We start from the raw sequence: 60,948 nt of genomic DNA, 5'->3' as shown, positions 1-60,948 counted from the left end.
ACAAGTGTTTTTTAACAGTTCATATATAAATATTAGACAAGAACATCTGAGAGCTGGAACAATTAAAGTAAATATGTAAAATACATGTGAAAATAAAGAAACATCATATTGTGGGGTGAACAATATCTAATAGATTGGTCTTTCCTTTTGGAGTTGGAGTATTCAGATCTAGCCACCAACTTGTTTTCTTCATTCAAAAAAGTAGCTAGCCGATGACAAGCTTCAATAAATTTAAACCAGAAAATGAAAAATATTTGAGAAATAACAGAAGACAAATCAGCAAAGTAGAATGATAGGGGATTGTGGGAACGAGCAAATTCTTGGTTGTTATAAGGTTGTAACCATAATTATATTTCTTCTATGTGCAATTTACCATTGAAAAACAAATTGAGATCATATGCATTATGCATGGAAAAATGGTATTTTTCACAAAACAAAGGTTATTTTTACATCGGTTAAGTCGTCTACCAGATGGGTATAATTTTATATTAAGGATATAACTTTAATTTTAAAGAATATTTGTCAATTCATTCTGAACCATAGCATACAAAAAAATATATAAAAAAAGGTGGATGTTATGGAATTTGGACTAAGAGAATAGAAAAATATGTGACTATTTGTTGCACTAAGTTTATATATTACAAATACGAAAATAAATACCTCGTAAAGTCAACCCTAATTCTTCATCATACTCATCAAGATCTACAAATCTCGAGTGACCTCATGATGTGGCAGTCATTGGCAAAAATGGATGGAATGAAAAACCACTAACAGGATCTACATCAAATGCATATCATTAGCTTTGTCTGTATTAATTGTTGTCCGGATAAATAGTGTTTTCAAAAAAATATTTGAGAAAAGTAGTATTTGATGCCGATTGAAAGATGGATACCTATTCACCCGTTTGAAGATCATAGGACTGTTCATTATTTTGATAAAACCGAATTGTCCAATTGGACAAATTGAATTGGATTATTTGGTTCAGATATTCAGATTTTTGGATTGGTTTTCAACAAAACTGAATTACTATTTTGGATTTCGGATTGGTTTTGGTTTATAAAATATGAACCGAATAATCCAAAAAAAAAAAAACGAACAACAATTTATTATTTATTTATTTTTAATATAACTATAACTACTTATTAATTTTTTAATTTATTTTTTCAAATTAGCTCAAAAGTTTCATCTAATAAAAAACGTTAATATGTATTTTCTTTTAAAAGTTCTTTATCAATTAAATATTAAACTATAATATACATTCTTAGTAGTTTATAAATTTTAAATCACAATTAAATTTTTTTTTTTGCTTCTTCTATAAAAATTGGATAATATTATAATTATATGTTATTTTAAAATGTTTTACTTTTTGAAAACCGAATTATAAAAATCGATCCAACCGAATTATAATTGTATTGGATCAGATCGGATTGAATTTAGTTTCGATTATTTGGATCCATATTTTGGAAACGGAAATCAATTTGGATTTACTTAATTGGATCGGATCGAACCGATCCATCCAAACGAACACCCCTAGAAGATCATACATATGTATTACATTTTTTTTGCATAATAAAATTATATTATAAAAAATGATATAAAAATTATAAATAAATTTTATAATAAAAATAAATTTTTTTGAAATTACCTATCCACGAGTAGTCCGGTACCAAGAAATCGACTGAAAGTGTATCCGTTAATTAGTCATCTCTGATGATCATTCTACCCCTAGTCGTTTTTTGCTAGGTAAATTATGTTGGTGAAAACTCATTGACATGGGTGATATTTACTGACAAATAAAACAAAATTGGTTGGTATTTATGGTGATGTCCTTAGAGTACATTACTATTATTTAGGGTTAAAATTGGTACTTTGATGGAATCATGTACGTCCACTTTTTATTTCACTTTTTAATAATCCTATAATTTTATTCCATATATATATATATATATATATATATATATATATATATATATATATATATATATACACAAAAAAGATGAAAAAATTAAAATATAATACGAAAAGAAATATGAAAAAAAAAACTCTAATATACTCTATATATACACTATAAAATAGAAAACAAAAGGTAAAAAGGTAAATAAATCAAATTGATGAAAAATAAAGTTAAAAAATGAAAATAAATAAAGTATATACAAAAAAGAAAATAAAAAATATATATATTTATAAAAAAACCGAAAATAGATAAAGTATACAAAAAACAAAAAATAAAATTAACAAATCATGGTGTAATTTTTTCCAAACCTCAGGGACCAAATATGAACATTTTAAGACTGATTTTGCAAAAAAAATTATCCAAATTAACCATAAAACTCATTAAGTGGGCTAGAGTAATAATTCTGTGAAAAAGTTGTAACCATAGCAATAATAAAAATTAGAGACTAGACTAAACGTATAATTTTGTCCAAACATTTATTATGATTTTCATAATTTACTCATAATTATATTAAAATATTAAATATTATGATTTTTACTAATTACAAATGAATATATAAAACAATAACAAAGAAAATACTTTATACAGATAAAAATATTTGTCAAAACACTCGTCATGACATGAATATCAAATTCTAAACAATATAAAGGTCATTCCATATCTTGACAACATCCATAACTAACTAATATTATAAATTATCTAATATATCAAATCAATAAAAAAAATTATCGTTGAAAACTTCCCTTAGTATATAACATTTTTTATAGCTAACCATTTACCCCATTTATTTGAAAGATTCTCTTGACCATCCTCTTATGAGGGTGTTAGCAAAGTTTATGAAAAGTCGTTTAATATTTTTCAACTTATAAACTATAAGCTGAAAAATTAAAGATTTCTAAATTTATTGACTTTGACTTATTACATGTATGTATGACACCTGAATAAGCTATTCTCATCCAAACATTGTTTTTTACTTACACCGATTTGTAATCGATAATAAGCAAAAAAATTAGATTAACTAAGCTTAGCCAAACACCCCTTAGTCATGAGAATGCAATCCTAACTACTTATTTTAGAGATAAAAAAGAAAACATTTTTAAAATGCAAAATAAATAAAAATTTCAAATTTTTTTAAAAGACAAAACTACAAATTTGGTCATTGTAGTTTGTAAAAAACTTTGAATAGGGTCCAAAAAGGTTTCGACTTGCATGGAAGGTCCAAAATCAAAACTTTTCTGTGGTTTTGGTCCTTGGAACACATGAAATGACGGTTTTGCCATTTTAATTTCTTTTTTGTATTTTTTTGTATGTATTTTAATACTTTTTAATTTTAAAAAATAAAAAATAACATCCCATCTCCCCTCTCTCTCTCTCACACACATAAGACTTTTTCTCCCAACACAATACTCAGATCTTCTTCTCAATCTCATCTTCTTCACAACCACCGTCATCTGTAAATCATCATCATCAACCACCCAATCAACATTTTAGAATCACCCACAGATCAAGCTACATTCGATTGTATCCTTCCCAACGCCTAAGGCCATAAATAGAACCTAATCTCCATGATTTCTCTGTCAACAACCCCAACGAAACCATCATCGACCCTCTGTATGAGTTCCTACAGTGGTGGAATAAACCCAGATCCTGGAATGACTTATCACCTGCACATTCATGCTTCATTCATGAGTTCCTAATTCCACTAATTTACATATACCAGATTAAAAAGATCTGTTTTGAGTTTGAGTTTCAGATTCTTGTTCCTTGCCTCTACCGACGACATCCCCTTTGCTCAACCTCCTGATGATCGATCCAAACGAAGATCAATTTTAGGAAATCGATCAGGTTAGCAATTGAGGAGCAGTGATGCAGGAGTGGTGCTAGCCCTTTCTTAATCTCATCATTCTTATTTTTGTTATATTTATCACACACATAAATACAGACACATAATGTGTGTGAGTTCCCTCATGTTGTTCAATCACAGAGTAAACCCAAGATGGGTGCTTATGATTTTTTTTTTTATCATCTATTGCTCTTCCAGATGAAAATTTTGATCCTATTGGAAGAGAGATCGAAGAAACAGATGAAATTTGAGAGAATTGGAAAGGGTTCTTGATTTCTAGAGTGTATGTGTCTGTTCATGTTTTGAAGTCAAGAAATCAATTATTATCCCATGAATTCTGGAATTTGTGTATTAGTTATGAGATGAACATAAGATCTTCATCTTCATCATTCCCCTGATTTCTTCATCTTCATATGGTTTCCAGATCTTCATATTGTTCAGATGGTAATGGTGATATTCAATTTTTCTAAAAATAAGAATGATGAAGATGGGTTTTGTAGAGAGAGAGAGAGAGAGTGTGTGTGTGTGTGTATGTGAGTACTGGTAGGGGTGGAGTGGGTGTGTATCTTTTTTGTTTTTTTATTTTTATTTCATAAATTATTAAATTAAATAAGAAAAGAAAATACAAAACTGAAATTAAAAGGGTAAATCGGTAATTTCAAAATTTCTTTGACCAAAAGCTTAGAAAAACTTTGATTTTGGATCTTCTCTGCAGGCTGGAAACTTTTTGGACCTCATCCAAAGTTTTTTGCAAACCACAAAGACCAAATTTGCAATTTTGTCTTTTTAAAATATTATTTCCATCATTTATTTTACCCAAAAAAATAAAAATAAAATACCGTCGTTTTCATAATGTACGGAAAATTTCTAATAAAATATTATACTATAAATACTTAAATCAAAATTTTAGAATAATTGAATATAATACTGAAATATTAAACTATAAGTATTCAAAAAATTCTAACAAAATATTAGAATATTCTAACAAATCTAATAATTCAAGTAGAATATTAAAATATTTTAACATATCTACAAATTTTAGTAGAATATTTCTAAAAATTCGATTTGATTATTTACAATATAATATTCTATTAGAATATTTCAGTTATATTTCAAAAAATGGTGTTTTTTTAATTCTCTTGGATAAATAAAATAACTAAAATATTACTTTAAAAGAGAGTTTTTGGATTTTTTCCTTTTATTTTGTAATATATATATATATATATATATATATATATATATATATATATATATATATATATATATATATAATAGGTTCATGTTCATTTGAAACCATGTTAATTTTATGAGACCGTAAAACGCAATTTTAAAATTCAAAATAAAAGAAATTTCAAAAATTCTTTTTCTAATTATTATTTTCATCATTTTATTTACTAAAAAAAATAAAAAATTACCTTTTTTTTTAAAATACATGAAATATTCTACTAAAATGTTACACTGTAAATATTCTAATGTGATTTTTAAAATGTCAGAATATTCTAGTAATTTACTAGATTTATCAGATATGTAAAATATTCTAATATTCTACTAAAATATGTAAAAAATGGTAATTTTATTATTTTTTAAAAAAATTCAAACATTTTCTATTAGTTTGCATTTTAAAAATGTTTTTGTTTATTTACAAATTGAGTGGTTAGGATTGAATCTCACGGTCTCACAAAATTAGACCGTCTTACATGAACCTAACACACACACATATATATATATATATATATATATATATATATATATATATATATATATATATATATATATATATATATATATATATATATATATATATATATATATATATATAAAGGTTATTTGGAAAATAAATTAGTAGGGCATCAATTAGTTTATAGTAAATTACACAAATGGTCCACATGGTTTAGAATGTTTATCCCAATCTACCATTTGGTTTGATTAAAATCAAAAGTTTCAAATTTTCGATTAGTAACTTTATTTTGAAACAACGATAGATTATTAGCGGTGGTTACCGTATTTCATTTAGAAGTATTCATTGATTTCATTTACTTACTTTGCCGATATTATCTATAAGATTATTCTATGAGTTTAGTTTTATATTAAATCTCAATTTTTTACTTTGTGGATGAGAATTGATCGTAATAATATCTAACTTTTTAGTGTGAATTTATTATAAATAAGGAATTCTTTGATAATAGGAAAAGGTTCTTTTATTGTTCAGAAAATTCTTAAAAAAATGATGAAGGGCCGTATGTATAACAATGCGAGAAACGGTTTTTTAAACCTTGGCTGTTATTCTTAAAAGTTATGAGAAACCATCCGTATTCACAATAAAGGAAGATTAGTTATACTATTTAATAAATATAAATTATGATAAACAAATATTGAGTGTCGGAATTCTTTTATGCAAACACAAGATAATTAAACCATAAAATGTACAACTTTTAAATTTTGGATTGAATACTACATCCTTATCAAGTGGCAGTTGGGGTTTTCAAAAAGTATGCAAACTACACCAATCATTTTAATAATGTACTAAATAGGTAATTTTAATCAAACTAGGATAAATTTTGTAATTTAAATATCATATAGAATACAATCATACATTATGTATGAATTATGAAATGAACATGTATCAATAACTTGATGCGTTATTTATTTATTTTCCATTGAACCTTTATATATATATATATATATATATATATATATATATATATATATATATATATATATATATATATATATATATATATATATATATATAATTATTTATTTATTTATTTATTGGGGTCAAATTATATAGTTACACAAATAAAAAAAATACAATTATTATTATTTTAATTTACATATTAAATAAATTAAATTAAGAGTAAACTACAGTGGTTGGTTACAATAGATGCCGGCCGGTGGTTTATGGAGGTGATTTATGGTTTTTTTGAGTTTCTTCATTAGAGAAGAGAGAACACAAATAATGAAGAGGAATGCACGTAAAGACAACTAGAGAAGAGTTAGGTAATTGGATGGTTAAAGGGGTGTTTGGATTAACTTTTTAGCTTATTGCTTCTAGTTTATTTGTGGTGAGAATAAGCAATAAACAATAAGCATGAGGATGGATGCTTATTAAAATTAGCTTATTTAGCTTAATAAGCTAGATTTATCCAAACAGTCAAATTAGCTTATTGTGAGAATAAAAAATAAGCACTTTTTTTTTTCCTATCCAAACACTCCTTAAGTGAGTCGGGTTTTAAATATGGGCTAACTTAATAAAAACCCTTAAGTTTTCAGGGTTTCGTTGGTTTTGCACAAACTTTAATTTTATGTCCGTTTTTGCTCTAATATTTTCCAAAAAATGTTCGGTTTTACCCTTTTACGGGTGATAACAGGGTACCATTATATTAACTTCGCAAAAAAACCCCCTTAAATTTACAGTTTTTTTTTACGTTTTTATCCTTAAGTTTAAAATTTTTGTTAACACTTTTACCCTATGTATATATATATATATATATTTTTTCATATTATACATATTCAAGCAGAAAAATCATATTTATAAACAAAAAAAATTTAATTAAATATTGTATTTATATTTTTTAATGTTAATTCTTTATGTATATATATATATATATATATATATATATATATATGTGTGTGTGTGTGTGTATGGGTTTTTTTTTTGGATAAACCATTTAAGATGTAAAAAAATAGATTAATATGTTTTTAGAACTACAAATACGTATTTTTATGTATTTAAAAAATATTCATATCAATAAAAAAAACTTGTTCATTCATAAACATGTTTATATAAGTATATACATATATTTTTAGAAGTGTAATGTAACGCCCGTAGATCCGGGCTAGTCAATTTAGAGATAATAGGGGTCGAAAATGACTTTTTGACAAAATATTATTTAGAATAAATAATTTGAACCAAGTTGTAGTATATGTCACAAGATTTCCGTACATATAAAGAACGCCGAAATCCGAGTTATAACAAAGAAGTTATGACCCGTCGAAGTTTCGCGACGGAACCGGCACGACACCGGGAAGCGTAAAAAGTGAATTTACAACAGAGCGATATTTAGCCTTAGTGATCTAAACGAAAGTCATAGAATATGTTAAACCGAGAAAATCCATAAAAAGAACGCCCAAATCTGACTTCGTATAAAGAAGTTATGATTTTTCTAAGATTCGGCTTAGCAGTGTACAGCCCGAAACTTGAATTTTAGTTCGAGCGGTTTTTGGCTTATGCGACCTAAATGAGAGTTGAAGATCTCATTAATAGGAACTCAACGGTAAAAAGACAGACAAAAACAGAGTCCGTATGAAGGAGTTACAGATTCTTCGCGGTCATTTAACAATCTAAACGCCTCGTACTGTTAAATTTAAGATCGGTCAAGAATTAGCCGACGGAGTCAAAATGAAAGTTGTAGATATTATTTTTACCTACGCGTGGATATAAAGAATGTCAAAAACGGAGGTCGTATGTGAAAGTTACAAATTTTAGAAGTCGGAAGTGTGCTGTGCCAAAATGGTTGATGTGGCACAATCTTGGCCATTGCTTTCTCCCCAAGTCTTGCCACTAGATGGTGACATGTGGCACCAACTTCAGCCATTTTCACCCTATAAATACCACCTCTCCCCCCCTCATTTTCTTCACACCTTTCCCATTCTTTCTTCTCTTTACTCTCTCTCTAAAACCTCTCTCTAGCCCCGAAATCCCCCGAAAAGTCTAGGGAACCTCCCTAGCACGAGGCGGAAGCCCCGGAGTGCTCGACGGCTCCGAGAAGAAGAGATTTCCGGCTCGGAAACGCTGCTCCAAGCAAAGCCTGGTTTTCTATAAAACCCGCTGTAAGTGAGCTACGCCTACGCTATTTTTAATATAGTTTTTATTTAATTATATTAACGTTATTAAGAACATATAATAAATACTTGGGCTATTATTATGGGTTATATAATTTTTTTTAACGCTTATATAATAGTAATAATAGCTAGACTATTAATTAGTCTCGGCGAATAATAGACTAAAATCTATTGGTGATAATACTAGGTTTCGTCGAAGGAAATTATTTTAAAGTAAACGAAGCGCTGTCCGAGTACCGAGTCACCACCTTCTCAGGTGAGTGCATGGTCCCTTTCATCTTACACATAGATATGAAGTATTTATTATATAATTTACGTGTTGTGAGTGCATAGTCTCTTTCATCTTACACTTAGATATGAAGTATTTTAATATAAATTACGTGCTATGTGTACATATTGTCGGAATACTTGCTGTCTATGCTGAGTAAAAGATTTTTATACATGTTTTAAATGATTTAAACTGTATACGTATTTTATATCTACAAAACGTGTTGGGAAAAACATGGGTAGATGAAATAGTTGTTTTGTGATAACACGATGGGAGACATCAGTGTTGTCAGTGATCCAGTCATCTAGTGGAGTATAGATGACGACTATGGACGATACTAGACGGTCCAGTGGAACGATAGCAGTTTCGTAACATGTAGGTATTTTTGAACTAGGTGCTCATTAGGTATTTTTGAACTGAGTGTGTTCACTACGTATCTTTGAACTGAGTGTGTTCACTAGGTATTTTGAACTAAGTGTGTTCACTAGTTACTTTTGAACTAAGTGTTTACAAGATGTTTCGGACTACGTGTTCACCAGATATATTCTATAAGCCTTGGTAATGATGGACTTCGTGTCGATTCCTTAGGATGATCCTTAGGAATAAATAAACGAGGAATAGCGGGTTCTTAGGGTAGATCCTTCAGACTAAAGAAGATAATGGGGATGGGTAATTGGGTTGATTGTTTGATTGTTTAAACATAATAATTATATTATTGTGGGTTGAAAACCCTATGTACTCACCAGGTTTCCCAACCTGACCCACTCAGTTTATGTATATCACAGGTGATGAAATGAAGTGACATTACACTGAGAGATTTAAAGAGATGTAGATCACTAGTGTAAACAATTGTAAGTTCTGTTTATGCTTATGTTTCTGTATTAACGATGACATCCCAAACGTTTTAAGATGAATAAAAATACGTTTCTTCGAAAATGTTTTAATAACGTATTTATCGTGTTTTTCTGGGAACAAATTCCGCAACCTTTTTATAAAATGAAGTACTCTGATTTTCATAAAGCATAAACAAAATCGGTCTTTTCTGGCCGTGATTTTGGGGATGTCACATGTAAATATGTATTTTGATATATGTTTTTTTAAGTATAAATATATTTTTAAAAGTATAGATACATACTAATATATAAAAATGTAAAAATATGTATTTATACTTCTAAAAACTATATCTATAAAACACATATTCATAATTCTAAAAATATTAGTTATCTTTTTAAATGGTATAACCATGCAAAAACACAAATACACACAAACAAACAAACAAATATATATATATATATATATATATATATATATATATATATATATATATATATAACATTAAAAAATATAAATACCATATTTAATTAAATATTTTTTCGTATATAAATATGATTTTTCTGCATGAATATGTATATTATTAAAAAAAAATAAGCTTAGGATAAAAGTGTAAAAAAATTATAAACTTAAGGGTAAAAACGCAAATAAATGGTAAAAACTTAAGGGTTTTTTGCGAATTTAATATAATGGTAACCTGGAAAACCTGTTATCACCGGTAAAAGGGTAAAAACGAACATTTTTTCGAAAATGTTTAGGTAAAAGCAGATATAAATCTCAACTTTGGGCAAAACCGATAAAATCCTGAAAATTTGAGGGTTTTTTATGACATTAACCTTTTAAATAATCCCATTCTAATTTAAATAAGTATTAGATAATAAACGATAAATTAATTAATTAAAAAAACTTATTAAAGGTATAATAGCCTTCTAACTTTTAGAAGAACCAAACACATTACAAAATTAAAATGTAAAGACCGTCAGAGTTAAAAAAGAAAAAAAAATGTTAGATACTAAACGCGCAAATTACTTCAAACCACGTGGACCATTCGTGCAGTTCAATTTTAAATTAATTAGCAAAAACAATAATGTTATAAATATAGGATGTGGTTTAGATGATAAAATGGAAATGTTATTAAAATGAGGGTAAGTAATACTACAATAAAATAAATGTTCAAGTGATTGTAATATATTGTTAATAATGATGAATTATGCACTGTACAATATTGTTGAACATTTTAATTTTCTTATGTTTTGTTATTATGTAATATTTTCCTTTTTTTTTTTCCGGTGTTAGTATAAGCATAGGGCTACTATTGCTAATAGTGATGGGCTATGCATTGTACAAAATATTCAAGAAAACTAAAGCCAAGAGAAGGAAACAGAGGTTTTTTAAACGTAATGGTGGTATTCTTCTTAGACAACAACAAACAACCGATATTAGTTTAGTTGATAAAACCATTCTTTTCACCTCCGACAAATTAGATAAGGCCACTGACAATTTTAATGAGAATAGAATTCTTGGTCGAGGAGGTCAAGGTATAGTATATAAAGGCATGCTAGCTGATGGACGAATCGTTACAATCAAAAAATCAAAGGTGGTTGATGAAAGCCAACTAGAACAGTTCATCAATGAGGTGGTCATTCTTTCTCAAGTAAGTCATAGAAATGTCGTCAAACTACTGGGATGTTGCCTAGAGACCGAGGTGCCATTACTAGTCTCGGAGTTCATATCAAATGGTACATTATATGACCTTATTCATGATGAAACCGGTGAGTTTTTGTTCTCTTTGAACATGAGATTACAAATCGCTACAGAGGTTGCAGGGGCACTTTCGTACTTACATTCAGCAACCTCTATTCCAATATACCATAGGGACATCAAAACTACTAACATACTTTTGGATGAAAAGTATAGAGCCAAAGTTTCGGATTTTGGAACTTCGAGGTTAGTGTCAATAGATCAAACACACTTGACTACCTTAGTCAAAGGGACATTTGGTTACTTGGATCCAGAGTATTTCCAGTCGAGCCAGTTCACCGAAAAAAGTGATGTATATAGTTTTGGAGTTGTTTTGTTAGAACTTTTGACAAGGGAAAAACCAATTTCTTTAACTAGATTTGGTGAAAACAGAAGTTTAGCTTTACACTTCATGTTAGCCATGGAAGAAGGCGGGGCGATGTCTATTTTTGATGCAAGTGTTGTTAAAGAGGGTTCTAGGTCTGAGTTGTTGGCCGTAGCTAACTTGGCAATGCAATGCTTGAATTTTAATGGGAGAAATAGGCCAACAATGAAAGAAGTTGCTTCTGAGTTAGAAGGAATCAGATTATCACATGTTCCCTCTACAGATGAACCTAATTTTGGACATGTGAAGCATTATGAGGAAGTGACACTTGTATATGGTGAGTCAACATCAACATCAATAACATTTTATCACAATCCTAGTCAATGAATACTGGTAAATTTTAAGTTTTTTATAATCACGTCTTAGTTTATGCTTTTATAATTGTATGTTGATAATTAAGTTGTCTATGACAGTCAAGAGTATGGTACAGACTATGTCTCTTTTTTCTTCCTTACACCTATCTTAAAATTTAAATGTTATAAAGTCTACTTTGTATATGAAAGTTAATCTCTTGTACTGTTAATAAATATGTGTTTTGTATATATAGCATTTGAGTTTTATCATCAACATCTAGAATGATTATAATTAATATATTCATAGATTTATTTCAAAAAAAATTTACAATTTTTTAAAATTTCTTAAAATTCTCAAAACAATTGTTTTGATAAAATTATAACAAGTAGGGACTTGATATTTGTCAACTAAGTAAATGAAATACAACTGGAAGTGTACACGATTTCTTGGGTTGAAAATGAAGATCAAAATGCTGAAATACAAATGCACCAAAAAAATGTTGAATGTTATATTACAGATTCCATATATTGGTAACTTTCATCAACAAAAACTACCATCAACATTTCTATTCAGAAACTAGTCGTCAAGGTTAATATATTATATATGTTCATACGTATGAAAAATACAAAATCAAATGTATTCTTCGTATGATGGAAACCATTCTTTCCGATCCAACTTACCTTATACTAATAGTTTGGTGCAAAAGTATGATAACCAAGTAAAAAAGTTAGCATTAAGAATTCAGGCATCAATATACAGTTTTCTCGATTAAATCATGTAAAAATTACCAAGAAATGGAATGAGTATGTTAAACCGCCGTATATGGTTATAGTTCTTGTAGATATTACAAGGGCCTCTTGGTAGTATATTATTGTGTCATTATACAACCTATTGCAAAATCATATAAAATCCACATGATAATAACAATTATGAACCCTAAAGATTAGAAAAATAAATAAATAAATAAATAAATAAGCTAGCTTGCTTCAGTTTTCTTAAAGTATAAGTAAGATTAACCATGAGTAATTTTGAAACACCATTTGTATAAGTTAAAAGTCTTAAATTTATATTTCAAAACATTTGATCAATTTTAAGTGATGTTGCGAAATTTAGGTCCTAAAACATAGTTTGACTATCCATAATTATGGTTTTTAAAATACAAGGGTGTTCATTAATATGAGAAAATAATTTAACTACCTCATACACTTTTTTTGCCTCAAGGGCCCAGTCATAGGTGTTACCACATCTTACGGGATAACAACATATGTGGTACAGACTTTATTGTGTTTGTGCTTTGATTTCTCTTTGTAACACGCTTCCGAACATTGATCTTAGCCGTTTCACTAATAAGTACATCCCCCCCTTAAATCCAAGCATACACTAGCGAGTTCCAATTTTAGAAAATTCATCAAGACATGGAAGTGCATTTCGACATGATGGTTTGGCAGAAAGTAGTTATCAAGTGTTTAGAAGCACAACATGCTCAAGATTTTCTTCTAGATATCCCGGAGTTTGGCCATGATATGTCTCTTACGAACTATCGTGCTATCCGTAAACATCGGCCCTTAAGCTCAATATTCCGAGCTGACGAGATATGTTCGTTGTGTCAAAAGTCATGATAGGACTCTTTTGGAGAACATGTGGTTCATGGTAAAGAAATCCTAAGGTTTAAATACCAACACAATATGGTTAGGAATGTTTTGTTTGATATATTTAAGTGCGTTGGGGTTTCCAGAAAGAAAGAGGCGTCTGTGAATTTCGTGAATGACTCGACAGAAGGAAGGTCAACCCTTAGACTAACTTCTGGTTTTTAAATGGGTTTGAGGGAAGCATGCATGTGTGGACCTTACATGGGTATCTTTTACCATGGGCTTGAGAGTTGGGGGCTTTCAGTTGGGATAGGATGTAACGCCCGTAGATCCTGACTAATCAATTTAGAGATAATAGGGTCGAAAACGACATTTCAACAAAATATTATTTAGAATAAATAATCTTAACCAATATGTAGAATATTTCTCAAGGATTTCGTACATATAAAGAACGCCAAAATCCGAGTTATAACGAAGAAGTTATGGCTCGTCGAGGTTTTACGGCAAAATCAACACGGCACCGGGAGACATAAATAGTGAATTTATGATAGATGACTTTTTGGCCTTAGTAATCTAAACAAAATTCATAGAATATGTTAACCTGAGAGCGTCCATAAAAAAAAACGCCTAAATCTGACTTCGTATGAGGAAGTTATGAATTTTCTAAGATTTGGCTTAGCAGTGCACAACTCAAAACTCAAATTTTAGATCGAGCGGTTTTTGGTCTACGCAACCTAAGTAAGAATTGAAGATCTCATTAATAGGAACTCAACGGTAAAAAGATGGACAAAAACATAGTGCGTATGTAGAAGTTATGAATTTTACGCGGACATTTAACAGTATAATCTCCTCATACTATTAAATTTAAAACCGGTCGAGAATTAGCCGACGGAGTCAAAATGAAAGTTGTAGATATTATTTTTACCTAGGTGTGGATATAAAGAACGTCAAAAACGGAGGTCTTATGTGAAAGTTATGGATTTTAGAATTCAAAAGTGTGCAGTGCGAAAATGAGTGATGTGGCACAATCTTGGCCATTGCTTTCTCCCCAAGTCTTGCCACTAGATGGTGACATGTGGCACCAAGTTCAACCATTTTCACCCTATAAATAGAACCTATCATACCCTCATTTTCTTCACAGATTTCCAATTCATTCTTCTTTTTACTCTCTCTCTCTCTCTCTCTCTCTCTCTCTCTCTCTCTCTAGAACCTTTCTCTAGCCCCAAAACCCCCCCGAAAAGCCTAGGGAACCTCCATAGCACGAAGCGCAAGCCCCGGAGTGCTCAACGGCTAATACTGCTCCAAGCAAAGCCTAGTTTTCTATAAAACCCATTGTAAGTGAGCTACGCCTACGCTATTTTTAATATAGCTTTTATTTAATTATAGTAACGTTATTAAGAACATATAATAAGTAATCGAGCTATTATTATGGGTTATATAAGTTTTATTTAACGCTTATATAATAGTAATAATAGCTACACTATTAATTAGTCTCAGCGAATAATAGACTAAACTCTAGTGGTAATAATACTAGGTTTCGTCGAAGGAAATTATTTTTAAGAAGCGAAGAGCTGTCTGAGTTCGGATTCACCACCTTTTCACGTGAGTGCATAGTTACTTTCAGTTTACTCATAGATATGAAGTATTTTATATAAATTATGTGATGTGTGTGCATATTATCTGTATACTTGCTATTTATGCTGGATGAACGAATTTATACATTTTTTTTAAATGATATAAACTGTATATGTATTTTATATCTACAAAATGTGTAGGGTAAAACATGGGTAGATGTAATAGTTGTTGTGTGACAAAATAAAATAATGAGGACCACGGACTATAGATGTTATTGATGATCCAGTCATCTAGCGGAGTATAGATGACGACCACGGACTATTCTAGACAGTCCAGTGGAATGCTAGCAGGCTCGCAACCTGTAGGTGTTTATTTGAACTGTGTGCTCACCAGGTATACTCCATCCCCCACATGGTTGTCTTAAGGACATTTATTGTTGAGGAATCCCCTTAGCAGTAGTGTCCGTCCCGATGAAAGTCCTTAGACTAGATCCCTTGTGTTAGATGTTTTAGGGACGTAAAGTGAGGATAACGGGAATGGGTAATCGGGTTTGTTTGGTTTGATAAAGTTAATAAACTTATTTATTGTGGGTTGAAAACCCTATGTACTCACCAGGTTTCTCAACCTAACCCACTCAGTTTATTTATATCATAGGTGTTGATATGAAGTCACATTACACTGAGAGATTAAGGAGATATAAATCACTAGTGATAATGAATGTAAGTTCTGTTAATGTTTATGTTTCTCTATTGACGCTGACATCCCAAATGTTTTAAAATGAATAAAAATACTTTTCTTCGGATATGCTTTGAAAACGTATTTATCATGTTTTACCGGGAACAAATTCCGCAACATATTTATTAAAAGAGGTACTTTGATTTTTATAAAGCATAAACAAAACTGATCTTTTCTAGCCGTGAAAATGGGGATGTCACAGTTGGTATCAGAGCATTAATTTAAGCGAACTAGGAATTTATAGGAAATTTCTAGACTTAAACGTGATGATTGTGAGATGAGTGTCTACTATATTTTAGACACGAGCACTAGTTTATTTTAGGAAAGATGCCTAAAATGTTTTATGTGCAAAATGCTTTATGTTATAGCTATAAAAATACCTTATATGCTATTATTTGTTCGGATCTATGGTCTGTTGCCAACCGGATCTGGAAATTTTATGTGTTCAGATTTCTAAACGTTTGATTACGGTATTAGAACTGGCATATAACTTTTCGGTGTGACAAGGAGATCTATACATCTATCGTAAATAAATTCTTTCCTATCTTAAAATTCTTGCCTCAGTACACCGAACGTCTGCTTGGGAGTACAAATCGCCATGGTGAAGACAGAGTAGGAAATATCCGAGGAAGATGACAACCTGAGCCTATGAATGTGATGGGTCATGCATTGGTCGTTACGCCTGCACCCGAACCTTTCACAATGGCAGAAGTTTAGAAAGTGATGTGAACCATGATAGACTGAGAAAATAGAGGAAATGAGATGGCTTACGATAGTGAATGATACCCATCGGAAGATATCATAAGAGATGTATCTTGCCTTTAGAATACGTCTGATAAAACAGCAGTACGTCTAGAGAAGTACGGTACATCTGAATGTAAACATTTGATTCACGGGATGATAGAATGATTAGTGTAGTTCATAAAGTTTTCCTATCATCTAGAATTTCCATCACCAACCTAGTTGAAGCAGAACTGATGATTGAAGATACACATGGAAGAAGTCCTAGTAGAGTCTAGGGAAATTTTTATATTTATTTGGACACACTCGTATGTGTTAAATTGTTTTGTGATTTTAGGACTTGGGGACTGCGAGACAATACTTGGGATGTGTATGAGTAGGTGTGAAAGGTAGTAGATGCATATACTACCGGAAGCACATGACTCACACTTGGATCACGGAAAGTAACAAGGTTACCAAGAAGCCAATTATTGATTCCATTTTATTCAAGCATGTCGTTACCATCATTTTCAGTAATGACAAAAAAGATTGTTGCTATTCTGACCCTAGTGGTCATATGAAATTGAGTCCGACTACGATGAGTATGATATGTGGTTCAGGGAACTAAGTTCGATGTAGGATCTGACTTAAACCAGAAGATTGAAATGAAAGCTAACCAAGGCGATCAGTAGAAATATCGCGATGATCGTTAAAGAAATAGGTAGCTAGAAATGCTACATGTTGAAATGTGATTGTATCCCATTAGAACTTGAAGGAAGGTATAGTATGTTCTGGAATTTGACTCTAAGAGACTCGAGTCTGAGCGTTGCAACATACGATGAGAGGTCATTAGAACATGACACAATCGGCCTATTGTAGTAATCAAATATACTTATCTTAAGTTTGTTAAGAAGAAGAAGGAGTCTCCATTAAGGATCAAGACTGTGACTTTAAGGTCATAATCTAGAGTCTAACGTGAGATACGTAGCAAGTGCAAGATCAAGCACCACCTGTAGTCAAGGAGTCCAAGAGTTAGAAACTTTTTCGAACCAACATAGAAGTTACGATTATTACCTAGGATGAAAAGATAACGTATGGAGTCATTATACATCCCTGTTTTGTTGATGATTCCGGGACGTAATCATCCTAAGGGAGAGATAATTGTAACGCCCGTAGATCCGGGCTAATCAATTTAGAGATAATAGGGGTCGAAAACGACTTTTCGACAAAATATTATTTAGAATAAATAATCTTAACGAAGATGTAGAATATTTCTCAAGGATTCCGTACATATAAAGAACGCCAAAATCCGAGTTATAACAAAGAAGTTATGGCTCGTCGAAGTTTACGGCAAAACCGACACGACACCGGGAGACATAAATAGTGAATTTACGATACATGAATTTTTGGCCTTAGTGATCTAAACAAAAGTCGTAGAATATGTTAGCCTAAGAGCGTCCATAAAAAGAACGCCCAAATCTGACTTCGTATGATGGAGTAATGAATTTTCTAAGATTTGGCTTAGCAGTGCACAGCTCGAAACTCGAATTTTAGATCGAGCATTTTAGGCCTAGGCGACCTAAATGAGAATTTAAGATCTCATTAATAGGAAGTCAATGGTAAAAAGACAGACGAAAACAGAGTCCGTATGTAGAAGTTACGAATTTTACGCGGACATTTAACAATATAAACTCCTCGTACTGTTAAATTTAAGACCGGTCGAGAATTAGCCGACATAGTCAAAATGAAAGTTGTAGATATTATTTTTACCTACGTTAGGATATAAAGAATGTCAAAAACGGAGTTCGTATGTGAAAGTTACGGATTTTAGAAGTCGGAAATGTGCTGTGCGAAAATGGGTGATGTGGCACAATCTTGGCCATTGCTTTCTCCCCAAGTCTTGCCACTAGATGGTGACATGTGGCACCAATTTAAGCCATTTTCACCCTATAAATAGAACCTATCCTACCCTCATTTTCTTCACACCTTTCCCATTCTTTCTTATTTTTACTCTCTCTCTAGAACCTCTCTCTAGCCCCGAACCCCCCCGAAAATCCTAGGGAACCTCCCTAGCACGAAGCGGAAGCCCCGGAGTGCTCGACGGCTCCGCGAAGAAGAGCTTTTCCGCACGGGAATGCTGCTCCAAGCAAAGCCTAGTTTTCTATAAAACCCGCTGTAAGTGAGCTACGCCTACGCTATTTTTTATATAGCTTTTATTTAATTATAGTAACGTTATTAAGAACATATAATAAGTAATTGGGCTATTATTATGGGTTATATAAGTATTATTTAAAGCTTATATAATAGTAATAATAGCTAGACTATTAATTAGTCTCGACGAATAATAGACTAAACTCTAGTGGAAATAATACTAGGTTTCGTCGAAGGAAATTATTTTTAAGAAGCGAAGCGCTGTCCGAGTTCAGATTCACCACCTTTTCACGTGAGTGCATAGTTACTTTCAGTTTACTCATAGATATGAAGTATTTTATATAAATTATGTGATGTGTGTGCATATTATCTGTATACTTGCTATTTATGCTGGATGAACGAATTTATACATTTTTTTTAAATGATATAAACTGTATATGTATTTTATATCTACAAAATGTGTTGGGTAAAACATGGGTAGATGTAATAGTTGTTGTGTGACAAAATAAAATAATGAGGACCACGGACTATAGATGTTATTGATGATCCAGTCATCTAGCGGAGTATAGATGACGACCACGGACTATTCTAGACAGTCTAGTGGAATGCTAGCAGGCTCGCAACCTGTAGGTGTTTATTTGAACTGTGTGCTCACCAGGTATACTCCATCCCCCACATGGTTGTCTTAAGGACATTTATTGCTGAGGAATCCCCTTAGCAGTAGTGTTCGTCCCGATGAAAGTTGTTAGACTAGATCCCTTGTGTTAGATGTTTTAGGGACGTAAAGTGAGGATAACGAGAACGGGTAATCGGGTTTGTTTGGTTTGATAAAGTTAATAAACTTATTTATTGTGGGTTGAAAACCCTATGTACTCACCAGGTTTCCCAACCTGACCCACTTAGTTTATTTATATTGCAAGTGTTGATATGAAGTCACATTACAATGAGAGATTAAGGAGATATAAATCACTAGTGATAATGAATGTAAGTTCTGTGTATGCTTATGTTTCTCTATTGACGATGACATCCCAAACGTTTTAAAATGAATAAAATTACTTTTCTTTGGATATGCTTTGAAAACGTATTTATCATGTTTTACCGGGAACAAATTCCGCAACATATTTATTAAAAGAGGTACTTTGATTTTTATAAAGCATAAACAAAACCGGTCTTTTCTGGCCGTGAAAATGGGGATGTCACACAGGTTGCTTTAAAAGCTGCTACATGCAAAGTCACAAAACTCATGAAATCGAGCATGGAAAATTAACACGTGTTCACCCCATTCGTGCTTGATACATTTGGTTTTCTCATGTTGGATGTTTTACAAGTTCTTAATAGAGTACAATAGATCATACATAACAATTTTATTGTTAGGATCGCTACCAGCCCAACCATGCCGAACATTAAAGAACAACGAGGTTCAATTTTCTAAAACCTATTGATGATAGAAGGGATTACTCATTACCTTATATGATAGCATCTAGTTTCTTATTTTACCAATGTAGGATTGGCTTTGTGTTAGAAGTTGGTTAGGGTTTATAGTGGAGACCTAGATACCCCTTGGATCGTGTAAACACCGAACTAATTTTTCTACCCTATGCTTGGGTTACAAGAAAGTCAGCTTAGGATAATCCCAAGGGGAAACTTATGAATCTAGACAAAAAAAACATAAACCAAATTGCTAGAATATTCTGAGTTTGTAGGAAGAAAAACGACAGCTAAAAGGTGGTTTTTCTCCTCAAGAGGATAGTAATTTATATAGAAAACGAGATGTAGGGTTTCCTTCTTGGGTTGGTCGTCATAGATGCCTTTGGAAAGAAGTCAAGGGAATCTGGAATTAATGAGGAATTTAAGGGTTTCCAAAACTGGCGAAATTAGTCAATTTTACCATAATCCCCCTCAAGAATCTGATTTTTCCGTTATGTATCCACATGTAAAATTCGAAGAGCTTTTATGGCGCTGCCCAAAACCATGCGGGGGTGCGGCCCCTCAACCCCACCTGCTGACCTAGCAGTAGGACCCCATCTAAGGGCTCTGCCCCTTGGGCCGCGCTAGAGACGATGCCCCTAGACCCCAAACCCAGGGGCGCTACCCCCGGACCCCTGACTAGTCGTCAAACCGGCTTCTAATTCGATCTTATACATACATGCACTCCGCACTCCGCACAAACGCAAATATATTAGAGTAAAAATTACGAAGCCCCTTAGCTTACATGTAAGTTCCAATTACACAAAATGACTTGGTGACCCTAAAATCATCAACAATCCTCCCTCATTTTAGTGTAACCATTGAAAAAAATTAAATTTATCAACACAAAACCAAACTAGTACACAATGAAAATGTCGTAATGTTGAGTTTCCACTTAGTATCATACTCTTAAATATACTCGAGAATTAGAGTGTTTTAAGAATTCAACCTATCAACTAATTTGAATACCATAAAGTAAAATACATACTAGTTTATTGAAATTTCTAGCAAAATACAGCTTAACACTATTATTAAGCCATATGTCCTAGTCCTCTCATGATCGTATTAAGGCCAAGTCCACAACCTCTTGAAATACAACTACACTTCACAATCACGTAGGTAACTCCTTTCCATGTATCTGAACATACATTTAATCAAAGGAATTATTAAGAAGTTAAACTTCAACCTGGTCAACTGCAAAACCAAACACATTACCTGCGATATGTACTTCATGTGTTCCAATCTATAAGTTTCAGCTTTCCACATTCAATTCAGCTCCTAATGTCATATTAGGAGGGAATTGGGTGTCTCACCATTAAAAAAATTTAGATGCACTTTAATCTCATCCTAATCATAGACTTGTGCCCTAAGTCTCTTAACAAACCCTTAGTCAAATGATCTGCCAAATTATGTTGCGATTTCACAAACTCAATCGAAATTACACCATTCATGATTAGTTCTCTAACCATATTGTGTCGGACACCTAAGTGTTGATGCTTGTCATTTAATACTTGAGTGTAAACCTCGCCCAAAGTGGCAACGTTATCACAACTAATAGAAATAAGTGTTATCGGTTTAGACCACAAAGGAATCTCATATACTATGTTCCTTAACCATTCAGGTTCTTTACCAATATAATGTAACGCACCAAACTCAGATTCCATTGTTGAGTTTTTAATGCAAGTTTGCTCCTTGGAAGCTAAGGAAATGGCACCTTATCCAAGCAAGAATAGCCAACCAATCGTTGAGGAATGATCCTCCAGGTTGGTTATCTAACTTGCATCTGAATGTCCTTCCAAAACTGAAGGATACCCCAAGTAACTCAAGCCATAATCCACGGTTCCCTTAAGATACTTAAACACTCTACTCACTACTTGCCAATGTTGAGCATTAGGATTTTTAGTTTACCTGATCAAATTTCCTAGAACAAAATTAATATTAGGCCTGGTACTTGTCATTGCATACATTAAACTACCAATGGCCTTAGAGTATTCCAATTGTGAAATAGGAGTTCTTGTGGTGTCCCTTAATTTCATAATTAGATCTATAGGAGTGCTCACAGGAGAACAATCTGTAAAATTAAACCACTTGAGAATTTTCTCAATATAATGACTTTGAGTCATTACCAAGCCTGTTCATCCTTTTAATTCTTATTCCAAGAATTATATCAGCATCTCCTAAATCTTTCATTGAAAACTTTGATGATAACAATTTTTTGTTTCATCCACTTGATTTTGGTCGGTACCGAAAATCAACATGTCATCTACATATTAGCAAATGATTACTCATGCCCTAGTAGAATCATGAAATATACTATAAAAACATTTGTCAAATTGGTTAATATTGAAACTAGAGGACAAAATAATATCATCACACCTTTGATGCCATTGTTTAGGTGCTTGTTTATGACCATACAAAGATTTGACAAGTTTACAAACCATATGTTCTTTACCAGGCATAAGGAAACCTTCTTGTTGTTTCATGAAAACTTTCTCGTGAAGTTCACCATTCAAAAAGGATGTTTTCACATCTATTAATTTGATGAGTGACCATATTATGGATACTTGCTAATGCAAAAAACAATCTAATAGTAGAAATACATGCAACCGGAACATACATATCAAAATAGTCAACACCAGGTTTTTGTCCAAAACCTTGAATGACTAACCGGGCATTGAACTTTTCAATAGTCCCATTAACATTCATTTTCTTTTTGAAAATCCATTTGCAACCAAGTGGTTTAGAACCTTGAGGAAAATCAGTCAACACCGGATTATGTTCTTGATATTAACTACACACTCACTTTACAAAGTGTCTGGTGATTGGTAAATTAGGCAGAGCTTCGCCTTACACCTTTCTCGAAAGACCTAAATGTACTTAATGGTAAGTCTTAGTCTAGTTTCATACTACTTGGAACTATTATCTAAAGAGTTTAGATTCCTCAACAATTCCAAACTCTACTTCAAGATCAAACAAGTAAGGATCAGCCAGGCATGACAGTCGGGAGACAGGATCATATCAACATATAGTATTTCTGAAATCCAACAACCAAGCCGACGTAACCATTCTAGAAACCTCTCCCATAGTAGATCAATCAACATAACACATTGGAATCGTTGATAAATCTTAACTACAAGGTCCTAGTAAAGACTTATAACTGTAATTATAAATTACATAGGGGCAGAGTAAATGTAGCTCACTTACAATGTATAATAGACGAGAATCGAGATCTAAATGGGAAGAATAATGACTTATGTCCTTCTTACACAAAGATTATGGCACGCTGAGCACTCGAGGATATCACAAGGCATCGCCTCAGGCTAGAATAAAGAAAAATGGGCAAACTATCAAAAATTTCAGAAATATATCGACCTAAGGGTGTAAGGAGGGGTGAAAGAATGAGCTAATATTTACAGGTGAGTTTGGAGTCATGTACGATGTGTAATAGGAGGCGTGTTGCGCATAAGCATGACGTCGATCCACTGGTCTTCCGACACGTGGCAAGATTTGGGTGGCGTTACGTGGCTGACTTCGAGCGCAAGCTACGGGCGACGTGCGTGCGCCTCTGACATTTTCCAAATTTTCCAAATTGCATAAATCCTTCATATGAGATCTATTTTTTGACATTCTTTATATCCACATAAAGCTCTCAATGAGATCTACAATTTTCCTTTGAACTCTGTCAGGTAATTTTCATTTTATTTTATTTAGACAAGCTTAGCCTATTAAAGTGTGTATAGAATGCATATCTCTCACATTTGTCGTCCGTTTTCGATGGATTTTATATCGTTTGAATCCTAACAATAAGATCTTTAACTCTCGTTTTGATTGATTTGGGTATCTATCGATCAAAATTCGATGTTGGTTTGCACACTATTGCACCGAATTTTAAAAAAATCATAACTTCCTCTAGTGAGTTCAGATTTAGACGATACCTATATACACGAATTCGCTTTTATGACATTTATGAATTTCGTTTAGACTTCCTAAGCTAAAAAGAAATCTAACCCAAATTCACTTTTTACGCTATCTGTAACTGTGTCGATTTTATGGCGAAAATTTGCCGCTTCCTAACTTCTTCGTTGTAAGTCATATCGAGGTGTTCTAAATATGTATAGGATCGTAATTACGAATATTATAACTAGGTTGAGATTATTTTCCCTAAGTGATCTTGTATTTTTTACATGTATTTTAAATCTTATTTATTTTATTATATAGTATATGTTAATATCATAAAAAAAACATAAGCACATAATATATGAACTGTCTTATTCATTCACAAAATAACTACATGACTTGACCATAAAGGTTACATGTTTGATTACTAAGCGTAGCTGGAAACGCGGGTGTTACAATATATATATATATATATATATATATACACACACACACACACACATACACACATACTAGTAGTTAGCGGTGTTAATCGGGTAAAGTTTTCGGGTTTCGGGTAATTCATATTAAAAAAATTACTTGTTACCCTACCCAAACTAAATTCGGTTAATTCGGGTTTGGGTAATTCGGATAGTGGGTCGGGTAAGGGTAATTCGGGTATTACCTGATTTTTTTTAGTGGCACCTAAAAATAAATTTAATGAAATAAGTATGTCGTGCTCAAACTTTGAACATTGAGATTTTTTACTCAATAATATTTGAGATATCAAGTAGTCGTTTAACGATTTAATCAAATCTAATAAGATGTTAAAAAAAACAAATACTTAAAAGAAATAATAACAACCAAAGTTAATCATTTAAATGACTTGATATCAATGTATATGCATATATTTTGCATTTACCAAAAAAACTCACGTCTTAAATCTAGAAAATATAGAAATCCATTACATATTATGAATATAATAACATTCAAGTTCCTAAAGAGATTCATAAATATATCTGTCTTCTTGCACCTACTCGTTCTTCTTGCACATTCACTACTTCATCTTGCTCAATTATATATAAAAAAAGTCAAATAACATTAGTAATAATAGGAAAATATATTAAATTTACAATAATTAAAATAATGAACGATAAATAATTACCTTTGTCAATTTGTTGATTTTCTTCCCAATCTTTTTCATAACCAATTGTGTCACTTATGCTACCCCGAATCCAGTCTTGTGTACAAATTAAACTTTCAACAATCTTAGGAGTCAAAGAACTCCTAAACGGATCCAACACCCTCCCATGGTTGAGACAGGAATGGCAAACACATCTCTTGCCATCAATGATAGAACCGGGAATCTTGGACCATTCATTTTCCACCAATCTAGAATACTAAAGATTTCTGATTCGTCTTCAACACTTTCTTGTGAATACTTTTCGAACTACCCAATTGATTCAACTATGTTCGTCTTCATCCTTTCTATTAGTTTGTTTCTTAATGGGGATTAGGTGCCATAAAATCCGGGTTTTGGCGTTTCCCTAGTATTGATGATGAAGTGGTAGACTCAACAGTACTTGAAGTAGAACTTGGAGAATGAATTCTAATATAATCATTATACAATTCATACATATAATCCATGATATATTTCTTTTTGGCCTCCACCCCCTTTTCTCCATAACGATCCTCAAGTATTATAACCAAATACTTTACTTTGTTCCTCGGATCAAGAATCTAAGTAAAGTAGAACAATAAATTCATTTTTTCTATGTCGCCAAAATACTTATCGAACTTTATTTTCATGGCCAATGCAATATCACAAAGACTAGAATCGGAAATAGCATCATCCAAGAGCGTACAAATGGAATATATATCTTCAATGTATGTGTTTGATGTCACATAAAGTGTCCCGGAAATCCTCAAAGTAACATCATGAAAATGTTTTAAAAAATGACATACAATCCTAACCCTTTCCCAATCGCTTGATGAAGGTATCAACAAACCCGCATTTTCAATTTCGCACCGAAAATGAAATTCCTCAAGATCATATCTCTCAAAAGTTTTTTCGTAAGCTTGGGCAATTTGCAACATATGGTAAGTAGAGTTCCATCTTGTTGGCACATCTCTCTTCAAGTATTTTGTTATACCGGGATTAGCGACCTTAGTAAACTCGGTAAACTTATGAATTCTAGAAGGCGATTGCCTAATCCATTTAACCGCCCATGGAACTATCTCAACCACCTTATCAACTTTTTTTTATGCCATCTTGCACCACTAAATTTAAAATGTGGGCAATACATCGAATGTGCATCCATTTCCCATTTAGAAGACACTTGTTGGAGTTTTGAAAACTTTTTTTCAAGAAGTCAATTGCCACATCATTCGCACTTGCATTGTGAACAAAAATTGTGAAAACTGTTTCTATTTCCCACTCCGTTAAACATTTCTCAACCATTTTCCCAATATCAACCCCACAGTGACTCTCTTGAGAAGAAAAACACAACACTTTTTTTTTTAATTTCCATTCATTATCAATAAAGTGGGCGGTGAGACACATATAACATGATTGTTGTTTAGAAGTCCAAGTATCGGTGGTCAAACATATTCTACCAACATTTTTTTAATAAAGTCAAGAATTTTTTCTTTTTCGTCTACAAAAAATTGGTAGACATCTGTTGTGCTTGTACTTTTACATGGAACTTTAAACAATGGTTGAGTAACACTCTTGTAAAACCTAAAGCCCGCACCTTCTACAAAGCTAAAAGGAAGTTCATCAACTACCAACATGTGAGCTAGAGCTTTCTGACTCTCATTTTGATCAAATTTCCAAGCTAACAATTTGTTGTCATCACCATATTAGAAAACTAGTTGTGTTTGCCCACCACTAAGTTTATCCAAGTAAACTTTACATTAAGTTAAATGATAACCTAGATTTTTGGTCCTATAACCACCTGATTCGTACTTGTAATTCCCGCCACCACAATGCTTACATTTGCATCTTTGAACACCCTTTTCGTCCTTATACCTTTCAAATTCTTTCCAAACTTTCGATCGTGGGTTGAATTCTTTAGTTTTTTTCTCTTTTTCTTGTGGAACTTGATCATTAGTTGGGTTGTCAACTTCAATCGTCTCATCTTCCACTTCAATACAGTCATCCGTTTTTCACATCTAAAACAAGAAAAAAATTTAGAAAAACTGTTAAAAGACATAAAAATCAGGGAAAAACAGAAAAAAAATATAAACAGGAAAAAAAACAGATAAACTGCTGATGTAAAACATATTTCATCAATAATAGGCTAGCAAAATATTTCAATGAAAACGATGAATATCATATTTCTACGCGAAAAACAGAAAAAAAAAATTATGTCTTTTACACAGTTTTTCAATTAAGTCTATGTATTTAGGTAGTAAATTTCATGGCTTAGTTTTATTTGGAAGTTCCACTTTTACACACATTATCCTATTCCTTCTTTGCCCCTTCTTTTCGCATACTATATTTTTGGACGAGGCCTTATATGTCAATTAATGTTCCATTTTCATTACTTCATTTGTAGGGCCTAATCTATGTCTCTTGATTACTTTTGTTTCCAAATAAGATTTACAAAAATGAAGAACGGAAACCAAAACAAATGAAGAGTATGAATTTTTCTACAACTAAATAAAAGAAGAGATGAATCCCAACAAAGTTATAAATTTTCTTTTGGGTGAATCTTTTCTAGTTTATGATATATATTATACTAAACATTTGAACAAATTGTAAATTGTAAAATAAATTGTAAACCGTAAAATAAAAGCAAATTGTAAACATTTGTCCATTTATGTATTTGACCTCTTTTAACTGTTTTCCAATGCAACTCGAAATATTATTTCATTTGCTTATTCTTATATTATAAACATAATGTTTTATGAAGTACTTCTCATCACCCAACACAAAGTTCAAAAAAAATTAAGCAATAATTGTGGATCAAGCTCTCAATTCTATAGTAAAAGCCACAAATGTATCTACAGAAAAGTATCATTAGATTTGGAAAATAAATATAACGAAAGCCAAAACAAATAACACTATTAGTTTCCCAAACACACACAAACATAAGGCCCTGTCGCCATACCAATCATAATCAGGATGAATCCCTACAAACTGTAAACTGTAAAATAAAACCAATGCTTTAACTTTTTCTTTAAAGCCACAAGAGCCTCATTCAAAGTTGCACTAGTTTTCTAATTTTGTATGTCAAAAAGAGGATCAATTTGTTGTTATAACTTACGTTTGAGTTTGAAGTTCAAATCTGTGATTTTTTTCCTGGAGTGATGATGAGCTGAAGTGACGTTGCGATGAGCCGACAAACACCTGATGACCGGCGAGGAGGTGGCGATGACCGGCTGAAGTTGATCGACGGTGACAAACGAAGAGGCAAACAAGGGGTTTTTTTTTTACGTAGAGAAAATAGAACGGGGTAAATTGGGTTGTGATTTGGGAATTGAGACGAATAAAAGGGATATTGCCATATTGGGCCATTGTTTGTTGTATATATTTCGGGTAATTCGGGTATACCTGAAACCCAATACACTTACCCTTTACCCGACCTAAAAAAAATCGGGTTACCCAAATACCCGAAAAAAATTAACCCGATACCCGAAAAAATTGGGCGGGTAATTCGGGTAACGTGTATTTTCGACAGGGCTACTAGCAGTGTACCCACGCAAAGCGGCAAGGTGCGTAAATTCTTTCGGTGATATGTTTCCTTTACAAAAATGTTATGTTCCAAAAGAAAGTACTTATTGAAGACAATATAATCAAACTATGGTGTTATTTGTTACATGATACGTCAAATAACCGATAAAAAAAACTGGTCAAGGTGACACAAAATATGAGATGTTTAAGTGGTTCAAACAAAATAATAGAATAATATAAGAATACACAAACTATGAGAATTTGTAATAACACATGACTTGTTATGCATTATTAATCGTGCAAGACTTATTTATACACCACATTTGCTATATAAACTTCATCACCTTTTAAATTTTCCTTAGGCTTCACTAACACTTTTGTATTGGAACGTGAAACCCCTCCGGAAAATGCAACATAAAGTTGTCCATGCGAGAATACTGGGTTTGGAAGATAGATACCTACATTTGGAATTGTTTGTGCCTGAGCTTTATTGATTGTCATTGCAAAGCATAATAGAATATGAATTTGTTTCCTCTTCAGCTTGGATGGGAACATGTCATCATCAGATGGACATAAAGGAATCTTAGGAAAAAATATATTTTTTCCAGCATGTTGACCAATATCTGTTTCTACATCAATGACATTTTGCTGAAGGCTTTTGCATATCAATCGGGTGCCTATACAAAATCCATTTGTTGGGTCAATATTTCGTAACAGTATTATCAGGCATCCAACTTTTAATCGAAGGTAATGCGGAGGTAAACCACTAACACTCATCGAGTTCAAGAATTCCAACGGATAGAAGCCATTTTTATCATCTATGGCTTCATTGATACTATAGTAAATTCTCTCTTCTCCGTGAAATCGATCCATCATGTAATAGTTAATCGCATCGAAACTATCGTTTTTTGTGGATAATATTGTCATCTTTATGATATAATTTGATTCAGACCTATTGAATTCCAAGGAGGAAACACTACATCAGTCAAATAATCATTTTTCTTTATCAGTGTATCGAATAACCATATCATCAGGGATGCGAATAATTCTTCCGTCCATTGTTTCTCCAACTCCATCACTGAACCTTAATAAAAGTTTGAGAACCATAGACACCAACACTCAAGATACCCCATGTCAAAGTTCAAAGCTAAAACAGATGTTATAGGCTTCGTGATGAGGAAAATGATGAAATTCATGTTAATGTCGGGTAAGATCATTTGTCCTTTGTTTTACAAAGGAAGACCAAACATTGTTTTTTATTTCTTTTATCACTATATATGTAATTACTTAATTGTTTTTTTAAACTTATTAATGCCTTCAAATTTATTTTTTCAAGCATAATTTACATACTGGTGTAGCTGAAAACTAGCCATCTTAGGGTGATGACTATGCAGTTGTTAACACCTAAGTTTTTTAGTAGAAGTGCTTTATTAGGCTGGAATTTTTATGGTTTTGTCTTTCCTTGGATTTTTTAAAATAAGTTTGATGTTTTATGGTATTGATTTTATGGAAATTTAATATGCTTTATGATGATTTTGCAAAAGTGTTTGGAATGAAATGAGTTGGTCAATAAGCTCAGTTCGTAAATATTTTAAATAAAAAAAACGTAAAGTAGTGTTAATAAAGTATCTAAAAGAATGAAACATTAAGGTGTGATGCTGCTATATATTGAACTTCATTGACACAAGTAAGTCATTGTGAACTTTATTGACATGTAACTTTGTTGGTTTATTTAGCCACTCATATGCTTAAACTTATTTATTCAACACAATAAAAAGGGATGAATAATATATAAATAGATAAATGAACTTTCATATTTTATTATCTAATATCATAGCAAGATGTTATATTTGTTTACATTAAGCAAATTTACAATAATCAAAGTAAGATGCTATATTTGTTTATTAAGAAAATTTACAATAATCAAAGTAAGATGTTATATTTGTTTATTAGGAAAATTTACAATAATCAAAGTAAGATGGTATATTTAATCAAATTTACACAAAATTGTTCTGTTTTATCAGACAGCTAAAATAAAAGAACTAAACACTTTCTACAAGTTGCACTATCACAAATAAACCATAAGCACATTAAAAAGGAGGCCATTTCAGATCAGCAAAGCACATAGGAAAACAAGCAAGCTACTGCTTGATCTGTGAAATCTAAAATACAAGATGTTTCGTTATATTTTTGCAATGTAAATTACTTGGAAACACGTTGCATATAACTAATTCTTGAATTTGATTACAATCTAAATTTATAGTTCTTCACGTTTTTGGATTTTCGGATGATTTTATTTTATGAATCAAGGTTGGAATCGGAGTATGGATTGATTTATAATATAAAGTATGTTGAGGAGCATATTACCACGGGGATGTAGATTCATGTTGAAGGAGATGACATTTTTTATTAGTACAGGGAATTTAAGGTTACTTAAAACTTAATAACATTAATTATAAATATATACATATTATGTTAAATTTGTTTGGATTCTTTTTAATATTTAATTTTTTGGGAGAATTAATTGCTTTGTAAGGTTTATATTGGTTAATGAGCTCGAGAAACTAACTGCAACAAACCAATGTTTGAAAGATTAGTGCCATCTTCTTGGTTTCAACAAGTTAATCTTGTCTTTATTAGTCAACGAGATGTGATTAATAAACTAATACTATAATCAGTAGACTATTTCATCATATAATACTTGAATAAGAGAAAGTAAAGGAAAATACACATGCCTGTTTGATTTGGATGAAGCTAATATAGCAGATGGTTTTTATGAAGCCAATAAAACAAATGTCGTTCATGCATGAACAAAGTAAAACATAGTTATTGTAAATGGTGTATAATCGAGGAAGTAAAAAGTGTGGCGGTGGTTGCCTACTTCACAATCCATCTTTGAACCCTACAAACCTGCAAAGAAATTCCAAATAAGCATTAAATTTTTTAATAGAAGTGCAAAAATCAGACATCTTACCAGGTAAGAAGTTGGTAATTTTGGTGGGGTATTGGGTGTTCTTGAAGTAGATATAACATTGCTTTCTTCTCCACAACCTTTTTGCTTGCAACTCCAATTTTGAAATCTTGAGAATCAATAAATTATTTTGGCTGTAATTCTAATAAGTTTGGGCAGTAATAATGTAACATCCGAAAAATACAACCAATTTAAATTTTTCAAAACAACCCGATTTTCATTAAAATGTTTACAAAAAGGTTTTCAATACAAATCATTAGAGTATTCCCAGAATCACATTGCTACGAAATCATGAGGAGCGGTACGATCACGCCTTCGCCTTGCCACGGTCTCCAGAAGAACCTGAAAAATATTAAACCACAATTGTAAGCCCGAAAGCTTAGTGAGATACCCCCTAAATACCAACCACGTATACGCCCTTCCAGGCTGCGACCTTCCGGTCCAAAACATATAAGACATACATAACATAACAGAACATAGAACAGTCATGCATATCGGATCTACTGTGTGACTGGTCCGCCGTATCGGGCCTTCAGTCCACCGGATCCATCCTCCAGGTTTAGTCTTGTCCTTCGAGTCTACAGTGGGGTTGGTCCGCCCGCATCGGGCCTTCAACCCACCTGGTCCACTCTCTGAGTCTACAGTGTGACTGGTCCGCCCGCATCGGGCCTTCAGTCGGCCTGGTCCACTCTCCGAGCCTCGGCACGTCTGTTCCGCCCTCGTGGGGCCTACAGCCTATCCGGACCGCTCGCTGGGCCTTCGGAATAACCGGTCCGCCCTGGGTATCTTGGCCTACAGCACAAAGCAGGACCCGCCCCAACCCATCTCCAGTCCAAACAACCATGTGCACAAAACATACAATCATATAACAGTCATAGTCAACAAACCGAACAAACAGATCACATAGCATATCATTACCCTACCCAGGTTACCGACCTAACCGGTCACTAGCATATCATCACTTTATATATATCGGGAAACTGACCTTGACAAGGTCTCCTAGCATGTACCATCCTAGCTACCAGGATGCAGACACATCAAACAGTAACATAATAACCATATCCAAATCTCAATCCAATAAAGGGCCGGCCTTGGTGCCTTAGACCCTGTTGATATAGTGAGGATAACTCACCTCGAAACTGCCGGCTGAAAGGATAAGATCTTGTTGCTCCGAACTCTGACACGAACTCCTCCACTGAACATCAAAACGTACAACTCAATAAATACCCTTAATTACCAAAATACCCCTGGAAGACAACTGGTCAACCTTGGACAAGTCAAAGTCAACCCCTGACTGACCCTACTCGCCGAGTCAACCCGATGACTCGCCGAGTCCTTATGCTCAGAACTTTCCTCAATTAGCGACCCAACTCGCCGAGTCACCCCAAGACTCGTCGAGTCCAATAACTCTGAGTCCACTCACACCCAACTCACCGAGTCATCCCTTGACTCACCGATTCATCGACTCAACCAGAAATATTGGGACTTCCTCGACAAGACTCGCCGAGTCCAAATGGACTCGTCGAGTCCAAGACTATCTTCAACCTACTCGCCGAGTTGTTCTTCCAACTCGTCGAGTTCCAGACCATCTTCAAGCAACTCGTCGAGTCCACCCATGTGACTCGTCGAGTACCACCGGTCTGAATCCATACAGAAGCATCTCATGCCATGCAATTCATCCAAAACATAGATCCAACCTCCTACAATCCATCCATCACGTAAAGTGGCAATCTTTACGTGAATCTAAAGAGATCTAGGCGTTATTCACCTTAGAACCAAGGTTTGGGACATGATAGCTCCATTAATAACACAAGAACAGGGGCTTTAATGCTCTTAAGATCTTCTCCACTCCAGATCTGAGGTAGCAACCTCAGATCCATCCTCCAAACATCAAGATGCCACACAACTAAGCTCCCCACACAACCCCAAAATGAGAACCTAGGAAAACACAGCCCAAGAACGAAAGTATTACCTCCAAAAGATGCCTCAATAGCAATGAAACTCGAATCCAAGCAAAGCCCTTTGATCCAAGCCACTTCTCCTTTAAGATTTCTTCAACCAACACCTCTGCAAGCTCTAAATTGCTCAATAATGGGACTCTCAACGAAGGCTCAAGGGTTTCTGGGACTCAAGGGGGGAATAAGGGAGGTTGTGGAGGGGCATAATGCTCTTTATATAGGGCTCAACCCCGAAAATTAGGGTTTTCTCCATACAGCACCTACTCGCCGAGTCCATCTTTGGACTCGCCGAGTAGGCCACTTGATACGCGACCATAGTCGAGACCTGACTCGCCGAGTCTATCCATGGACTCGCCGAGTCACCCTCTGAAACTTACACTTTTAGCCCTTCAACTCTACTCTTGCGATTCCAAGATGTTATAATTCTCCCCCACTTAAATTAGGCTTCATCCTCGAAGCCTACGGCATCTCATCTTCAAATTTCTTCCCACGACGCGCCGCCTGACCTTGACCGAACCCAGTCCCTCAAGGCACAACCATAGAAACCAGAAGCTCACTTTCTCCTTCCATACGGTGCCCCAACCACCTACTCAACCCGGGCACCAGCTGTACCCTCCGATAACCACACTCAACAACCGAGAATTACCCATGATGCCTTACTGCTCCAATTCTCATCTTTCACTTGACTCATATGGCTATAAAGCCACGAACCATCGGATCCCCGATCTGAATTCCACTCTATCCATCCCATGACGACATAAAGACCCATTCTTCCATTCCGGAGCAACTCCCCCAAGTTCTCCTCTCGCAATCACACACACATGCTGATCTAGCTCTAGCACCCTCAGGTTTGGAAAACCTGATACACTGATGATAACCTCAAACATCCTTCCAGGATGAACCGCTAATACATACCCAAAACCCTGATCAGAATCTCACTGAGAGTCCAAGACTCTTTCTCTGTATCCCTTCCAAACCCCTCTCCCTGGCTCTACGTCGAGGTATTCCCTCCGCGCCCTGGGCAAACATATCCAGTCGAATGAGCTTTTATTCTACCGCCGCAACACGCTACTCAAAGACCATCGACGGACCACTCCAATCATAACTCTACACTGCCGCTTTCACTTCCGTGAATTCGCACTTCCTTCCGGAATTTCATTCCTCCCCCTTTCCTTACCAAAGAAACCACTCGTCCGCCCTGTCACCATGACAGGCACTATGGTGCTCATCCCACGCTACATTACCTCTTTAAAGCGTACTCGACATCCATGCATCACCACTACTCTGACTCTCATCGCAGGGACTCTCAAGCCCATGCACTACCTTCACTGCTCAAGATCGCTACCCGGGGCCAGACCTTCCAATGTAATCACACTGCAACATACGCAACCCATAACCTCGAACCGACCAACAGTACTCGCAGAGTCTTCAGCATGACTGGACCGCCTCCCCAGGCCTTCAGTCAATCTGGACCACTCTTAGAACCTTCAGCCAATCTGACTGGACCGTCCTCCAAGCCTTCGGCCTGACTGGTACGCCTACCGGCCTTCAGTCTATCTGGACCGCTCAACTAGCATTCATCATTCCGAACTATCCCTTCGGGAAATCCTCCCGTGCATACCGTTCTAGCCCTCTAGGGGTTCCGAACTCTGTCTCCATCATGCATACTCAAACCCGGCCTACTCCCATGCCTTCCACAATCAATTGCTCTAGGTCTGTATTCTGCCCCGCACGCCTGTTACTCACCCATACAAGCCTGCTCTCGACTGATAAAAATACCGCTGAATTCCCCAAGCAGCTAAACAACCACTCAGGCCCAACGATCATCCGAAGAATTTCCAATTCTCCCCCACTTAAGACACTGACAAATAATCACCGGTCGCCATCACCGATCTCCCCAAGCAACCTTGCAGAAAATCAACACTTACACGCAAAATGTTTCTCAGCAGCGCCAACAACTTTCATACAAATCATGTTTCCACGCTGCACAACCCGCTCGAAAGGAACCCAATCTTCAACTATCTATTCCTCAGACTGCAGAATCTACCCGGCCTTCAAACCAACGCCGCATCCGCCACCAATCCTCACAAAGATAATCAACGATAGCTCGACGTACTAATCCATAACCATATCGATCCTTCAGGGAACAAAGGATACCAAAACGAAATCTCGACCGCAACTCGCCAAACCCTCAGGGAACAACGGATACCACAAGAAAACCCGAAACACAATTCCATAACCAAGCAACGAAACCAACAGATAACAATACTCCACAACAATCATAAATAATCAAAAATAGCAGCAAGAACATACCCACAGCAGCAAACTGAAAAACACGACCCTAAGCCCTTGGGGGCTCCGCTCCACCCTGACCTCCACCTGTGATCCTCAACGTAGCCGGTGCTGGAGCCTGCACTGGTCCTGCAGCAAGCCGTGGACAGTTGACCTTCAAATGTCCAACCTGATGACAATGATAGCATATCCTCAAATCCTGAACCGGCACTGACTGCCGACAATCCCTCGCATAGTGTCCCTCCTTTCCGTACTTGCGGCATGCTCCACCGGACCGACAAACCCCGGCATGAACCCTTTCACACTTTCCACAGACGTGGCTACCCTGATCTCCCATCCTGGAATCAACGGTCTTAGACCGTTTCGTCGCCGGCTGTGACTGAACCGGAGCTTGCCTCAGCTCACGCATCTGCAACTCAATCTCTAACTCACACCGCCTGGCGGCCTCCTGCAACTCCAGCAACGTCTCGCACCTCTGCGCAGACACAAACTATCTGATGTCTCTCTTTAGCATACTCAGATATCGGGACATTTGAGCCTGCTCCGAAGTGAACTCAGGGCAAAACATCGCCCTCTCAGTAAACATCCTGGTGATTTCCGTCACCGACTCCGAATCCTGTTTCAGCTCCAAGAACTCCTGAGCCAACCTCTCCCTCTCGACCTGCGGAACATAACGAGTGCTGAACATCTCTCAGAACCGATCCCATGAAATCGCAGCCCTCTGCGCATCCGAGTACGACCCCGTGGTCAATCTCCACCAATCCCTTGCCCCGAGCCTTAACAGGTTCAAATCACACCTCACCCTCTGATCAGCAAGGCATGAACACGTGAAGAAACATCCCTCCACATCTGATAACCATCTCATAGCAACGATCGGGTCCTGAACTCCATCAAAAGTGGGAGGCTTCGTATTATCGAAGTCCCGATACTGAAAACCCCTACTAGCTCCTCCCCCTGCCGCTGCTACCGCTGCTGTAGCCGCCGCGGCAGCCGTCTCCGCGAGATCCACATAACGCTCATCAAAATACTCCACCATGGCGGTCTTGATCGACCCAAACAACTCCAGCAGCTCAGCCCGAAACAATGCAGCAACCTCATCATGTAGGATCTCACGAATCCTCGCATCCAACTCGTGCGTACTCATCTGACTGACAACCTCGGGTTGTACAGACCCACCCGGAACTCCCTCTCCTGCTCCTGATCCTGACCCGAATCCACTTCCAGCGTGCCCTGAAATCTCCATACTGAAAATGAAACACCAAAATCTCAGACAAATTCCACTATCCCGGGAACCAGCTCTCATCCCAACCCTAGAGGTCATGGTTTCTCTGATACGCGTATGAGTCCATGCTTTCAGTAGTATGGGCCCATACTACCTTCCACACCTACCCATATTTGTATGAAGTACTTCCACAACACTCTAGCGACATACATAACAACGCTCCATCCTCACAACTAGAGGAACACTAGAAATCTCTCACAAGGAACCCTAGGCTAGCAGGCATCATAAATCAGGCAACTCATCAAGAAATCCTGAAGATCCCTAGCCTAACTCTAGCATGTTGTTCTATCAAAGCTCAATAAGACAATTGTCATGTATGGTATTTTGGGGTTACTTACTGGCTCCGGCTGATCGTACCTCCGTGTCCTCCTTTACTTATTTTGAAAACCATTTTAAATTCTCTTTTGAAAACCCTCCTCGATTTGAGACCGGAGTCACATTGCTACGAAATCATGAGGAGCGGTACGATCACGCCTTCGCCTTGCCACGGTCTCCTGAAGAACCTGAAAAACATTAAACCACAACTGTAAGCCCGAAAGCTTAGTGAGATACCCCCTAAATACCAACCACGTATACGCCCTTCCAGGCTGCGACCTTCCGGTCCAAAACATATAAGACATACATAACATAACAGAACATAGAACAGTCATGCATATCGGATCTACTGTGTGACTGGTCCGCCGTATCGGGCCTTCAGTCCACCGGATCCATCCTCCAGGTTTAGTTTTGTCCTTCGAGTCTACAGTGGGGTTGGTCCGCCCGCATCGGGCCTTCAACCCACCTGGTCCACTCTCTGAGTCTACAGTGTGACTGGTCCGCCCGCATCGGGCCTTCAGTCGGCCTGGTCCACTCTCCGAGCCTCGGCACGTCTGTTCCGCCCTCGTGGGGCCTACAGCCTATCCGGACCGCTCGCTGGGCCTTCGGAATAACCGGTCCGCCCTGGGTATCTTGGCCTACAGCACAAAGCAGGACCCGCCTCAACCCATCTCCAGTCCAAACAACCATGTGCACAAAACATACAATCATATAACAGTCATAGTCAACAAACCGAACAAACAGATCACATAGCATATCATTACCCTACCCAGGTTACCGACCTAACCGGTCACTAGCATAGCATCACTTTATATATATCGGGAAACTGACCTTGACAAGGTCTCCTAGCATGTACCATCCTAGTTACCAGGATGCAGACACATCAAACAGTAACATAATAACCATATCCAAATCTCAATCCAATAAAGGGCCGGCCTAGGTGCCTTAGACCCTGTTGATATAGTGAGGATAACTCACCTCGAAACTGCCGGCTGAAAGGATAAGATCCTACTGCTCCGAACTTCTACACGAACTCCTCCATCAACATCAAAACGTACAACTCAATAAATACCCTTAATTACCAAAATACCCCTGGAAGACAACTGATCAACCTTGGACAAGTCAAAGTCAACCCCTGACTGACCCTACTCGCCGAGTCCTTATGCTCAGAACTTCCCTCAATTAGCGACCCAACTCGCCGAGTCACCCCAAGACTCGTCGAGTCCAACAACTCTGAGTCCACTCACACCCAACTCACTGAGTCATCCCTTGACTCACCGATTCATCGACTCAACCAGAAATATTGGGACTTCCTCGACAAGACTCGCCGAGTCCAAATGGACTCGTCGAGTCCAAGGCTATCTTCAACCTACTCGCCGAGTTGTTCTTCCAACTCGTCGAGTTCCAGACCATCTTCAAGCAACTCGTCGAGTCCACCATGTGACTCGTCGAGTACCACCGATCTGAATCCATACAGAAGCATCTCAGGCCATGCAATTGATCCAAAACATAGATCCAACCTCCTACAATCCATCCATCACATAAAGTGGCAAACTTTACGTGAATCTAAAGAGATATAGGCCTTATTCACCTTAGAACCAAGGTTTGGGACATGATAGCTCCATTAACAACACAAGAACAGGGGCTTTAATGCTCTTAAGATCTTCTCCATTCTAGATCTAAGGTAGCAACCTCAGATCCATCCTCCAAACATCAAGATGCCACACAACTAAGCTCCCCACACAACCCCAAAATGAGAACCTAGGAAAACACAGCCCAAGAACGAAAGTATTACCTCCAAAAGATGCCTCAATAGCAATGAAACTCTAATCCAAGCAAAGCCCTTTGATCCAAGCCACTTCTCCTTCAAGATTTCTTCAACCAACACCTCTCCAAGCTCTAATTTGCTCAATAATGGGACTCTCCACGAATTTAGGGTTTCTGGGACTCAAGGGGGGGATAAAGGAAGCTGTGGAGGGGCATAATGCTCTTTATATAGGGCTCAACCCCGAAAATTAGGGTTTTCTCCATACAACACCTACTCGCCGAGTCCATCTTTGGACTCGCCGAGTAGGCCACTTGATACGCGACCATAGTCGCGACCTGACTCGCCGAGTCTATCCATGGACTCGCCGAGTCACCCTCTGAAACTTACACTTTTAGCCCTTCAACTCTACTCTTGCGATTCCGGGATGTTACAAATAAGGATAATAAAGTACTAAAAATTAACATTAAATATGAAACAAAGAGAAATAAAAACTGCCAGAACTCGAAAAACCAAAGAAAAAATAGAAATGGTGGTCAAATCTAGGTTATTTATGAAAGAGATCCTAATTTCTATGTTTTGTTTACTTGGTAAGGTAAAAAACCAAGTTTCATATCTGCTAAAGGCTACCACATACTGAAGTGTTTTGAGATCAACGAAGGAATGATAGCCAAGATTCGATTCCTTTTTCCTAGATATAGATTGATACGAGGAGAAGGCTGAGACTCAGGCCCGTATACACAAAAAAACACACAATGGTTATTGTTGATCCATTAGTCATTTATTGCATGAAAAAGGAGGCGATAATAAACCTAGATTACATGTTCCTTGCCCAAAACAGATTAGAGAGGGAGATTGCGGTGAGATGGTGGTTCAATTCTTAGTTAGGCTAGGGTTTTAAGTTGTGCATTGATAGAGAGATTGTGGTGAGATGGTGGTCCGATGGAGTGGCGGTGGTGTGGGAGTAGTGACAGGGTGGAGATGTGAGTACCAATATATCCTTTGATTCAACATGTGTCACACCTGCCTCCTCAGAAGGCAGTGAAGGGAGGAGAGTGTAATCACGCACTACTACAAAAATACTCTTAAATAACACGCATTGCATGTCGTAAAAGCCACATATGACATGCATGTCAAGGAAGACCCTATCATAAACGAAGACGTCATGCTTTTGCGTGTCGTAAACTTACAACGCACATTTATGTCGCGCAATTACGACAATCATTGTGTGTCATTGAAGCCACTGTCATAAAGGAAGATGACACACATTTGCGTATCATAACCTTACGACGCACATTTATGACTTGCATTACCTATAATTAAAGCCCTATCATAAAGAAAGATGACTCACATTTTTGTATGTCATAATTTTAAATGTTTTAAGATTTATATATTTTGATAAATTTAGTAATTTTCAAATTAAATAACACATTCAAAGTCTGATAAAAAAAATAAAATACCATAAATAACAAAAATAATTCATTTCACTAATATATAAAATAAAAATAATTATTCTAATAGTAAGTAAATGTAATAAAAACATAAACTCAAAGAGAAGTAGAATTTATATACAGCTGTATTATCTAGTTTATTATGTGTCAACAACTCTTAGAAAATATCTTGCTCGTTATGGCTCTGAGAGAAGACTCTTTGACAAACTTGGAATGTTTCTTAGCATAAACCTTACCTTTCCCACTATTAAGCAAGCCAAATATATTTTATTACACCAAATGTTAAATATAATATATTACGGAAAATCCTTGTGTTTTATCATTATAAAAAAAATTAAAAACAAACAAACAAACAAACCTCAAAACCATGTCACCGCCTATTCTTCCTTTGACATTATCACGACTTTCACCATGCCTCGTAAGCGAAATCGGACGTGGTGTAAAATATATACGTATTCACCTGAAAATCATTTTAAAAGAATTTAGATAGAATTTACCTTGGTTAAAATTAGAAAAATAGGTAATTCAAGAATATCACTTAATATGATGCCATGTGCCCTTTGGTAGTAGCTGCTTGTGATTGTCCTAAAACGTTCTTAAAACTATGGTGTTAGAAAACTGCAGACAGATGACTAATGTTTTTTCTTTTTTAATTATTATACTACAAAAACTTTGTTCCTTATCATCTTTATATTAAATTTCTACGTAATCGAGAAACTTTACTAACAACCAAATTAACAAAGATAAGTAAGCAATAAGAAAGTCGAGCATCCGACTTACCTAATGGGGCAAAGTCAGGTGCAATCAGTGATGAAGTCCTAATAACATTGCAATCTGATATAGGGAAGGCAAGAAATATGCTAGTTGAATCATATTTTTGAAAGAAAAAAAAAACGATATTATACTATATAGATTATGTTTGCAAGATTGACTTACCAGAGTCAACTAAACTAGACATTGTGTGGAAATAATCTTTCAATGGAGGAAGATTAGGAGATATGCAAAATTATAAAAGCTACTGCAATAATATATTGTCCTGAATTTGTATAACAAACCAACATGTTTTAGAAAAAAAAAAAAAAAAGTAAGCATGCCATAAAAGTCCCTAAGAACTTGTAGTAAATTTACTCTGTGCTTTATCATTTTAGTCACATATGATGGGAGTAATGCACATATTACATGAGCTTTTAGGTGCTTAAATTCATGGTATATTTCTATAACATAATTTATAGAAATTAAAATGGGTTTTCCTTTCCACTATTAGAAGTCTGTTTAGTGTTTACCATGGTGCTTTTCGTCCCCTTAAGTGAGAAAGCTAGAAAACGAAAGATAAAAATACAATGAACAGAGAACCATTGTAAACAAATATTAAAAACCACAAAAAAAAATTGTAATCTTACTCGACATTTGATGGGCTGGCCTTACATGCAGGTGTGTCCATATTGTCCATTGGAGCTACTAAAAGCCATTGTAAGAAGTAAATATAACATCAAGTGATATAATTTTAGCTTGAAGAAGATTGATTTTATGCTAAATATTTAGGTGCATATTATTTGCTATGCTTACCAAAATTTGATAGCAAGATGTGAAACTCATGTACAAAAGTCCCTCAACCTGTGAATTAATTAAGGGAAAACTACAATAAAGTCCCTAAGTATTGCCCGTATAATCGATTTAGCCCTTATATTTTTTTTTTTTTGCAATTTAGTCCTAAATACCTGTAAACGTAATCAAAACGAGATATTTAATAGGTTAGCCGGTATCTAACTGATGTGGCAGCTTACGTGGAAGTCATCATGTGAAATAACATCCTACGTGCCATTTAAGAGGGCTAAATCATTGAATCGAGCTCGTCTTCTTCAATCTCCAGTCAAAGGAGCGAACGATTAGGGCAAATTGGCAACAGGAAATCGATGTCGAGTTCGTCAAGCACCAACATCAGAACGTGCTATTGTGGAGATACGGTTGGGATGTGGACATCATGGACTCGAAAGAATCCAGGTCGGAGGTTTTTTGGTTGCCCAAATTACATGGTATAGAATCTTCAAAACTCACTCAAATTCTTCTAATCCTCTAAATTTCCCATTTTTCTATGTTAAAAACATGCATCTTGCTATGTTATGTAGGATGAAGAGAAGGACTGTGGGTATTTTCGTTGGATTGACCCACCACTATTGAATAAGTGGTATAAAGAAAGAATGTATGAGTTAGGAGCTGTTGCTAATGGAGGTGTAGCTATTCCTTTTAATAACCCTGTTAATGAAGGTGAAATACCTGTTGATGTCCCTATTGCCCCTGTGAATGTTGATGTCCCTATTGCCCCTGCGAATGCTCTTGAACCTGATAATCAAATTGCAATGTGTGACAATACACATGTGCCTAGTAATGAATTTGGATTCTGCAAGTGGATGATGGTTTGTTTTGTTTGTTTCATTGTAGGGATGATGTATGGTTAGTTTAGTGTAAGTTGTAGGGTATTATGGTATGGTAGGGATGATGTAATCTTTTGGTTTGTTATCATCATGATGTAATAGATAAATTTTGATGTAATAGTTTAATGTTTCGGTTAATGAAATGGCAATATGTTATTATGGTTTGCATAAATGGTGTACACTAGACAAATATAACCATGATTTAACAATTGGTGTTGAATTTGGGACTAAAATGATCACCATTGACAACAAACCAATAAAGCTCCAAATCTGGGACACAGTTTGTCTCCTTCTTTTCTTCTATACCTTATTCTCTTGTTACATTTATTATAAAAAGAAATCTTAAAAAAATCTCTTCTTTTTTCTTTATATATTTGTTAGGATGGTCAAGAATCATTTAGATCAATAACAAGATCTTACTACAGAGGTGTTGCTGGTGCCCTTCTTGGTTTGCATAAATGGTGTACACTTGATAAATATAACCATATTAAGGGCATTCACAATGTTTCAATGTGGCTAAAATAATTAAACAACAAACTCCAATATGTCATTACCAACCATGTTAAGGGCATTCACAATGTTTCAATGTGTTTACAAAAGATGTACAAAATATGGTTATCAGTAATTTAAGGGCATTCACAAAAGATATACAAAAGTAGCATTCACAAAAGATGCACAAAAGTAGCATTCACAAAAGATGTACCAAAATACCCTTACTACCCTTAACACCCTAACACCCTAATCCAACTCCAATGGTGAATTCGAAGAAGTCCCAACACATCCCATCTTCTTCAGCTTGGTTTTTAACAATCCTCTCAGAGGGCCTTCTTTTTTTCACAATCCTAAGGTGTACTGGTAATTCATGGGTGTCATTAATGCCTTCTTCTTCTTCCTCACTTTCTGGTTGTGTCTCAGGGATATTTTCTTCATCCCCATCTTGTGTCTCTGTCTGAGGTGGATACTCCTCTTCCTATAAAACATCAAGCAATTAATAACATAAACGAATGTAAACATTAAGGTAATATAGAGGGTTTACCATAGACATAGGAAGAACTTGTTCAATAGTGTCATTGTAATCATTGAGTTGTTTCATATGTGAATCTGTCAGACTAAGTGACTTTTTAATTTCTTCAGTTGAATACCGTGATTGTTTCAAATCTTGCATTGCCTTCCATAAATGGACTAAATATTTTTCAGGAATAATGTCATCCTCAACTTCAGCCACTCCACCACCTTCAACTTCAGCCACTCCACCAACTTCAGCCACTCCACCACCTCTGTTAGCCACTACATCACCTGTGTTACCCACTGCACCACCTCTGTTACCCCCTCTACCACCTCTACTACCCCTTGCACCACCTCTACTACCTCTGACACCACCTCTTACACCACCTCTAGTCCAATGACTGATATCAGGATCCAATCTTGGTCTACCCATTTTTTTCTTGGGTTTGGGTTCTGGTGTGACCTTGGGATTCTTACAGGATGCCTTGTTATGACCCCTTTGAAGACAATTTTTGCATTGGACAGTCCTTCCTTTTCCTGTAACCTTCATCTTATTTTGGGAGTATTTGTCTTGAGATTCAGTGGCATGCCTCTTTCTTTTCAGAGTTGGTCTCCCTGGCATTCTTCTAGCTAAAGGGGGTAGAGGCTTTATGTATGATGTTCTAGGCCATAAATTTCTACCATTCACAGGTAGTATATTGTTTGCATATATGGCCTTGAACCTGTCCACATGAAACCACTCACTTATGAAATGAACAGGATCTTGTCCAGTGAATAATATTGCACACTGTGCATGTACACATGGAATTCCTGAGATATCCCAAAGCCTACAGCTGCACACTCTGCTTTGTAAGTTAACCACGTACCCTTCTAATCCATTCCTGGCTTCAAAAATAGATGGTCCACTTGGATTCACATTCCAATTCCTACAATGGCATTACTAAATGAAATCATAACAATGAAATTAGAATAATGATAACAAGGAACAATAAAAATGCTAAGACAAACCTCAAATCCTCTCCAAACTTGTTCATTTTTTTGATAGCAGCTGGACAAACCACTGATTCCCACTTTTCTGCCTTTTGTAACATATGGTAGAACCTATCCATCATGTACAACCTAATTTCTTCAAACATTGCTAGAAGGGGTTTCTTTCTAGCATCCAATATGATGGCGTTGAAGCACTCTGCAATGCCATTTTCAACTGCCTCACATGCTACATCAGTCCTAAAAAATGCCCTGCACCATGTGTGAGGATCTCTTGCGATCAAATGTTCATAAGCATTTGGATTAACCTCTTTTATATCATCCATTTTCCTGAGAAATTCACTCTCTACAGTTGATAAGGAAGCTGCCCAGAACATATTCTTGAACTCCACTCCAGAATAGGTCTTCCTAAAGTTAGCATATATGTGTCTTGCACACTGTCTATGCTCCACATTTGGTAGGACTTCTTTGGTTGCTTCAAGCAATCCCTACAATTTAATGAATACATAAACATATAAGATGATGTTAAGGAAAAATCATAAATATGCAAAGAAATTACAAACCTTATGTTGATCAGAAATTACAGTAAACCCTCCTCCATCTAGCAGATTAAGATCCTCTGTGAGCAGTTCCAAAAACCATTTCCAATTAGCTTTGTTTTCAATGTCAACAACTGCCCAAGCAATTGGATAAACTTGGTTGTTTGCATCCCTCCCTATTGCTGTGAGTAATTCTCCTTTATATGTCCCTTTCAAGAAAGATCCATCTAGACCAATTACCCTACGGCACCCTATTTTCCAACCTTCCTTGATTGCTTTAAAACACAAATACATCCTGTGAAAGTATGTTGTTTCATCTGGATTTACAGTGACACCAACTTGGACAGTGCTACCAGGATTTGACCTTAGTAACTCATGGCAATAGTCCCACACCCTAGCATAATGTTCTGTAAGTTTACCATCTATAATGGTCATTGCTCTACACCTTGTTCTGTAAGCCTTAGACCAAGATACACCACAATGAAATTTGGTCCTAATTATTGATTGCATCTCCTTACACTTCAAGTTAGGTTTCATTATCAACTCCTTCAAAAAGTGTCTTGCTAGCCTTCTGGGACTCAGTAAATTTGAAATATTGAAATTTCTAACACATTTGTGCTCATCGACTAAGGTTTTAATCTGAAAAGACCTTTCTTGAGTCATCCAGGAAGCATGAACTCTGAATGGGCAGGGTTGAGACTTCATCTTAGAACCACATTTGGCAGTTAATCTCACAGTGTCACACTTCGCAAATTTAATGTTATACCCTGACTTAATAGCATAATTAGTGAGACATTGTTGCAACTGATGTGGTGATTCATACCTTTCACCAAGAAGGGGCTTCATCTTATTCCACTTAACTGATGGGTCGTGAATGGGGAAGCCTGCACCAACCGTATCTCCCAAATCAAGATCATTAGCCCCTGCTGTGTCATCGATTTCCTCTTCTAAACCAAACCCTTCTTCATCTTCATCAACTAAGTCATTGTCTTCATCGGCTTCATTATCTTCATAATCAGAACTGAAGTTAAGGAAAGCATCCTTGCATCTCTCTTTACCCTGTGTCTTGAAATCATCTTCTTCCAGTTCCACATATATGTGCTCAGTATCGAGCACCTCGTCATCATCTTCGTATTCTTCAGAGTCGTATTCTTCAGATGACTCATGGCGAACTTCTTCTGATTCGACAACCATTGGGTTTTACCTTCGTTTTTCTCAGTAAAACCTTACTTATTTCGTGTATCACTCTGTAAAAACCCTATCTTTTTCTCTCAATCGATTTACCAGACGTCGAATGCAGTGGAAATGGAAGGGTAAAACTCACTTGTACACGTAAGGTGGGATACCGGCTAACCTATTAAATATCTCGTTTTGATTACGTTTACAGGTATTTAGGACTAAATTGCAAAAAAAAAAAAATATAAGGGCTAAATCGATTATACGGGCAATACTTAGGGACTTTATTGTAGTTTTCCCATTAATTAAACTTGAAATTGTAAAGGCATAATAAGAGACTATAGAGGATCTTAATCTAAAAACGGATAGCTGGATAGATTATATATTTACCTTGAAATGAAATAAAGTATGTTATTGTTGGATAGAATCTGGATGTGGAAGTTCAGACACAAAATAGTTATCGAATTAAACTGCAGATGTAGTATTTTTAGTTAGATTTGATGAGCCATAGTACCTCTGCATTAAAATGTAGTGTTTCTTGTGAAGTGCACACTAGCTTACAGCTGCCTTTACATTACAGCCATAATAACTAAAACAACTTTTGGAACTGTTCAGGAGTTTCCAAGGACCAGTACATGTCATTAATGGGAGTTCCTGCTACCTGATGGTACTTGTTTTGATGCACCATTAGTCCATCTCTTGCCTACATATGAGTATGGAATAACGATTTTATAACCCTAATAACCACATTACAACAACACAATCCTGAATTAAGATACTTCAATTTCATCTTTTCAATGCATACTTCAATTAATTTCCAGTTTACTTGTTTCACAAAGATTCTTCTATCTTGATATATATATATATATATATATATATATATCTATCTTTAGAAACATTTCATCATTTTGGGAAAGAGAGGAGAATTAAATACAGATTACCCTCTTTGAAAGCAGACTCCATGAAGCTGATGTAAGAGCTTCTACAATGATGCTTGAACGATTAAGTTGTCAATATATCAAGTGATTAGAACTAATATATATATATATATATATATATATATATATATATATATATATATATATATATATATATATATATATATATATATATATATATATAGGGAAAATGATTTAAAAGCCCAGTGAACTTTCTAAACCATTCAAAAAACTCAAATCATGTTTTGTCTGTTCAAAAAAACCCAACGAACTTAACTTTTTGTCTAAAAAGTCCAACAAAGTTCCAAACTGTTCAAAAAATCCCAATTTTTTTTGTTTAAGTTCGTTGGGTTTTTTTTTTAAAACTCAAAACATGATTGGAGTTTTTTAAACGTTTTGGAAATTTTGTTGGTCTAATAAGTCATTTTCCTGATATGGTAATAAGTCACGTCATCCGTTTCTCTTATTTGACTTTCAGAAAAGTGTAACTTAGTTGGGCTTTTTAAACAAAATGTCAAGTTTGTTGGGGTTTTTTGAACAGACAAAACATGATTGGGGTTTTTTAAACGGTTTGGAAACTTCGCTGGGCTCGTAAGTCATTTTCCCATATATATATATATATATATATATATATATATATAGGTTTTTTTTGTGAATACAGAAGTAGCATTTTTGTTGGAAGAGAAAAAGAAAGTAAAGGTCATGAAGACAACAAAAGGGTACAACTTGCAAGCTCAACTAACCCCACAAAAATAGCTTACATTGTTATAACCTGCCCGTATCATGTTCTCTGTGGATGTGGAAGTTTGAAACACAAGAATATGCATAGTTTCCCTGCATACCTAGAAATTGTTAAAATGTAGGTAGGGTTATTAGTTGATGAATACAAAACTATTAATTAGTATCATTTCCTTTCAGATACTCCAGGAAACTCTGACATATTATATGTTCAAGTACCTTGGTCCTTGCTTCATACTCCATCTTTTCTACCTTGAGAGCATGGTGCTTTTGCTCCAACATTGTACAGAACTTCAAGAAAAAAAAAAAACAATACATAAACAAAATGCATTCAAAGAGAATGGAATGGAATTACCTCTTTCCATTGATAATCACGTTGGGCACTCTTAAATGAGGGAGCGACTCCAACTATTACTCGTGATCTGACTGTTTTTGATGTTGCAACACTGTACATTGCTAAGGATAACACTAATATGTATCAAAAATGCATGTATTTTATATATAAAACATAAGATGTTATAATTCTAAGTATGAAAAAAATGATTCAATGAAAATGATCATTTCGTCCCTGGAATTGTTACTCATTTTGTGGGGAGAGTTGTTTCCATTATTCTTCCAACAGGAAGAACAATATATTGTGCTACGAGGACATAGTTAGTTGATTCTGGCAATAACCAAAGAACTACTCCAAGAAAGCAACACCACAATAAATGATCCCTAAAAACCATGTTCTGAAAGTTAAGCACGGAAGTGTAGGATCATCTATTATAGGGACAACTTCCCTAACGAGTTAAACTTGCTCTATTATACAATCATTTACCACTTCTGTAAATCAGAACAAAATTATAATCATCATCAGAACCGATCACAAAGTTTTATAAAAAATTTAAGTAATATACATTTAATATAAAACTTTACCAGATTCCGGACGTGGTTTTTGGTTATGATTTTCTTGAAGATCCATGTTTACCTACGTACCGTGAATTTGCCTTTATGTATAATGGCTAAACCACAGTGAACAGTGGAGTGTTTGAAAAGCTTGTGTGTTTCTTCATCGTGAGTTTGCATAACTCCATCCTAAATAATCAATGAAGATGAGTTAAACACAAATGTTAGATAAAGGATTTAGGATGAAATTCATACCGTTTTGATGAACAGATTGTTATGTGAAGTCTTATCATCCCAAACCAGCAACAAAACCCTAACCCCTTCTTGTGATTTGTATTTCAGCAATTCTCTAAATGGAATTGAAGTAGAGAATGGAAATGGAGAGAAAGAGAATTAGACTAGAGAAAGGGAATTGATTAGAATGTTTGGTACAATAAAGAATTCACGTGAGAAATATATGTGAGAATCAATTCTTTTGTTTGGTTGTGGTAAGCAATGGAATAGAATGAAATTCTTTACTATAGTTATTCTTTTCAATTGATAATATTTTATAATAATACCATTAATTATGATTTACATATTTATTTGTGATGTAATGTATTTTTTTTTTATTTTTTATTTTTTTATTTCTATTTTTTGTGTTGGATTAAAGTATACAAAAATTCCTTTTTTTTTTTTCTGTCAAAGATTATTTATTAGACTAAATAGTCCAATGACTAACATCATACAAAGCTATTACACATCAAAAGAACCACATAATATCATTAAACAAAATTTATTATATTGATCATCAACCATCGTTTCATCTTTTTGTGTATTCATAATCACCATCATTTTCATTTGAGTCTCCATATATTTCAATAGGTAAGGATTGAAGAGATTAAATCAAAACAAGAACATAAATCCTTGTTGAAAAACACCACGAGACAACAACCAATGAGGATCTTTATACCCTCTAAAATCTGGAAACAACACCATGGGCTTGATTTACTGGGAATAGTTAAAATGGACCATTGTAGCCTCCAAACTTGGAATAACATCCAAATGGTTCAGCCAACACTGAGATCTTGAGCGAGTCAAGTTTGAAAGTTTGTAGCAATAACTACAACCGCCTAAGTAACCTAGCAAAATAGAAGTTCTTGTTAAAAAAGGGGTGGATTGATCTCACGAAGAAAAAAACAAATAGAAGTCCAATTTTTCGAATCATCAAAACCCAGACAAGAAATATAATTCCAGTTATCCTTTTCGTATGTTTTCAACGAATTTAATGGCCTAATTAATCTAATCAAAAGATTTAACAAAAAAACATACAAATCAAATTATAGGTACATAAAAATTACACATACAAACCACATTATAATTTTAATTTTTGATGCACTTTTAGGGACATAATTCAATTTGGCAGTCAAATTTTCTAAAAGCATAATATTGACCTCCAGTCAAAACCTTCATTAGATAATGGAATATAAGCAAGGCAAAGTAAAAGACAGCTTCTTAATGAAAAATTTACATTCACGCACATCATAACATATGATCATGTTTTCAAGATGCAAAGATTTATCCGACTATTTACAAAAAAATGTTAATAGATTCCCATAATTATTGTGCTAATCATATACAAAGTCAATAGCATTTATAAATTATGAAACTGAAGTCCACCATTTGACATGTTAATTATGTCTCATCATGTGTCGCTTACACATAGATGAAGTTAGGACCAGATGAACTTAAAAAGTAACCAAAAATCAATTTCGTAACATTATGAACAACAAGAATCGAAGTTTAAATGATTAGAAGAAATGAATGTTTTTATCTTATTTTGGAAGTTTGGTGACAAAATCGACCAACAGGAAGCAACAAAAACATGATTTTGTAGGCATGAATGCGATCTGTAGAGCAAACGCAAAGGAAAAAGAAGAAGATAAAGAGCTACGTCGATTGTGTCTTGGAGATGTGATGAAGTACGGAGAATAAAATAAAACTTGGGATGTAGTTGGTTGGGGTCGAAGTACGGCTTTGTTTAATTCTCCGTTTTTTTTTTGATTCTCGACCAACGCCCCTTTTCTTTTCTTTCCTTTTCCTTCTTAAAAATACGGAATTGTTTTGATGGAAAAGGAATTGATTTATTTCTCAATTCCTTACTTTTTGCATTAACCAAACAAGAGTAAGAGAATCAATTCCTTTTCCTTGGCATTGGAAATATAATAATTAAATAATAAACCCGGAACCCCGAAAAACAATAATAATAATAATTATTATTATTATTATTATTATTATAGTCCAAAATCAGATAATAATTAGTGGAGTGTTGGTTTCGGGGTGCCAAATGATATACTTTGATTTCCAAGGGCTAAAAGTGTGAGTTTCGGATTTGTTTTGTAAATAATTATGACGGCATGGACTATTGGCTAATTATTGGGACTTAATCTTAAGAGATGTTGGAAGCTAAAGGGTAAATGGTAAATTTCAGACTCAATTTGTAAATAGTTTTGAAGGCAGGGGTTAAAAGGGAAAATATGGATCTTCTTTGAAAGAAAAGGGAAAAGGAGGGGCTGTTATTGCCAATATGGGTCGAAGTTCAATAGGGACGGGATATATGAACCCGTCATCCTCGATAACCCTAACCCTAAGAAATATGGTTGCCACCTTAAGCTCCAGCCTCTATCGCCGCTACCTCCCTCCGATGTCAAGTCGTTAACCATCGAAGCCAACCACCTCGGGAACCCTAAGGTTGGGCGTGTGCTATCGGTGTTAAGGGGAAAAATTCGGGATCTATGATGGGGGTGTGTGTCTGTCGCCACCTCCATCCACCATTTCCACTCAAGACGGAGACGCCGTGAGACGAGGCTGCTGCCGTTGTACTCGGTGGGTCTCGGACCACTTTCTCCTTTCTCCCTTTCTCTTCCGGTGGTCACCCCACCGCTGTCGTTTAGGAAAACCGCTATATCCCTCCGACGCCCTCTATCAACTGCCTACCACCATGTAATGGTGGTTGAGTTCATGGCTTGTGATGCAGATGTTCGTGTGTGTGGGTTTGTTGGTCGAGTAAAAAGCCATGAAGTACCACCATGGTAGCCGACCATGGTGGCAGTCGCCGAATATGAAGCTGTTACCATTATTGCCCACCTTATGGTCTCAATGTTGCTGCCATACACCACTTGGGGTGGCTGGGTTCCTCTCGTGAATAGAAGATGTGTGGGTGTGTACTTTTCTGTTTGTGTGTGTGGCTATCTTGGCTGGAAAACATAAGAGGGCGACCACCACCACCGTGAAGTGGTGGCTAGCACCTCCGACCACCACTTGCCGCCACAGTACGGTTGTGTGTGTATGTATTATTTAGTTGTTTGTAGCTTGGTGTGTGTTTGTGTGTGTTTGGATATGGTGTTGTAACATTGTAATCGATCGGAATAGTAAGAAAATCCATAACCACCATCGTGAGGTGGTGGCTGGCGCCTTATGCCGCCACCAGCCGCCGTGTTGGGTGGCGGTGTGCATAGCTTGCGTATTGACTCGTTTGGGATGCTTGTGCAGAATGGGCCTTGTGAAACCCTAATGAGCCCAATGAGGCCCAAAGTGACCTAAAAGCCCAACCAATGGACTAATGGGCTAGTATTGGGTTGGAAAACCCTGATTAGGGTTTGGAAAACTAAAATGGTATAAAACCTAATTTTTGGGAATTGATTGGGATACATGTAGGAATTATTTATTAAGCTTAAAATATTAGATTATAACAATTGGCAAATTAACTTAAGGCAATAATGGACTTAATGAATTAAGTCCTTAGCGGGTTAAGTAGGAACACTTAACCCTAATCGTCATTTCATGTGGAAGCCCTAATTTCCATTGGGCCTTGAGTTGGGCGTCTATATTGGGCTTTGGTGATTGGACTATTAATGGGCTTTCCAAGAATAAGTAATTGGACTAAATAATTGTATGGGTTTTATGATAAGGCCCATGTGAGGACTTGGGCCCAATTTGGAAAATTGGACCATAGATGGGCCATAATTGAGCCTTTATGATTATGTGATATTGGGCCATGGGATTTGGACTGGAATAATTGGATGGGCCATAAGGAAAGACCATGTAGAGTTCTGGGCCCAATTTGGAAAATTGGGCCACATGTTGTGCTTTGGCCCATTGTTTGACTTTTGGGATTTTGGAGTGTGAGTTGGACTTTGAGCTTGGAACCCAATTATTAATTGGGTATTGTTTGATGTTAACAGTTTGGCAATCTGTCAATCAGCAGCTGGAGTATCTGCGGGACTTTAGCAGTGTCCGGTGAGTTATCCTCACCATATTAACAGGGTCTAAGGCACCAAGGCCGACACTTTAGATTATTATCCTTGTTATAGTATGCTTGTATGTTGTTATAATCTGTTAGATTGGTATCCTGGTAGATAGGATGTTGTTATACTGTTATGATCTGTTAGATCGGTATCCTGGTAGATAGGATGTTGTTATGCTATTATGATCTGTTAGATTGGTATCCTGGTATATAGGATGATGCTATGTTAGTGACTTGGTTAGATAGGTATCCTGGTAGATAGGATGTTGTTATGTTATTATGATCTGTTAGATCGGTATCCTGGAATATAAGATGATGCTATGTTAGTGGCCTGGTTAGGTCGATATCCTGATTATAGGATGTTGCTAAGATTGGTGATCTGTTAGATCAATATGACGGTTATATGTATGCTAGTGTATGATAATGTGTACATGTATGTTTGATTGGGGGTTGGGTTGAGGCGGTCCTGCTTTGTGTTGAAAGCCAACATACCCAGGGAGGTTCATATAAACTGAAGGCCCTACAAAGGGATTCAGTCAGGCCGAAAGCCCAACGAGCGATACAGATAGGTTGTAGGCTCTGCGAGGCGGTCCAGTCATGTTGAAGGCTCGGGAGCGGTCCAGATAGGCTGTAAGCCCTGCAGGGCGGTCCAGCCAGGCTGAAGACTCATTATGCATTATGTTTGTTTATATGTTATATGAGTTTGTTGTATTGGTATGGTGTTTGTATGTTGGGGGTAACTCACTAAGCCTTTGAGCATACATTTATCGATTATTGTTTCAAGTACTTTTGATAATCGTGGGAAGGCACAGGCGTGATCGTGCACCTCCTCATGTTTTATGACTTGGTTCTGGGAAACTCTGATATTAAACCATTTTGAAAATACAGTTGTAATAATTATTGGTTTTGAAATATTTTAAAAACTTTTAAATTGGCTTGAATTTTATGGGTGTTACAAGTTGGTATCAGAGCCTTCGTTTGAGTGAATTGGAGGAACACTCGTGTGAATCCAGTCTTAAATCAAGGAAAGGATTTTCAAAATGACTTTTTAAATGGTTTTCAAAATACTAAGGGAGAATGCAGGGTGTACGGTCATTCGGAGCCAGTAAGTAGACCCTAAAATACCTTACGGTTATTTGATATTGTGACATGTTAGAACAGCATGCTAGTATTAGGCTAGGGATCTTCAGGAATTGCAGGGTAGATGTAACATCCCAAAAATACAGGTCAAAATTTTCATTTTTAATTAAGTTGTTTATAAACCAATAGTACAAAACCATCCATAGTATTAACTCATGTCAAAACCGGTGTGTCAATAATCAAGCATGTCATCATAAAATAATATCGGAGTATAATCCCGAAGATCTCATGTGCGGAAAAACATAGTGTGATGCACTGCGATCGAGCCGACTCCTTTCCTTTAAAAATGAAGTATCTGAAACCAAAACTGAAAACCATAAGCACGAAGCTTAGTGACTTCCCCCATTATACAAAAAACCATACATAACAAATACTGCCAGGCATATCTGGGTGCCGGCCTCCGCTTCAGTCTATTTCAACCAGATATTTGCCTAGCATATCTGGGTGGTGGCCTCCCATTCGGTCTATTTCAACCGGATAACTGCCTAGCATATCTAGATGCTGGCCTCCCCTTCGATCTATTTCAACTGGATATGTGCCTAGCATATCTGGGTGTTGGCCTCCCCTTCAGTCTATTTTAACCGGATAACTGCCTAGCATATGTGGGTGTTGGCCTCCCCTTCGGTCTATTTCAACCGGATAACAGGGACAACATTTGCGAGGTGAGTTTTCTCACTATATTGTGTAGGATTCTTGTTGTCTTTGTGATCCTACATTGTGTGTTTGGCGGGGATCAATAGTGTGCTGGACGGGGCCCATTTGTATGTTGGGTGGGGCTTGTTTGTATGAGGGCAATGCCTGTGATGTGGATGGGGCATGCTATAATGGTCGGGGCCCGATGATATGTATGTTGTATTTTGGGGAACTCATTAAGCTTTATGCTTACGGTTTGTCGTTTAAACATTTTCAAGTACTTCTAGTTTCACATGGAAGGGCCCAACTTGACTGCACAACATCCCCTAATACCTTTTCCTGCATTGATTATTATCATTTTACTCTTATGTTTGAGAGATAAGTTTTACTATGATTGGTTTTTAAACAAATGATTGTATGGTTTTTATGGTTTGAAAATGAAAATTTTTATTAGTATTTTTTTAGGACGTTACAACTTAATTTCTTTAAAACAACCAAAAGAGTAAAATCCCCATCTTTTTATTTTCATTTTACGAGTATTTTTACAAAGAGATTTTTATAGAGCTTAAAAATTTAACCAATCCTAGTGGATTCAAACCCTTTATCACTATATACTATACTATTTTTGTGTGCACGAATTAATTAAGAGTTTATGTTTGTTTGCCTCAACAATCACTATAATCGTAATAATTCTTGCCATTCTAAGAGAAATCAGGTAAGCGGAGAACTGGAATAGCCATTAGAGTTTGTTTTAACTTTTGAAAAGTTGTTAAGGAAGAAATGGACCAAACAAAATTGTCTTTCTTAGTGATGGTTGTAATTGGACAATCTATCAACCCATAATTACGAACGAAGCTGTCTATAGTATCCCGTAAGTCATAAAAATCCACAGCCATGATTGAATCGTCTATATGTTTTCTTGTTCCCTGGTGAGACCATCAAATAAAAAAACCTAAAATACGATGACACACAAAAGCAAACTGTAGCATTGGTAATAGGATTGAATCCTTGTTCAAATGAAATCTATGCATTTGGTTTTTATAAAATAAAAAAATAATAAAATAATAAAATGAAAAGGGTTTTTTTCATGAAATATTAAACATGATAAAAACTAATTTATAAAAAACCTAATATAAAAAAATATAAAATCTATAAAAAAAAAGGTTCCAATGTCAAGATGAATCATAAGTTCAACTATTTGAATAATCATCATAATTTTGTGGTGTAATGAGTCTGAGGGATCCTAATTTGACTATAGCAGTCTAAGAAGCTTGGGATTATCTAGACAAGCTTAGGATTTTCTTAGTTAATACAAGGGTTATAAACGCTCATAACACATTTTCTTAATTAAACCAAAGGGCTTCTAGCTCAACGGTATCCGGTGTGCCCTCCTTCATTGAGGTCAAGAGTTCAAGTCCCGCTGTAGACATATGTGAAATAATTTATGAGTAGTTCAGTATATTTTCCATTCAAAAAAAGTCACAATTAAATATGTAATTAATGAAATTAACTAACATTAAATTTTAAAAGCCACCAAATTCAAAAGGGATCAAAAAGTTTCCAATATCTTGTTGGAGAAAATATTTGTATGGTTGTGTGAAGTGAAAATAACACAAGAAGCACTTGTTTCTTCTTAATTTGAAGATCTATTACGTAATCAGAAATTAACCAAGTAATTAAACATTCACATATCTAAACTCATGATTATAGACATATGAACATAGATAGATGTTTTACTAAAAAAATACTTTCATAGAGTAGCATCAAAATCGCCATTATTGTTGCTCCAAAAGCTGCATCTATAATCCTAATATTAATACAAAAACTAACATAATTGTGACATCCCCATTTTCACGGCCAGAAAAGACTGATTTTGTTTATGCTTTGTTTAAAAATCAGAGTAACAATTTAAATAAAAGTGTGCGGAATTTGTCCCAAAACAAAATATGATAAAGATTTATCAAAAGCATTTCCGTAGAAATGTATTTCATTAAAAAGACTCAGGATGTCATGTTCGATACAGATCATAAGCATAAACAATACAGCATAGGCCTTACTACATTATTCCGTATTTACAGGCCTAAAATCCATTAATCTCTCATCCCAAGACATCACATCTATGCTCATGCGCCACTACTTGTAATACAAGAAACTGAGTGGGTTAGGTTGGGGAGCCTAGTGAGCACATAGGGTTTTCAACCCACAATAAATAAGTTTATTAATTTCATCAATCAACAATAACCCGATTACCCGTTCCCGTTATCCTCACTTTACGTCCCTAAACACCTATCATAAGGGACCTAGCCTAAGGATCATCATCGGGATGGACACTACTGCTAAAGGGATTCCTCAGCAATAAATGTCCTTAAGGTAACCATAGGGGATGGAGTACACCTAGTGAGCACACAGTTCAAATAAACATCTACAGGTTGCGAGCCTGCTAGTGTTCCGCTGGACTATCTAGAATAGTCTGTGGTCGTCATCTATACTCCGCTAGATGACTGGATCATCAATAACATCTATAAGGAGGCCTCTCATTATTTTATTTTGTCACACAACAACTAATACATCTACCCATGTTTTACCCAACACATTTTGTAGATATAAAATACATATACAATTTAAATCATTGAAAACATGTATAAAACGTTCTCTAGCATAGATAGCAAGTATTTAGATAATATGCACACATAGCATGTAATTTATATAAAATACTTCATATCTATGTGTAAGCTGAAAGTAACTATGCACTCACATTAATTTTCGATAGGCGATTAGCGTTCTGGAATGGATGCGAGAAGGTCGAGTAGTATTTCCGTGAATACGAATCTCCGAGAAAATTTAGTTTCCTAAGGAAATATTAATATAATTAATATTTGGAGGGTAGTTTGGTAATTAACCAAGGTATATGGTCCGTTATGTTAATTAAATAATTTAGTTGGACTAAATTATAAATATAATTTCCAAATGAGGGACCAATATGGAACATATACATCATAGTTTAGAGTTTAGGACCTGATTTGTAAGAGGTTTCCAAGGAAGGACCATTTGTGAATAAATAAATGAAGGTTTAAATGAATTAAGACCAAAAATGTTAAGAATTTCGAAATGGGGTATGGGGAATTAATTTGGAAACAAAGTTTGGGCAATATATGTGCATTAAATTTGATCAGGAGGCATCACCCCCTGGTTACATCAAAATTGGATGCAAAAACACACACATGAACAAATGGATTTGTGGAGGTCAAACTGTTCGTCGAAATGGAAAACACAAAGAATGAAAAATGTTAAGCACTGACTTGGCAGTACCTAGGAACAAACGGGGTGGCTGAAGGTGGTATATCGAGGTGGCAACAACTATTTTTTTGGTCAGGCAGAAAGGTGGCCAACGTTGGCTGCTTGTTTTTCTTCTTCGTTTCTCTTCCTGATGAGGGAAAGGTAGAGAGAAGAACTGAGATTTTTTTTGTGTGTCAATTAAGGATGAGAAGCTCCTTATTTATAGTAAGCATGCTGTAACACCCGTAGATCCGGGCTAGTCAATTTAGAGACGATAAGCATCAAAAATGACTTTTTGATGAAAGATTATTTAGAAGGATTAATCTTAACCAAGTTTTAGTATATTTCACAAGGTTTCCGTGCATATAAAGAACGCCAAAATCCGAGTTATAACGAAGAAGTTATGACCTGTCGAAGTTTCGCGATAGAACCGGCACGACCTAGCACGACGTAAATAGTGAATTTAAGGTAGATAGATATCTATCCTTAGTGATCTAAATGAGAATTGAAGATCTCATCGATAGTAGTGCAACGACGGAAAGACGGATGAAAACGGAGTTTAGATGAAGGAGTTAAGAATTTCGAACAGAGTTTTCCTGTCTCGGCCTACTACAGATAATATATAAGTAATATATTTATAATATATTAAAAATAAAGTCAAAATTAGCAAATGGAGTCTAAACGAGAGTTGTAGAGCATAATCTCACCTTCGCGTCGATATAAAGAACGTCGAAAACAGAGTTCGTATGCCAAAGTTATGAATTTCTGAAGTTCGGGGTGCGAAACCCCAAAACTGTCAGAGACCACGACGTGGCAAGTCTTCTGACACCTCCAGAAGTCCCCTAGATGCAACTTACGATGACGTATGCAGTGACGACCAAGCCCACGACGTGGAAAAAGGGTCCCACGACGTGGTAAGGGCCAAATTTGCCCTATAAATAGATTTGAATGGCCAGCCGACTGTGGTTGCTCCATCCCTTCTCTCCCACTCCTAATACACCCTCTAAGCCCTATTTTAACCCCCCCCCCCCCCCCCCGAAGCCCCGGTATCAACCCCGAGACCCGAAGCGAGTCCCGAAGCCCCGAAGATCCCGAGAAGAAAAGAGTTTCCGAGCCGAAGCTCTGCCCGCGAGAAACCCGGTGTGTGAAGATATCCCGGTTTCACCAAAGAATACTACTCTTAGAGCTGTAGTGTTGTCTGATCATCTTCTGATCAAGTGAGTGTATAGTCACTCTCATCTTAGACATAGATATGAAGTATTTTATAAAATACGTGCTATGTGTATATATATTGTTGTTTATATGTGTGAGTGTATAATTACTTTCTTCTAACACATAAATATAAAGTATTAGCTATAAAATACGTGTTATGTGTTATATATTATTTGTATATTTGAGATGGGCTTGGAATTGATGTTTTTATACGGGTGTTAAATGATTTAAACTGTGTTTGTATTTATATCTACAAAAATGTTGGGTAGAACATGGATAGATGGAATAGTTGGTGACGATGTGACTTAGTGCCTATTGAGTAAACCCTGACGACTATGTGACTTAGTGCCTATTGAGTAAACCCTGGCGACTATGTGACTTAGTGCCTATCGAGTAAACCTTGGCGACGATGTGACTTAGTGCATATTGTATTAACCTTGGTGACTATGGAGTTAGTGCCTATTGTATTAACCTTGGTGACTATGGAGTTAGCGCCTATTGTATAAACATTGGTGACTATGGAGTTAGCGCCTATTGTATAAACCTTGGTGACTATGGAGTTAGCGCATATTGAGTAAACCTTGGTGACAATGTGACTTTGTGCCTGTTAAGTGAACCTTGGTGACTATGGAGTTAGCACCGCTTAAGTAAACCCCGACGACTATGGAGTTAGCATCTGATAACTATGGATTTAGTACCTGATAGATAAACTTT

At 35.5% G+C, this 60,948-nt stretch overlaps 1 protein-coding gene and 1 pseudogene across 7 annotated transcripts; one reads left to right on the top strand and one right to left on the bottom strand.

The window, feature by feature from the left end:
- Positions 1-11,035: 11,035 nt before the first annotated feature.
- Positions 11,036-12,194, top strand: LOC145031504 (wall-associated receptor kinase-like 9 pseudogene; annotated as a pseudogene).
- Positions 12,195-43,960: 31,766 nt separating this feature from the next.
- LOC145031502 (uncharacterized) lies at positions 43,961-50,095 on the bottom strand. Of its 7 annotated transcripts, none has more exons than XM_078980073.1 (11): positions 49,944-50,095; positions 49,719-49,877; positions 49,020-49,625; positions 48,824-48,904; positions 48,066-48,106; positions 47,639-47,827; positions 47,515-47,552; positions 45,973-47,302; positions 45,431-45,897; positions 44,454-45,348; positions 43,961-44,387 (listed from the first exon to the last, which is right to left on the bottom strand). In XM_078980073.1, the coding sequence occupies exons 8-11, from the start codon at positions 47,140-47,142 to the stop codon at positions 44,148-44,150; spliced, it is 2,772 nt and encodes a 923-aa protein (XP_078836199.1). In that variant the 5' UTR covers positions 47,143-47,302; positions 47,515-47,552; positions 47,639-47,827; positions 48,066-48,106; positions 48,824-48,904; positions 49,020-49,625; positions 49,719-49,877; positions 49,944-50,095; the 3' UTR covers positions 43,961-44,147. The 7 variants fall into 7 exon arrangements, with proteins under 7 accessions (XP_078836199.1, XP_078836201.1, XP_078836203.1 ...); XM_078980075.1 differs by having other exon boundaries at positions 47,515-47,827; positions 49,020-49,091; positions 49,156-49,625; XM_078980077.1 differs by having other exon boundaries at positions 47,515-47,827; positions 48,824-48,896; positions 49,020-49,091; positions 49,156-49,625.
- Between the last annotated feature and the right edge of the window lie 10,853 nt (positions 50,096-60,948).

This window comes from Lactuca saligna, chromosome 2, assembly GCF_052625555.1.
Source record: "Lactuca saligna cultivar CGN05327 chromosome 2, ASM5262555v1, whole genome shotgun sequence".
Lineage (NCBI taxonomy): Eukaryota > Viridiplantae > Streptophyta > Magnoliopsida > Asterales > Asteraceae > Lactuca > Lactuca saligna.
Note: the sequence above shows the minus strand (reverse complement) of the source record. Positions and strands in the feature narration are given on the sequence as shown.

Excerpts from the sequence above, each read along its gene's own strand:
- LOC145031502 (XM_078980076.1), bottom strand. The coding sequence starts at position 47,142 with ATGGTTGTCGAATCAGAAGAAGTTCGCCATGAGTCATCTGAAGAATAC. Across the intron at positions 45,349-45,430 it reads AAGTTTGGAGAGGATTTGAG|GAATTGGAATGTGAATCCAA; the intron begins GTTTGTCTTAGC and ends ATGCCATTGTAG. Across the intron at positions 44,388-44,453 it reads AAGTTCTTCCTATGTCTATG|GAAGAGGAGTATCCACCTCA; the intron begins GTAAACCCTCTA and ends GATGTTTTATAG.